The 72,089-nt window shown below is 38.9% G+C and overlaps 1 long non-coding RNA gene across 1 annotated transcript; it reads left to right on the forward strand.

The window, feature by feature from the left end:
* Window positions 1-28,307: 28,307 nt before the first annotated feature.
* Window positions 28,308-45,368, forward strand: LOC119144187. The gene is made up of 3 exons (XR_005102981.1): window positions 28,308-28,394; window positions 39,756-39,758; window positions 45,355-45,368. It is a non-coding gene; the product is annotated as an uncharacterized LOC119144187 (long non-coding RNA).
* Window positions 45,369-72,089: the final 26,721 nt, after the last annotated feature.

The raw sequence follows: 72,089 nt of genomic DNA on the forward strand, positions 1-72,089 counted from the left end.
TGGATGTTTAAATCCACCAAAAAAATGGAAAATCTGAAGAGGGCAAGAAAACGGAGTTCAACTAAAATCAAAAGACAATTGTCTTTTTTTTTATTTTTTTTTTTTAAAAAAAGCATTGGCAAATGGGCTGTAAAATTTCAATGCCTGTCTAGGAGGACAATGGGTACCTGTAATGAGCTTGGCTGAATATTTTGTATAATTTACAGAGGAATGCTATATAAGGTTGGAAGCGGAAAAAAAAAATCCAGAAAAACAGCACTGTACGGTGTATGAGGCAAATCCTTACTGTAGCAAGATGCATGGAAAAAACAGAAAGAAATTATCCCCCATGTATTGTACTCCCAAAAGGGATAGTACAACAATATAATACCAGTTTCTAAAATATAATTCTCTAAATTGGCTGTGTTGAAATGCATTAAATTCAGGTTTATCATGAAGGATTCACCTATTTCCTGTAGCAGAATGCTTCTATGCAGGATGAACAATCCTATCCCTGAAGGGACCAGTTCTGCTTTTCAGTATCAAAAGACATCATGCACATCTAAGGACAGACCTCAGCAACCTTTGCAATCACAAAAGACTGCATAGCTTTGGGAGATGGTATATTACAGTGCTAATCTTGGCAATACAACTAATAAAGTGCTTGTTGTCAACATTTGCTAGCATTACTGTGCTCTGTGAGAGCCACAGATGTGTTCCTTCAATTTTTTCAGGAGTCTGGTTAATGCCAGATCTAATCTTACATATACAGAAGCAGCAGCGTGGCTGAAAAAGAAACTGCATAATGCTGCAGTCTTCACCAGAGATAACCAATACGGGAGAGTGATCTTTAAAAAAAAAGAAGAAGAAAAACAAGTCCTCATACATACATTAGTTGTTATAGAGCTGTCCAGCTTCACTGACGGAATAATTTTTCTTGGAGCAAGTCACAATAAGTTCTGCCCTTAATTAACCTTCCTACTGGCACACTTCTAGGCTGCCAGCAATATGATTTTTGTCCTTTTGTCTCATACCCACTGGGAAACATTTATCTTATTAATTTGAAAAGAATGCAAGGTGCTAACCATGGAATCTTTCACTATATTTCACTACAACCCTTAAATTACACTCACCTTTTGAAATTAAAAAAACTGGGAAGAAATAAATACATCTAATGAAGTAAGGCTTGTAAAAAATTACTACAAACCAGAAATGTATAAAAACTTCTCCCAAAATTTACAAGCAAAGAGCAAAAATTGAGTATGACCTCACTGTGCATGGATACCTTAATGTGAAGAAGATACAATATGAAAAATATTGTAATCTTTGCCTAGATAGCTTCTGGCTGAATACACAGAATGTTGCCCACAAGAAGAGATGTCAATTCAAATGTTAATGTTCCATATTGAATAGAGCAAAGAAGCAGAAGACTGCTAATGACTTTTGAGAAAGCATGTGAACAGCCAGTGTTTGAAGATAAAGAAAGAACAGTCCCAGGTTCTGGAAAAAAACAACGCATTAATCAGTGACGGTAAATGGGAGGTTTAAATGAAGAAACATTTGGCAGACTCATGCTAATATGTGCAGACTTCACAAGGCACCCTGTCTAATAGAGCAGCAAAAATAAAAAGGTATCAGAATTGCTGTGTTCAGGCATGTCTGTCAGCACTGCAAGCTCTCTTTAACTGATGACCATATGTATTGCCATACTATACCACAACAAATATTCATCTAGTTCATTGCTTGGCTTCTGGAGGTGACTAGCCCCTGTCTGGCTGACCAAAGTCCTCCTCCTCCCCCTTCTGTTTTTTGCCTAAAAGGTATCTTGATAACTGTCTTATAAAACTCTAATATAGAATCTCAGTAAAGGAAAAAACCATTTTTTTAAATGTAAAACACAAATGCCTCTGTTTTGGTGGAACCAGAATTTTCTTGAGGAAGAGCAGTACTGAAAGGAGGGAGCAGGCACATATAGGAAAAAGAAATCCCATTGAGGAACAAATTTGATGTAGTTACTAATTTTTAAAATTTTTGAAAATGTGATTAAATAAATACACAGGTTTAGGTCAATACATATGGAAAATTACAGCTGGTACACGACATGTGTGAATGAATCAGAAGTGGCATATACCAAAATGAAGAACTAGCAAGCCATTTTGCACACACAGGTTTTGACTGTATCATAAACTCCCCCAAACAGGCCTCTTGTTTAGCACCAACTTAATGATTGCCTTGGAAGCCTTGCTCTCTTTTGGTTCTGTTTTCTCCTTTGGACTTGTGTATACTTCATCCACCTCTTCAGACCACCCTGAGCCTTGTCATGCATTGCTCTGTTTATATGCCATAACACAAAACAGTGTTCTGGGTTTCCGAAGCTGGTTGACACAGCTTTTGTAAACTTTCCTTTCGGTGCAAAAGGATTGTGAGTCTCTGTTTCCAAAACAAGTTTTTTTCTCAGATATGTGAACAGAGAACTTAGGAGAAACTTATATCCCATTTCTGACTCTTCTGGAACTGCTGATAACTGTATTGACCTGTTGTGTTGGCATACAGGCCAAAATTAAAAAACAAACCCAAACCCAAACCTGTTTATTTTCTGTTCAGCAGAAAGAAGCAACTTGATTTGAATTTTCCATCACCAGAGCAGCTAGCAAAATTGACAGTGCTACTGTGTCTCAAAGCCTCAAAGCATTAAACAAGAATAGCTGTTTGTGTTAACATCTCATAATGAATAATCTCATGTTTTTACATTGAGTTTCGCAGTCAAGCCTAATGACTAGTGGTCTAGACTGGAGGTCAAGAGCTCTGGATTTCATTATGTCTTATTCTACCCCTTTGGGATTCTCCTGGGTAAATCACTTTGTGTGCTTTAGTTTCCCATCTGTAAAATTACCTTTGTGAAATGCTGTGAAGTCAGTGGTTTCCCAGTGCAATGCAGTGCTATGTGTTAGTACAGCAAGTATGCTCTTGAGCGTCAGTTGCTGGATTCCTGTAAATGGGATGTTAGGGATGAGATCAGCAACAGCTGGTGAATACCACACATAACTCTTCATATACAGCTGTGGCATTCTATTGAAGCCAGTCATTACAAGTCTATACCAAGTCTTCATGACTGGTGCTTGATCCTGTCGACACATAAATAAAGACTTGCAGTGCCAACAGTTTCACGTAAAAAAAAAAAAAAAAAAAAAAAGAAAAAAAGTATTTGCTCACAGAGTTTCTCTTTCAGTAAATGTCAGACAAGTCAACATGTCAGATATGTCTCTGAGGTATTCCCAGTTGCACTGGGGCAGACAAGCTCATTCAAATCTGAGAACTGAAAATTTGATTGTGGGGGTCTTAATGTTTCCTGTAGCTGGTGGTCAACAGGAAGTGATGAAGTTCATCTTTAAATAAACTTTGTGTTGCTGGTGTATTTTTAAACTATAATATTTTTGTTGGGTAATGTTAGGAGAGAGGGTGCTCAGAGGTGTGGCATCAGGGTAGGATGCTGGAGAGCTAGATGCAGTTCTGAATTTTTCACGACTTTGCTCATCATTTTGGTTACATCATCTCACCACTTATGCCTCAATTTATGAAATGGCACATGGGACCCTGATTTGCTTGTGGTGTAAGATCTAGAGGTTAAAATAAAAGGAGACAGGATCTGTATACTACTGTTATTTTATAAACACTAAGATGATGATGATGATGATGATGATAATAGTAATAATAATAATAATAATGAAAAGTATTTCAAGTGCTTTCTTTCCTTTGTACTATCAAAAAATAGGACTTGGCTTTGAAATAAATAAAAAAATGCACCCGCCTGCTCATTTTGAAAGCAGAGATTTCTGTTTTCATTGGTTTGTAAAGGTTGAAATCTGGGCTACCCCTGCGACCATATTTACATCCTTAAAACGTGGCTGTCCTATGCTTTAAAAGTTCGAACCTTACAAGTATTGGAAATAAATTGGTAGAACAATCTGGTAGACATCTCTCCAATGAAAGTAAAATACCTTTTTCTTCTGCAACAGCAGATAGATACGCCTACAGATACAAGTTATGGGGTAAACGGTTGACCTCATTCCACCAAGAGATACATTTCCAGCTGGGATCAGGACAACTTTTTGGTTTCCTTGAAGAAATGAACTCTGAGGGGATTATAAACACATCAAGGCAGGATGTAGCTTGGACTGAGAGATCTTATTCCCAAATGAAAAAGCACTAACGAAGAAAGAGCCATTTTTGGAGGATATAGTGAGGGTGTATTGTTATAGACCTTTCTGATAAGGAAGTTTTGGGTAATTGGAGTCATGGAATCATGGAATTGGCTCTTCCTAGACTTACCACAGAGAGCTGGTAGCTTAAATCTGATTGCTTGGTTTTCCTACTTAAAGCTGCTTATTCTTGATAGAAACTAAAGCTGTGACAGTGGCTGAACTAGAGACAAAATTGGCATTCAGCCTGACAGTAAGTAAAGGCATCTGCAATCCATAAAGGTAGCAGTGCCAATATTGTCATCTGTCTTGTTTCTGGTCTCATAGCTCTGCTGTTGAGAGCAGTGCATATTACAGCCCTGATCTCTGGCACAAAAATTGCTCCATGCCCTGGAAGAAAGATTTGTGCTATTGTGGTGTCAGTTTTACAACGATGCAGGCTACTGGTGTTGGAAGGGACATAAAATGAACAACTAGTACAGATTCCTCAGGAAACCATTAGGAAATGCATGTGGCTTGTGAGCCTTGTTAGGTGTGCTACAGCAGAGGCACTGTCTGTTACATTTTCAGTTGTATCTGTGTGCATTCACGGAAGCATCACAGTGCTCCCTTCTAACAACTTCTTGTTATTAAGCTACAGCAAGGTGAAAGTTGTCAGCTTTTCTGTTTCCTAATTCTGTAGATTATTGCTTTCAACTTACATGCAGAAATACAGTACTTTCAAATCTTCTAAAAAAAATAAACATCCTGCAGAGTATAGTAAAACTGAAGTAGTAATCAAAAGTTTGAACAGTATGATTGTTGTCCTTGATCATTCACTTCCAATCATCATCCTTTTTCAGTCGATAAGTATCTTACACTATGAAGTTGGGAAGAATACTCAAGGCCGATATGATTTAAAAAGCTCTGGATTGCTATTGATGCGTTTTAAATTAAAGTTTATAAACCACCTGATATCACCATCACATTGCATAGCCAAATGATGGCTTGAATAAAGCCCATGTGCTTATTTCTTTCCAAAAGGAACCTCATATATTCAAGGCAGCTGGAAAGTGAAGCATATCTTACTCATCAGTGGGGCTTATATATTGTGTGTGTCTGAATCAGAAGGCACTGTGCAAGGAATTGTGTGTTAATAGGAAAGGTTTCAAATAAAATTGTTGGTTGAATACTCTGCTCTGGGTCTTGTGGTCTTAGACTATAAAAGCTACTAGACATTGCAATCTTTGAGCAGCTGTCTCTACCACAAGAATTGTCTCTATTGTTAATATTTCCCTCTGAAATGCCTGCAGCACTGAGGACTGAGTGGCTCAATACTGCCCAGTTTAGTCACGTTCTCTGCCTTGTCAACTGTCTTCAGTATTTCTTCTTACACCAGCTATTGTTTCCTCCACAATTTGCCTCTGTACAGGTTTTCCTCTTTCATGAAACATCCCTCTGCTTTTCCCCCTCATTTTCTCCTAATCCCTTTTACTACTGAATTTGCAAACTAACTTACACTTTAGTGTGAAGATGCATGCATCAACTTTCCAAAGAAGCTTAAGAATAGGAGCAGTTGGGAGAAACTCAGGACTACTAACTACTCGTGAGAACTCTTGCAAGAATCAGGTAGCCTTTTGTCTCCTGCACACAAGCTGGTGTCAGTGGCTGCATGCACTCTATAGCAACATAAGTCTTGGGAATGGACAAGAACTCTCCTGTGAATTAATATTGTCCATCACCCCTCCGACAGCTTGAGCACCTTCACAGACTGAGCTGGCTACAAATCTTATTTGCCTTTGCAACAAAAATCAGAGTCTCTATAGGATGAATCATTTGTGTCTGCTCAGATATGGTTAGACCGTGTCCCCCTAAGGGTAATAATAAAATGTGAAGGTGGCTGCAAGGCAAGTGCACCATGAGCACAATTTAATGCTTAGGGTCCTCCCAAGATTTCTTCCTTTACCTTTCCTCTGATCAATAATATAGCAGAGGCACTCCATCAAGTTAGAAATGTAAATGGTTGGGTAATTCAACATCTGCCCAGCCTTGCAGCCTTGAAGTACAGCAAAATCTCGCTATTGTACTACAAGCATGTGGGGATACAAAGATTATTGGGTGAAAGATGAAAGCAAACAGTAAGAGTGCATTTTTGAGAAGGGTAATCTTTTTATATGTTAGATTTCTATTTCAATGAAGCCTTCTGCAGAAATAAACCTGTATTTTCAAGAATCTTTGTTTGAATTAGCTAAATATTAAAAAAATAGCCAGTGGACATCTTTTTCTTTATGGTTTGGGTATTGTAAGCAATTATATGGTCGACTGTGCAACACCTATTGCATTCAGTAAATATTTCCTCAGCTAAGCTTGCAAAGAAGAAACAATTGTATCTCTTTAATATAAATCTGTTTTAAAAATCAAACCACTCTTGAGGTTTTTTTTATAATGCAATAATAAAACTCCACGTTGTACTATTGCTGTGCAGAGAAGTATTTTTCTTGAAGAATCTGTGATATTATCTACATATATTGGGTATCTAAAGTAAAAGATTGTCCAGGGAAATATGGAAAGCTAATACTGCAAATTTAGTTCTTTCATTTTTGAAGAAACTTGAGTACTGCAAATATTTTCATTAGGTCTTGAAGTATCTCAGCAACCAAAGCAAAAAAACCTACCCCAAAACAGTATCCTGTTAAAGTCTAGTGAAATACTTTTTTATATACTGTACATAATGAGTACACATCTTTGTCTGTTTGATGTCCTCCTGAGAAGCTCTTGAGCTACACGACCTTCTTGCTAATCTTTGCCTGTTACTTTTGTACAATGCAAGAATGATTTTTAAGAAATCTTCTAGATAATCAGCATGGGCATAGGGTATTGTAGATGCAGCTTTGCACTGTTGGTGAGAGTGACAACACAGTCCAAACCACAGGAGTATATGTGGTTACTGATCTCCCCATCATTATTCAGTTGTCATTAGCAGTAGCAGTGTAGACTAAAAGAAGAATACTCTGAAAGTGTTATTTCTCAGAAAGCTGGCACTGAAAGACTTGTAAGTACCCTAAAATATTGTTTTATATGAGAAATCCTACTGTGCTCTGACAGGGTACTAAACACTTCTTCCAGATTATATGCCTATGTTCTTCTGTTGTCTCTGATCTTGACTACAAACCCTCTGAAGACATTCTTCTATGCACAGTACCCTGTACAAGAAGAGCCTGGGTCAAATGCTACCATACGAATACTGATGTAGACTAAAAATAAATTGAAGACCAACATAAAACAGTTCTTGAAGTCTGATAGAAAAAAAAAAAAAAAAAGACATTGGGTATATAGTAATTGCATAGAGGGATTAAACATGCAAACTGGGTGGTTCAGGATCTTTGCGCCAGAGCATTTAACTTTCATGATGGGCCAAGTCAGATGTAGCTTGACCTTGACTGATATCTTTTGCTTTTTGAAATTGCTTTGGTAGTCTACATAAAATTCCTAATGCACAGTTAATGCCATAGAAGAGATTGTGTTTGCTGACCATATCAAGAGTAATGGCAAAAGACTGGACATTGCCAAATGCAGCTGACACTTCAGCATGACCGCTGGGCACAGCTTATCTTCCAGTCTATGTAGAAGAAAGATGAGCTCACCTGGCAGTAGATCTGAACTTAAATAAATACCGACTCAGACTCATAATGCTTCCTATGCTGAGGCAGGCCACGAGGTACCTTGGTGAGGCGGTACAAAATGTCCTCATGCATTTGGCTGTGCTGCAGCTGTTCTGCTCAGAATCAGGAGATTACTGTAGGCAGGGGCTGACTATTGAAACGCTTAGGAGTAACAAACATAGAAAACAAGGTTAGAATGCTCTTAAAGATAGAAGACCAGTGATTGTAAAAGAGTGCTAAAACAAGTCCATTTAGAAAGCTGTGTTCACCTTCGAATGTTCTTTCTTCAAAGGAGAAAATGATAGCATTACCTTGTATATGTTTTAAATCTGGTTTTAATAACCCTAAAATTCTTTCTTTATCCGTTCTCTTTAGGTTTTCACTATAAAATAGTTGCTAAAAGCATTAACTCCTCCTGATGGAGACACACTGCAACAATTCACCTTCAGTTTTGTCAAATGTCTCCTTTTTCTTGGGTAGTGAGGCAGACAGAGAAAGAGGAAATTTCAGATCTAACTTTTCTGTAATTTCCAGTGTTATTAAATATATTTTTGCTCTATTACATTCCAGTATGTCAGTTAACAAAAGAAATTCCTGGGAAAAACCTGAGAGTTTTTGGAGCATATTTGCATATAATTTGAGATAATTAAAGATTAATTTTTTTAATGCTATGAGGTTGTTGCTTGTGGGGTTAGGTAATACCAGATACTATTGTGGCTTTCATAATGAGTCCTTATTTCAACGTCATTTTTCTTCAAGTGCTATTTGCAGTGGCAAGCGTGCTGTGTGGAGATCCAAGTGGAACCCAGTGTGTTTCCACAGGCTGTTGTGTATTCCCTGTGCTGTGAAGTGCTGGACATCCTGAAAAATGCACATCTGACAGCCCTCTGCACCCACCCTGGGTGCACAGCTTGAATTTTTGCATTGGCCAGCAATGATCTCATACCCCTGCTGTGGCTGCTCTGCAACCAACCAGGAAGCCTCTTTCCCTTCGTTTCAATTTCACATCTCACCATAACAGTAAATGATGATGTCCAGTTACAGTTCAGCCTCGTCCTTGCCTCTGCCTCTTGGGCTTTAGCACTGTCCAGCCTTGTATCTGCCCCTTCCCATTGCTGAAGCTATGAGGAAATGAGCTGTTACTCACGGAGCTGTACAACACAGAAAAGTTACGCTTGCTGGTCTTTCCTGCAACAGGAAGGATCAGCCTGGGTGAACAGTCACGGTCAATGGAAGAAAGCATTTTTTAAAAAAATTCCACTGAACTTCAATGGTGCTGCTGTGAAATTTTCCTCAAATATGTCAGACGTATATAATTGAAAGCAAAGCAAAGACTAGCACTTAATGCAAATTCTAGGAGGAATCTTAAAGAAGGATTCAAAACACTGTGCACATCAGCACACTGCAGTGCACTCTTCCTTCATCACATCTATTTTGGGAACAAAAACTTTTTACTACTTTCCGTTAGTAGTTCATTTTCTGTGTCTCTTTTTCAATGGGACAGCTGGCAGTGTGAGGTGCTACTCAAAGTCAGTAAATGTGGCAGACTGGCTTCTTTTTATATCTCAGAGATTAATCTGCATTTCTTTACTAAGTGGTGTGCTCCAGGACTGTTTGTACTTGAGCTGAACTTTGCAGTATCGGTCTTTTTCCAAACATTACATATTATTGCAGTTTTTGACTGCTGTGATTTAGAGTCCTTTTTCTGGAGAGAAACTTGAGGCTATAAAACCCTGAGTAAAGGCTCTTAACATCTTAATAAGATATACAGCACAATCTTTAACAAGTTTCATACTAACTCTTTAAAGAAAGGTATGTGCCTTAGATAACAAAAAACAAAACAGAAAACCTTAAGGAAGAATCACTATATTTTATTTGCAAAGTTTCAAAATGAGCACCAAACAAAGACTAAGCTGCTTCCAAACATTGGCTTTTCCAGAAGACTGCACCAAGACAAATCTCCTTTGTATCTCTGATTTGTTATTGTACATAAACCTACAAGAATTTTAATATATAGCAGGATCAAAGATCCAGTAGATGTAGTTATTTTAGCTTGGTTACTGGGACATCGGTCTATGCAGTTGGTGATTGCTGTTTCAAACTGTCCCTGGAAGTACCAGCCCAACCGTGATTCCCTGAGGACTATGGCCAAGCATGAATATAAAACTGTTCCCTGATCTCTCAGAATTTGTATCACATTCAGAGATTTTAAGAGTGTATTTTCTTTTTCTCTTAGGGACGAGAAGCACAGGCCTTCACATTCTCCATTCCATATCCCTGAGACAGGACTCAGCATATGGCACAGCCTCCTCTGTGTGGCTCTATTTGCTACCTTTGCCCTTGCCACCTTCTGACAGCACGATGAGAATGGAACTAAAGCCTTTGCCTACTCCTCTCTCATCTTCCTGGAACTTCCTCTGCTCATCACAGTCTCACAACATTTCTGTGTGCCACCACAGAACAGAGCAACCACCTCTCTGCTTTCCAGCCTGTTTGTATCCATGTGCCCTGCTTAGGGTTCATAAATGTAGTAGGCAAAGAGCGAAGGAGCCAGCCGGGAGCAGGGCTGCCCAGCACACAGACTTCTTGCGCGTACTGTGAACCTGAGAATCCTGCGGAGGCAGAAACACCTGCAAAGGCATCTGCAGCAAGATGGAGAAGGACAGGAAAGCTGTGAAAATGTAAAGGCGTGGGACAGGATGCGGTGCATGTCAGGACTGACTCCTGTGTTATGGGGGCCACATGTGGAGGAGCAAGAGAATAGCCCAGGCTAATGCTTCTCTCAGAAGTCCTCTTTTCCAGAGTTGTGACGTGCTGAAATGATGGGGTCATGGAGAAGGAGGATCTTTATTAGTTTTTGACTGATTCACCATACACGCAGATATTAGTGTGAAAAATAACGTAGTCAGCTAGAGCAGGACTGCCTCAACGACTTTTCTTCGCTGCAGCTGCCCTGACCATGCTGCTGTAGCTGTGTAGCATTCGGATGGGGTCTGACTCATCTCCAGCAAGCTCAGAGCGTGGGCAGGGCAGCGCAAGATCGTTTGTACCTCAGTGTGCCATAGCGTACACACTCCTACCTCCTTTAGTTGTTTTGTGGTAACAGTCTGTGAAACCTACTGTCAGAACTATTTTGAAGATGGCTGTGTTTATTTCACGTTTTGAATGTAAGGATGGAGGTAGCTTTTGGGTCTTGAAGTTCATTATCATATTTCAACAGCCCTGTTGGTGTTTATTCATATAATTAGATTATTTCAAAGGCTTACATATTTAGGGAAGCTTTTTCCAATAAATTCAAATGGAGTATCAAAAGTCTACTGAGAAAGAGTTAAATCTATAAATAAAGGAAGAGAGTGACGGACATACAGTAGACAGTTGTACAAAAGAAATAGCAAAATTAGATTCATACTCATTTAGAGCATTCAGGTCTAGCTTTTCAGCTGATTGATTTACAGCGTCACATAGAACATTTTTTATTCTTTTTTTCTTCAAGGACAATAAATGTTCTAAACCAGCTATTTATAATAACTTGGTAAGCCATTCAGAAGCATGCCTGCCCATGTACAGAATCATTAAAATGCTCCTTTACATAAATGAACCAGCTGAGCAATAGTCTGTTAAGAAATAGCACTTTTTGTTTGTTTTACCAGAATCAGATAATTTAGGAAAAACCCAAAAGTTCTAGAAAGACAAGCAAGTATCAGATACAAAGAAGCTGGACAGACAGAGAAAGAAAGAGCAATAATTAAAGAGACAACCCATGCTTTTTAGCAAATGAGAGCTTTGTTTTTGTGAAATGCATTTAAAGGAAGATTATTTTTTTTCAGAAGTTGAGTAGAAAAGAAATATGTAAGAGAAATTTTGAAGAAAAAATGATTACTTCTACAGTTATAGATAGAGGTTAATACCACCATACATCAGCATGCCACTATCATTAAAATAGCATTCCAGATCTTTTCCTGGCTCGGATCCCAGCAATTATAATGACTAGAATGCAATAGACAGACAATGTGCCAAAATTCTCATTGGGTTTAAAGAGGGAAGAATTATATCCTTTGGTAAATGACAGTGATTGTAATCTTGTGAAGAGACTGAAATCAGACAGCTTGTGATGTAGCTGAGACCGTCTGAACACTGAGAAAATATTTAAAGGCAAATTATAGTGCCACCTCTAGTACCTCAGGTCTAAGCAAAGCCCTGCTATCCTGGGTATCAGGCTTACAGAGGAGGAAAGCTTTCTCCCACTATTATGTATATGGTTTTGTAGGACAAGAAAATTTGGGTCAAATTCCACATACTTCTGGACTCACCTTGGATACTCTCAGCCCTCTGAAAATTAGAGAAGGTATAAGACATGAGCCAAGTAAACAGTATGAGAATTTAAAGTGAGAACATGATAGCATTTTCCCCAAGCCCATATAAGCTGCAATATATATACACTCGTGATCATTTTGAATTAAAGATGGTGTCAAAAGATAACCTGTAACAAAACCCTTGTTTATATAAAATACAGCATCCCACCCTAAAATTAGACAGCCCTTCAGTTTCAATAAAGCATAAATAATCATTTAACAGCAAAAACAGTCATGCCAGATTATAGAACAACTGTTCCATTGCTGGTTTAGTTGGACCAGTTCAGGGACACCATGCAAGCAGAATCAAGCTGTTGTTCTCATCACAATGCATTTTTCTCATGAGAGGGTATCCTTTGAGATAACTACCTGACAGGTATAATTACTTAGTATATCACCATAAATCTTCTCTGTTTTTTTTCTGCTATAACCATCGATTATGAAGTGATGAATGCTTGCATAAGACAGGGTGCAGTCACTTTGTTTTCTAGGACTAAATTTAAGTCTCTTGGCTTGTAATATTTCACAAAGTTTGACACTTTCTTTTCAATGAGTAGGTTAATAATCATAAAATTAAGCAATTTTTTATTATAAAGGTGCTATAATATATTGCTTTTCATTGGAAATTACAAATGGTTTTTGCATCTTTTTGTTGACAGCTATAAAATGATACTGGGCATATGCTGATTGATTTGTTTCAGATTAAAACAGATTTATCTAATTTAGGTTAGATGAAAAAGAAACAGATATGGGTTCAGTTCATTCCAGAAAATGAAATCTGTAACATGTAAAATATGCATCTACTTTAAAAAAGTGTTTTTATTGTTATTTATAGAGGGATATAATATCACAGTGATTAAATTAATGGTTTCAAGGCACTGATGAGAAAATTGCTGGTTTCATTATGCTGCTTAAATGCTAATAATGTTTTGAGACTCTTGCAGATCTTCTCTTAAATCTTGGCCAAATGTGTGAAATGTTAACATCCCATGAATCTGTTGTTTTCTTACCAGAAAAATCATAAATAAACCAATGAACTCCCCCTACAACAGTTCTGGCCCACTGCACAGACCAGAAGTTCCTCAGGGAGACATAACTGGAGGAAGAAAATAATTTCAGGAAGTTCATGCCATAAGAGTCCTGGTTATAAAAATAGAAATCTGGTGTCTCACTTGAACTTACATGGTGCATTCTTCATTCAAAGTGGAGTTCCCTGTAAAGCATACATCCCTTTCCCTAGTGATGGTTTGCCACGGACAGTGTGGCAAAGATACTGCTGTCTTTACTTCAGTCTTGTCTTACAAAGATGATAGATGTTTTTCGAATAAAGAATGTTCATCCTGGGAAAATTTAACTTGCTGTATTCTCCAAACTATTAAAATGATATGATAAAAGTAAGAGGCCACAAAAAAAAATAATGTTATTTGCATGAAAGTTACTTGTGAAGTTGTGATAGTTTTAACTATTTTCACTGACTGAGTGAAATTATGCTTCTTGAGATAAACACTTGCTGTATCTGTGTATGCACACAGAGGCCTGTTTTGCTTACTCTGCCCTCAGATTATGGGAATAAAATAGCACTACCCCATCTGTAGTTAACTGCTGACTGTGGACCTTTGGGTGCACCAGTATAACAAGAGTATATATCTATCTCACTTGGTGCAGATTGAGAATTGTAACATTATATCAGTGCCTCTAAAAATTATAATATATGGAATTGTTTATATTTTATGGAATTGTTTATATTATGTCTTAAATATTTCACTTGTATAAAACAGTAGGTGCCTCACATAACATTTGTGTAGATGATAGGCATAGGTGCTGGTTCTGTATAATTAGTAAGAAGATACATTCAAAAAGCAGGATGTAATCTAAATAGCTCCTCAACAGCTGCAGAAAGTTTCAGTACCTCAGTTTTTCAATCAAGCCCTTTTACAGAAAATGGCACAGCAGACAGATCATCTGAGTGAGCCCTACCCTGTGATCACTTCATTGCTCCCGCTGAGAGCTGACTTCGAGAAAACCGTGCCCTGTGATGGGACTTCATCCAGGGAACAGTGCTACATAATCATGAAGTGAGATTTTTTATTCAGCATTAAGAGGTTCTTGAAAACCCATAGGAAGGGAAAGGGATATGTTATATAGTCCCTAGATAGAACCCACCACTAGCAAATGTGAAGAACTCCCTGAAAATCTGTCATGTAGAAATTAATTTATTATTACACACAGTAAGTATGTGCTATGTGTAACAGTTATGCAATGTGCCTAAGAGTACCAGGATAGTCATGCAATGCTTCCAAAGGTTTATAGCAGACTTCCGAGCAAGAAAAAAGGAAAATCAAATGTCTGCTATCCACAGACTTGAAATTCATGTAAGCCAGAATACCAGGCTTTAAAAAAAATTATGAATTACTTGTTCCTCATCTGGGAGGTGAAAAGACTTATAAAACTTCCATTTCAAATTTAGGGGTGCTTTATGGATAGCTTAGAAGTGCTGTCTTCAAAATCTTCAATGAATGTCCTCCACAGTCTTCTCCTGAAATACAGACCCTACCCTGTGTATAAAAATGCAGTAGAGTTTGTTTGCATTTATATGTGCAATTACTATAATTATTAACTCCATTGTGTCAATTTAAAATGGATAGAAGAATAATAATTTGTATATGTTGTTAATTCTGCATCCAAACAGAGATTAATATGTGCATTTAGTCTTACGCCTAGAAAGCGAGTCAGTGTTACAAAACAATTTTAATAGCCCTTATGCTATTAATAGTTTCTCTTGTTATTTTGCTCTTGCAAAATATTCCTTTGTATACAAATTTGTATTTGCGTGAAGATGTACCATAGAAATCCTTAGCTGATATAAATCACTAATTTCCACATATGTATGTTTTCATGAGCTGAAGTATTAGAAGTATTAGACCAGTTTTTCTCCTGCTCCTGTTGTGCAGAGCTGTAGAGCCAATGCTGTTATCTTTGTCTAAATTGTCTGTGGTGAAGCTTGCTAGTTTACCTCACAGTAAGTCAAGTATTGTCTAATAGTGAAGGACTGAGTCACTCTTTTTGTTATTTCTATAGGAACAAAGGCCACCAGGTTTTCATTCAACCAGAATAATAAGCTGAACAAGATAATGTAACTAAAAACCGGTGCAAGTTGACACATGTAATTTACATTTTAAGAGGAATGTAGTTTTGCTTTTGATAGTGCAATCATTTACACATGTGCTTAACTTAGAAATTAATCAGACCTGAGAATGTGGCAGAGTTTATATACATCCTGAAGTGCCTTGCTAAATCAGAAACCTCATCCTCTCATCACAGTTTGTCAAGTGATGTGATAAATCTAGCTCTCTTTTGTTCACAAACCACATAAAACCAGGTTCAGATTTATGTAACTGTGTTTATTATTCATAATTATTTATTGAATAGTTTATATAGCAGTATGCAGTCTAGGTCAGAATTGCATGTTTTGGATACGTATTTGTCACAATGGTCGTGACAGCTATTTTGATTACTGGAAAAATAATTCAGTGGAATAATGAATAGCTGAAGATTAACTATTTTACACATGAATGATACGGATCTGATATAGATGTATCTTTGCCTCCCTTTATCTCTCCTCTGTCACTGCGGTGCTCATGCTCATTGATACACCAAGGTAAGGATTCAGTGTAGTGGTAAGCAAGATGATGCAGACTCAGACTGCAATCAAATCCATGCTAACCACTGCTGGTTTATTCTTCAGTGTTATTTTACCTTCATTTTAATGCGTAATGCAGCTAGAAGACTAAAATGTTTTATTTACTTTAATACAAGGTCAGAGTTCAGTAGAAGTTTAAAATTGTCTGCACAAAAGAGTACTTGGAATTACTGAACTTCAACAGAAATTGAGGGACTTGATAAGCTTTCAGCAGATAAATACTATGTTCCTTTCACTGGAAATAATGAATCATAGAGGTACCAGGATCCGTTTAGCTATCCTATCAAGTCTGCTTCTTCCTTAGTATGGAATATCTTCTGCCATCCTTTTCAGACTTATGAATAATTTTCCTCAACACAAAGATCGATCAACTAGGTCTTGTGAGATCAAATGACTGATATATGGCATGGGACCTAAAGCAGACCAGGGGCCCTTCAGATGGTGATACTTCTGCAGGTTTTGTAAAACATATTTGTGTGCTAGTCAATATAGTTTAGCTATTCTAAAGCTATGAAGAATTCTAACTATGATGAGGAAAGACGCTTCCATGACTGAGAATGAATTCAGTACTCAGGAGATGTGTGGTCAATCACTTATCCTGCCATGGGAGTTGGGGCAGTGCTTCAGGTGACTAAACACAAGCTTCTGTTGCCAGTTCTGATGTCTTGGCTCCAGCTGTTGATGCAGAAGAGCACAGGTTGCCTGTGGGTTCTGTGTCATCACTGCCTGCCTGGTGGACTCGTTTTGGGCATAGCAGCAGCTACATCTCAACTGCATCTCAATTAAGCCACACCTACAACTACATCTCAGTTAAGCCAGTTCCAGTTAGGGACTCAGTTACTGTTGAAATTGTGGTTGTGAAGAATATGTTTCTTCAATGGGCAGAGGAGAGAATGGTTCCAAGTCTATGCTCATAAATCTCTGCAAGAAGCAGATGAGGGGTTATTTTCAAATGTTTCATAATATTTAAAGTAACTTATATTGAAAAATGTGGTCGTTTTCTCCCTTCATATAAAAAGCAGTGTTTTGCCTTTATGACTTTCATCGTGGTTGCCCTAGATTCCTGAGACAGAATTGAAAGGAATGATTCATGTTCCTTCCTTTAATTTAGGTAACATGATATTTGGCCTTAATTATTCTCTTAAATATGTATAAATAAATAAAATTATGATTAAGATTTGATAAAATTTTGTATTATGATAGGCTGAAACAGTAAAACAAAGCCAGAATTACGTAGAGCATGACCTTTCCTTGTATGATGTTTCCTTGTATAAAAATAAAGTCTCATCAGGCTGTGATTTAGATGCCAAGCCAAAGGATGGTAACTGTAATTAGAGGCTTAAAATGGCAAGATGAAATACCCTTACGCTAAGTTTAAAATGAAGCCTTAAAAAGATGTTTGATAATTTTTCTACCCTATTTATACAGTACCCAAGTAACTTATTTCTTGTTAGTTGTCAGTTCTGCAGCATCTTATATTATGGAAATATCCTCATTAGTAGTATTCTTGGTGGAATAATTGGAGCATTATGATTTTATATTATCTTCTCTACAACCAGGCATATGACTGCTGTGCATTTTTAACATTAGGTTCAAATGTACATGGATAATACAAAAAAGTGCTCTAAGACCTATTTATACAATAAGTTTTAACAATTGGGAGAAATACATCGTCTTATTTGCTGCAAAATGAGTTTGAGGGAAAGTAGAGCAGAAAAAATTTCATTAATCCTATGTTGGTACAGATTGTTTTAATTTCATACCATTTTTATGTCATCATACACTTTATTATATGATGGTATCTTGGTACTTTTTTGGTAGCTGCTCAATTATTCTGTGGTTTGTAATGAAAATGCTGACACAGCTTTAGCAATTCAAACTCAATTAAATTCAAATGTATGAGCAGATTTATTCCAACAGTATGGATAGTTATTTCAGGAATAAATTTAGACATTTGCCTTGAAGGAAAGCATGACTAATACCCGTAAGCTAGCAGTTATAAAGAAAACCGGCAAAAATCTTTTTGACCATGACTGGAGAGTGCAAAAATCCTGTAATCTCAGTAACACCCCCCTGACAGGATACTGCAAACACAGTTTAAGATATAAAAAATCCTGGAACAAGTACAGTGTTTGGGGGATAAATTGTGAAATACAAAGCAGAAAGGCAAAAGTATCCTAAAGAACTAAAAAACTTTTTAAAGAAGGGATAAAAAAGTACTTTCCACCTCCCAAAGAGATGTGTGCGTTTTCCAAGCAATGCACCGGGGCTTAACTAAACAGTTCTTACTGACTTTAAAAAGAGGTCTAATGGCTACATTTCTTAGCACAACTTTGAAAATCTGCCCCCTAAAGTGCTGTAGTAATTATCTAAGAACTTGTAGCAAAGAATCTGAATTATTTTTCCCTCACATGCAGCAGTGAGAGAACTTGGATACCTAATCAGCACATATTTTTTGTAAGAAATTTGTTGAAGTGATCAAATTCTGTAACCAGGCCTACCCAGAAAATGGCACATGCTGGTTTTCTAGTTTCTAATCTATTTTTTCTAATCTAATTCTTTGCACATTTATTTCAGTTACCCTGGAATTTCAATCCCCTTCCCAGCTTCCAGGCTGCCTTCTGAGCAATACAGCACATCCACAGAGAAGACAGGAAGAAGAGCATTCTTCCCATCGTATCGTATGCATCCTTCACCTGACTTCTCCACTTGCCTCCTGCCTAGCCATGAAATTGGCATGTAGAGGCCAGGGCTAAATGATATACATCCTCTTGGTCCTTCCTGACTTCTCATCTTTTTTCCCCTTCCTTCTCTTTCCTATCCTCTGTCTTCCAATTTTGTTTTAAAATCACATATTTTCCCCATTGCTGCTATCTGGAGTGAAGATCAGGAAAGTAAAATGGATTTTTACATTATATACAAAATTGTCTCACCTATGCACTGGCTGTCAATGGCAGGAGAAAAGCTTTTTAAACAGAAATCACCATCAGGAAGCTGAGACCAAAAGTGACTCATTAACATGTGTCTGCTTCCATTTGACAAATACACAATATGTTTAGTAGCAATCAGGAATATCCAATGGAAGATCTCCTATTATTTTATATCTCCTGCTGAAAAATTATTTTCTTATGCAAAATTATGCTGCTTTTTTTTTTTTTTTGAGACCATCATTCTCATGATTATAATTCCCCAAGTCAGTGTCTGTTATTTATATCCACACTTTACTCCTGCTGAAAAGGCTGAAGCTTAGACATTTATTCAGTGTTTTCTGGAGACAGAAAGTGAACTGAAAGAACAAAGTCAGGGATTTTAGTAGAAGTTTTTTGGTTTGTTTTTTTTAAATGAAAATTAACTTTCTGTAGTTGCTGCGTATCATTTTTCCTGGTAAGTAGGCAGTATTTTCTGATCAAGAGTAAAGGCAATGGAATTTTTGCAAGTGTCATTTTTATTTCAGTTTTAATGAGTGTATATATATTATATATATATATTTTTTTTTTTTCTTGAGACTTTGTTGGGCTGGGCTTTTCATTTGCCTGTTGGACACCCAGAGTATGATGGGCAGGTATGGGTTACTCAATCCATCCAGCCTTGCTGAGTGACTGGAGCTCTGGTCTAACTCCACATCCTGCTATAAAGAAACCAAAAATCATGCCTAAGTGGGTTCAAGTTCAGCATGTTGTACCTTATATCTGTTCTCCTTATTCTTTCAACTTTCTTCAGAGAATCAGAGAATCAGTTAGGTTGGAAAAGACCTCTGAGATCATCAAGTCCAACCATAAAACCAGCACTGTCAAGTCCACCACTAAATCATATCCCTAAGCACCACATCTACTTGTTTTTTAAATACCTCCAGGGATGTTGATTCTTGCTTTCCTCTTTCTTTTAGCACAAGAGGTGGAATGACAGATAATTAGAGAATGAAGTTGCACAACATCTGCTTTTATTACATGCCATGATACTTTCCCTGTTGACCATCTGCCCCCAGAATAAGTTCTCATTCACATGGCTAAGGGGTGCTACAAAATGTTAGCTGGTGAATCCAGACTATATTCAGTACCTGATACTATATTCTGCCCTCCTGCTAGTTGTATGACTTCAATAAATTGTACTTTTTAGGAAAAAAAAACCAAACCAACACAAAACAACCAAAGAAATTTGAAGACAAAAGAAAAAGAACAAATAATAAATCAGTTATTAGAGGTTTCCTTTCTTGGGAGAATATGTTCCTCTTAAGCTTTTATGTAACTTCAACAACACAAAGCTAAAGACCAAATTAATTTTAGACAGATGTGATAGTAATCTACAGTAATCTTTATTCTTGTGCAACAAAGAAGAAAAATGATCTGCTCTTTTATGTCGACCCTAATTCTAGTTTAGATCAGATATGTGCACAGTGTTAAATTTCCTAATGCAGCTCAAATATAAATATTTAGGTCCCCTTTCAGGGTGTTACAACCTCAGAAACCTCAGAACTGACACAGCCTGGCTGGCAACTTGTTTTTTCTACTTTTTGTTCCAGACTTTCCTTGTTGTTCTTGTGTATTAGGTTTGTGTGGCAAGGTTTTGGTTGACGGGGGTGGGGCTACAACTTCTGTGAGCAGCTGCTAGAAACATCCCCCATGCCCAAGGGAGCCAATGCCAGTGGGCTCCAACATGGACCCACCGCTGGCCAAGGCCGAGCCCAACAGTGACGGTGGTGGTGCCTCAGGGTTAATATATTTAAGAAGTGGGGAAAGTTACTGTGCAACAGCACTTGCAACTGGAGAGTGGAGTGAGACTAAGTGAGAGCAACATCCCCGCAGCCCCCAGGTCAGTGCAGGAGGGGCAGGGGGGCTCCAGGCGCCGGAGCAGAGATTCCCCTGCAGCCCGTGGTGAAGCCCACGGTGGGGCAGGCTGTGCCCCTCAGCCCGTGGGGTCCATGGTGGAGCAGATCCCCACCTGCAGCCCGTGGGGGTCCATGGTGGAGCCGATCCCCACCTGCAGCCCGTGGGGGTCCATGGTGGAGCCGATCCCCACCCGCAGCCCGTGGAGGACCCCACGCCGGAGCAGGTGGGTGCCCAAAGGAGGCTGTGACCCCGTGGGAAGCCCAGGCTGGGGCAGGGTCCTGGCAGCGCCTGTGACCCCGCGGGGGGAGGAGCCCAGGCTGGGGCAGGGTCCTGGCAGCGCCTGTGACCCCGCGGGGACCCAGGCTGGGGCAGGGTCCTGGCAGCGCCTGTGACCCCGCGGGGACCCAGGCTGGGGCAGGGTCCTGGCAGCGCCTGTGACCCCGCGGGGAGAGGAGCCCAGGCTGGGGCAGGGTCCTGGCAGCGCCTGTGACCCCGCGGGGAGAGGACCCCAGGCTGGGGCAGGGTCCTGGCAGCGCCTGTGACCCCGCGGGGAGAGGAGCCCAGGCTGGGGCAGGGTCCTGGCAGGGCCTGTGACCCCGCGGGGAGAGGAGCCCAGGCTGGGGCAGGGTCCTGGCAGCGCCTGTGACCCCGTGGGAAGCCCAGGCTGGGGCAGGGTCCTGGCAGGGCCTGTGACCCCGCGGGGACCCAGGCTGGGGCAGGGTCCTGGCAGCGCCTGTGACCCCGCGGGGAGAGGAGCCCAGGCTGGGGCAGGGTCCTGGCAGCGCCTGTGACCCCGCGGGGACCCAGGCTGGGGCAGGCTGTGGAGAACTGCAGCCCGTGGGCAGGGCTGACACCGGAGCAGCTGATGGAGGACTGTCTCCCGCGGGAGGGACCCCAGGCTGGAGCAGGGCAGTGTGAGGAGCCTCCCCCTGCGAGGCAGGAGCGGCAGAGACAGCGTGTGATGGACCGACCGCAGCCCCCGCTCCCGTCCCCCTGCGCTGCTGGGCGGGGGGGACACAGAAATTTAGAGAATTTACTCTGATTTGATTGGTAATAAACTAATTTCCCCAAGTCGAGTCTCTTTTGCCCATGATGGTTAACTGGTGAGTGATCTCCCTGTCCTTATCTCAAACTCCCTGTCCTTATCTAGAATCATGATCATATTTTCCTTCTCCTGTCCAGCTGAGGAGTGGGAGTGATAAAGCATCCAGCCAGGGTCAATCCACCAGAACTTGAAATAACATTGTATCACTGAAAAAAACGAAACCCCCTCTTTTATAATTTATATATTTCTTAATTGTTATTCAACCGGCTACATGTCATTTCCACAAAGAGTATTTAAGTGAAATAATCAATCATAGTCACTGAGTACAGTAAAGAACAACGTGCAGTATAGACTTAAGGACATTGAATTAAAAATATAAAAATAAGGCAAATAACAGCCATAGCTGTGGAAAGGCTCTAACACTGATCTGTTACAGTTAAGGCTGAATTACAGCCTCTAATGCAACTCTCTGTCACTGTTCCCTCCATTTCTGAATATTTCATCTTCTTGGTGGCAATGTTCTGTGTCTTATTCCTACCCAAGGGCAATTAAAAATTTAGAACTAAAATAGTCCCTTAAAGAGTTCTATTTTTCTGAATACAAAGAGATAGCTAAGCTCAAACTTTTCCCACTATTAAAAGAGAAGAAATAGTGTCTCTTTCTTGAGCAGCCTTACAGACAAAATAGCTGTGTGCTGTAAGATTCAATACAGCACAGGAAGTATAAAATTCCTTTCCATTGTTCTGAAGGAAATTAATTTTAATCTGCCACAGTCCTGATCCTACTTTTACCTGTGTCTTTAGAGCAGTCGGAAGAGATACAGCAGCAGAAGGCTCATAAATTCCTTTTCGTGACCTGAGGCTATTCTAGGATTAGATCACACAGTCTTTATACAGGGAAGCCCTTGTTCTCAGAAATAATTCTTAAGTACTCCAATAGGTCTGCTCTATGTGATTAAGGCTCATCAATCGAAATGAGAGTTGAGCAATTTTCCTTCTAATTGTTATTTATGCTTTAATCCGTTTTTAGTTAATACTCATACCATCCATCATTTTCAGAGGTTCTTCCATTTATATGAGATATTCAGATTTTAAATGGCTTATGGAAGAGGTCGCAGGATATTTGAAAGAGATGCTGTTTTTTCTGCACCAGCAGCAAATCACTGATTAGCCTCAAAGAAGCTAGAATTAAAAATCATTGATCTTTGTTGATACAGATCTCTGTTATATCTAACAGACTACATAGACTCTCCCCAAAAACTCCTAAGATCAGTACACTTGGTTTTATCCTCTCTGAAAAAAGGAGTATAGCCTTCTACCAAGTGCACTGATCTTCAGAGATCAATATTATACTGCATTATGTTCGTTTTACAGACTACAAAACCTGAGAGATGTTTTATCTTAATTTACATGCTTCTCAATGTGAAGTCCATGTTCTCAGCTTGCGAGTTTCTTCTCCATAGAAGGGGATATTTTTTTGTTTGTTTTGTGGTTGGTTTTTTTTGTTTGTTCCTTTTTAACTAGTTATCTATCTTCAAGACCACAGTCCTGAATATGTGTTCTGCTTTCTTCTCAAAACTGTTTTGTGGAATGTCGTCAAATATCTTGTTGAAGTCAAGCATGCTTCAGTCCACTTGTATTATATCTGCAAATCTTGGGTTTATATCTCTGAAAGAGATTGAGCTGACTAGCTTTGATTTTGACAAGCGCACATAGTACCAGACAATGTACTAAATTTTTTAGTGTCAAATTACCCAAATCTTTCTGTACCTTCTATGGGATAAAGTAGATTCAATATATTCACTGAAACACTATGTCATGCAGATCTGTCATGCCATCAAATCAGTCTTCACAAATCCTGTGTACTAATTAAAGATGTGCTTCATTGTATGTGTTTGTGTCTAGAGGTTATTAATATTATCGGTGACTTCTCATTTATGGGAAGATACCAACAGTTTATTTTTTAATAATCACATCTCACATTACTTTGCAGGTCATACAGCTGCTTCCCTTACTCTAACTTCCACAACTGGGTTTTACAGAGAGAAACACAGCTGAAGTGTACTTGGCTTTGAGGGGGGAAAGTGCTTACCTCCCTCACTTAGATGCAGTGTTTCCCTGTGAGTTCACCCACATACATCAGGCCAAATGTGGTCCATTTTAAGACACAAAAGGAAAAAAAAAAAAAAAAAAAAGTTTGGAACGACTGTGTACAGTCCTAGCTATCCAGAAAACAAATCAGCTGGAGACAGAGCACAGTAACAGTATGCCAACTTCTGAGCCCAACTCAGTCTGACAACAAATCCCTGCGGGACTGGAGTCGTCTGTCACTAGTAATGACATACAGCTGTTGGCAGTAGAGGTAGCTTTAAGGTGCCTCCTACCCTCCTAGTAACAGCAGGCCTGATGCTGAAAGCACTGAGGATTTTACACATTAGCTATTATGCAAAATTCAATGGCAAGTTGGCAAATCCAGCAGTCATATTAATTTGGTTCATACTTGGTAGATTCTGCATAGTTCCCCATGCACAAGTGTTAGAAAAATAACGCCTTTTCTTTTTTTTTTAGCAAATATCTTTAGGAATGATTAAAGTTTTGGTTTCTGATTATGAATATGATGTGTCATAGCAATTAAATGCAAAGTAAGGATACATAAATTCTATGCTACTATAGAATGTCCCTAAGATAGACATCACATGTCAGTACAAAGATTTAGAGACAGACAAATCAGCTGTCAGCCATGCTAATTGCAATGCTCTCTGAAAAATTACTCTACCTCTATCATCAAAAATAAGACAATGTAACCTGTAGCTAAATAAATAGCATAATTATGTGTTTATAGATAAGCCCTTTTAATTCATTTTAGGATCAGACCAGAAAAGACTTGAGCTCTGTCTTGCTGCTTGTGTCTAACTGCTTAGAAAACCGTAAGACCAGAAGTTACTTTTTTCTTTCCTAAATCAATAGGTGCTTCTTCCTCAAACAGGGTTGAACGTGGCTCATTTAGTTTATAAAAAATAAATTTATTAAACATAACTAGCTGTCTATGGTGTAGTGAAAAAAATAAACCCCCCAGAGGTTAGCACAATCCCATCTAATAAAATAAAACATTATTTTTATTCTTCTTTTTCCAGAAGTTGTATTTAATATCTATGCTTTTCATGCTGCAGCAAAGTGGTTACTATAATAAGAAAAGTCTTAAGGACAAAAAATATTAGTAAAAGGCAGTATTTGGAGGAGTTCTATATTTGTTTAGTTCTAAAACTCTGATTTTTGGCAACTTCAAATTCCAGCACACAAAAATGTCTATGAAAATACTGCAAAATGGCTTGCACTTGTCTTTACTGATTGGATGGACCATGATCCCAACTCCACTTGAGTTTAGAGGGACGCTGGCCATGATCTTGGAGTACTGGTGTAAGCAGCTGGGGTGATCCCACTCCCAGTAATTTAGTAGTGAATCTTTCCTTGACTTTGGGGTCTAACGTCAAGTCTTGTTCATGAGTAACTGGGTGCACAGGATGATCACAAAGACAAGTTGTGAGAACCAGCATTGTTTTAAACACTGCCATGAATAAATGTTTGTCCAGCTAAGACAGTCCATAGAGATTTTGTGTTGCAGAAAAGATGACAAAGAAAAAGTAAGCACAACTAGAATGAGAGGATAGCAACTGTTAATATCCAGAGGGACAGAAGAGAAGCTGGATGTTACTAATGACTTAAATTAATTTCTCTCCTGACTCAGCCTAACACAGGAGATTCAAGGTCAGCTCATCTGCTCCCAGAGAAGGTTAGGCAAAGGAGAAAATGGAAGCCAAAATATCAGAATGAATATGATGTATCAAAGAAAAAAATAATAGATGTAGGTAAACATGAGCACTGTAATTGCCTAATGCATATACACAACTGCATGTCAACTTATGGCAATTCAAAGATTGTTTTTCATAATTTTATGGCAAAAAATCTTTTACTGTCCTGTAAACTCCTCAATATTTTTTTTAAAAAATATTAATTCTAGCCTGTGTAAAGCCAATTACTAAAATATTAATATGTGTTCATTTTAGTCAGAAATAAAGTTGTTCATCCTCCTCCTCCTGCCTGCTGTCCACTCAGCAGCCTCACGTCTTCAACCAGCTGGGTGAAATCCTGCAGCTCAGTTCCTCCTGCTGCTAAACCTCCTTCCCAACAGTCTGTCCCAGAGGAATTGCCTTCTTTTGATGACACTCTTTTAATAACCCTCTAACATGAGTGTAAACAACTGTACTATAAGAAGGAGGATTACCTGCTTCTATTTCTGAAAAAACATAGCACAAATACAAGGGAAGTTTTCACAGACATCCAGTTATGTCATAGCATATGCAAGTGGTTCACTGCTACAGGTTATGATGCCAGTTTCCTTGGGTTTCATTTCCTATACATGCCTTTCTGCAATACATTAAAGCAGACAGGAGATGAACACTTCTCTATGGATGCAGGGTAGCTGGCCTTAGCCGTGCAACGCTGTGAGAGACTCCAACACTTCCGTCTCGCCGAGACCCTAGACAGTACTGTGGACCTGAAGATAATACTGCTATTGGGAGAGGGTGAATCAGCTTTCCAGTTCAAATATTTGCCATTTAATGGAATTTAATGGGAAAATAATGCCATTTAATGGATTGGAGAGGGACTTTTTGCAAGGTCATCTAGTGATAGGGCAAGGGGGAATGGGTTTAAACAGAAAGAGGATAGATTTAGATTAGATATAAGGAAGAAATTCTTCACTATGAGGGTGGTGAGGCACTGGACCAGGTTGCCCAGAGAAGCTGTAGATGCCCCATCCCTGGAAGTGTTCAAGGCCAGGCTGGATGGGGCTTTGAGCAACCTGGTCTTGTGGAAGGTGTCCTGGCCCATGGCAGGGGATTTGGAACTAGATGATCTTTATGGTCCTTTCCAACCCAAACCATTCAATGATTCTGTGATCTCTAAGTGTGTTCAGCTCCAGGACTGAATCCAGTGATGAAAAAGTAGGCTTCCCATGCAATTACTGCTATGCAGCATGATATACCTTGCCTTCTGTTTCCTGTCTAAAGCAGACTATTCTTTCCACAAAATATAAAGTCAACTGCTGTTATGATATTTTTGGCACATTCACAGGACTTTCTGTGAATGATACAGCATCAGTAATGTTATTTATGCAAGCTGCCCATCTAAACTCAAAATACCTTGGCACCCATTCGTACACCAAAGCTCCCAATCAATATGTGAACAGGCTGAGTGCCATCTGAAAACATAGACATGAATGTAGGCAGCCAACACATCCTTTTTTATGATCATATGTGTGCTTAGGGCAGGAGTGCCAGCAGACAGTCTAGCAGATTGCTGCTTAGGCTCAGAGAGATACCTCTTTTCTTTTTTAATTAAAACTTTTTTTTTTATTATTTTGAGGAGTACTTGACTATTCTTAAGTAACTTTTGAAATATTGATGTATTGAAAAACATCTTGTGTTTGTTGTTATAATGCACAGATCTTATATTTTTCCTAGAAGAAAATCTTTTCCAAGACAGAAATTCTACTAGTAAATATGTTTTGCCTCTTGGCCAACATTTTCAAATGTAAAAAATTTCAAACTGTTTTCAAACAGCCCTGAAAAAAAATGTTGGTAGGTATTATGTGTGATATGACAGAGGAAATACTGTATTCATTCTGACCTGGAGTCATAATAGATCAGGGACACATGGAAGTCCTGATAGATGTAGAATTGTTTACCACATACAGGCTAAAACTCTGTCCTCTTCGGAGTTGGAGATGATTAGAAAGGATTAGATCTTGACACAGTATTCTGACCTCCTTCTCGCAGGCTATTACAGTAACTCTTTGTACCATGTAAAATTCTCAAATGCTTTTTGAATCTTTTTCATTTCTAGGACAAAATTACTTTGTGTGTAATGGGTTTCTCAGTTTGGCTGCACCCATGCTGGGTGACAAAATATTTTGTGGGGTATTTTTAAATTTTGAATATCCTATTCCTCGTGCATTAGGAAACAAAGACTTATTTGTTTTAAAAACATTCTGAAAGCTGTCTCAGTCTTTTCAAACTCTTTGCAAGAGCTTTTTCTCACCCAGTTATTCTTATCACTGTTTTCTGAATCTTACCAGAAGAAGTGTGACCAGTAGGTAGAAGGAGGTGATTCTGCCCTTTTACTTTACTCCTGTGAGACCCCTCCTGGAGTACTGTGTTCAGCTCTAGAGCCCCCAACATAAGAAGGAGGACATAGACCTGTTGGAGAGGGTCCAGAGGAGGGTCATGAAGATGACCAGAGGGCTGGAGCACCTCCTGTGAAGACATGATGAGAAAGTTGGGGTTGTTCAGCCTGGAGAAGAGAAGACTAGGAAGACCTTACAGCAGCTTTTCAATATTTAAAAGGGGGCTTGTAAGAAAGATGGGGACAGAATTTTTAGCAGGGCCTGTAATGATAGGACAAGGGGTGATGTTTTTAGACTAAAAGAGAGTAGATTCAGATTAGATATTAGGAGGCGATTCTGTGCTATGAGACTGGTGAGACACTGGACCAGGTTGCCCAGAGAAGCTGATGCCCCATCCCTGGAAGTGTTCAAGGCCAGGCTGGATGGGGCTTTGAGCAACCTGGCCTAGCGAAAGATGTCCCTGACCATGGTTTATGCTAGATGATCTTTAGGAGTCCCTTCCAACCCAAACCATTCTATGATTCTATGATTATGTGCTTCTTTATTATGCATACTTTACACATTGTTCCAGACAAGAATAATAGAAAGGCTGCATTTTTCTGGCATATAAATAAATATGTTCTTCATACTATTGATTGTTCTGTTCTTTATACATGCTTGGCATAGTATTTGCTTTATATCTGGGATTGCACAGTGAACAGAGCTCTCCATTTTATTGGCTGCAATGACATACAGGATCATTGACATACATGTAAAATCCTATGAACGGTATGAATGTTTAATTCCTTTCCAGCTCATCACTCACACATTTCACAATGTTTGTGTTTATTGGTGCTAAAATGTGTTTGCCCATTGCTGTAACATGCCCAAGTCTTTCTATGACTATGTATTTCCTCAAGACTACTTTCCCTAGCAGCATGTAGCACCTTGGAAGTCAAAAGAAACTGTGGTGGCTGAGTGTCTTTTATACATAGGGACATGCTTTATCTATAGGGAGATGTTAAAATGTCAGAGAAGATAGGAGAGAGGCACAGTGCTTATTGCAGCCTATCATCTCACACAGGCATTCTGCTATTTGTTTTAATTGTTGTTTCAGCCAGGTACAGGTATAAAAATTTCTTGTCTCATGGACTTGAATGAGTAAAAGGAATATACATAAATATATAAATATTTATACCTATATAAAAATCTATATAGATATATAAAATATTTGCGACCTGTTAGTACTTTGGAGCAGCAACTGTGTTTGATTAGATACTTCAAATTTGGGTTAACAAATAGGTCATTTTAGTTCACCTGTTTCTGAACTCTGAGTATATTATCTCAAGGACTGGTAGTTCATTGCCACTGCTTGAGATATCTGTAAAAAGTATTCTTTTGACACTTGTTTCTCACTATTTTTCTTTAGAAAAAAAGAAAAAAGAAAGGGCAAAGAAACCACTGCTTCTCAGCAATATGCATGGCTGTTGCTTGATTGAGTATTAGTCATCTGTAATACGTATAAAAATGTCATTGTAATGCCTAAAGATAATTTTCTAGGTAAGATCTAGTCACTTGCCTTTGTTCCTGGAGTTGAGCACATGACAAAACATGTATTACATGCTGACTGTAAAAGAAACCTATTGGCCACATGTATTCTTACAATTAAAACCTTTTGCAGGATGTTATCGTGCTATTGGTTAAAAAAGCTTTTCTTTAACCTGTTCTTCTGTCATAGATTTACAATCAAGGAAAAATAAGTCTGTTGAAAGGAGGTAAATTCTCCTCCTTTTTATGCAGATATGAATGCAGAAAAGTTGATGAATTTTTTATAAAACTAACTAAAAGATCAATTTTATTTTTTAAAAAATATGAAGTTATTAGCTTTTCAGTGAAATTTTTATATCAACATTACCAGGAACTAAAATATCAGATGAAATAGTTGTGTTTTGGAAATACAGACTGTCAGCTTTTGATTTATAGTCATGTCTTTGATGAATGCAAAAACCTTTTCTGGAGTTTTCCAGGACTTTGTGGACCTAGAGCTCCAAGAATTGTTTGGGAAGCTCAGGGAGGCATAGGGTATAGGAAAGGTTATAGAATAAGGGGCATTTCAGTGTTAAATTCTGCAATGAAAATAAATGTTTGAACAATCATTACTTTTAACCATGCACAACGTAGCTGAAGTGGGAGAGGGTAGGTGGGAGAGCCAAAGCTACTTTTATCCTGTTCAGGTTGTCTGAGTTGTGATGTACGGCTGATATTCCTGTAGTCACTTTACTGAGCAAGGTTGCATGCTGGGGAAACAACAGTTCCTCTTGCAATTGCTGGGAGTCCCACTTTACTAGTAGCTCCCTTGTATTTTTTATAAAGCATCTTAACTGCCAGCATTGCAAACAAGCAAAAGCCTTCCCTGCTCCCTACAATTCTCTCCCGTCTGCAAGAAGTGATCAATGGAGGAAACAAATGCCTTCCGTTGCTTCGATGTATGCCAGCCTTTTCCTTCCCTGCTGCTGTACCCAGCCTCAACCAGGCTACGGTAAACATCCTTGCGCTAGCGCTGCCTCTGTTTAAATGACATTCAGAACAGATAGCTTCAGGGGATGGTATTATACAGTGGAAACAGTTTGCAGCTTGGGCCTCAGCTGGTGAAACTAAATGCTGAAGTGCTGTGAAGGGTGACTTATTCCCAGTCAGCCAGCTATTTGGTTTCTCTAAGGCCTTTGACAGATGAGTAAATCTTGTTGCAGTAGTTTAAGACATTATCATCCCCAGCTGTCAGCTTGGCTATTCTGCTGGAGGTTACCACCTCCATAATAGAATTTGCTATTTACAATGGATCAGTCCTTCTAATTTGTAGCCTGGTGTTTTGCTCAAACTCAATTTCAGTGGAAAATCAAGCTAAAATACTGGACTTTTTACAGGGGGTCAGAAGTGCAAGTAGCTACAGCCTTCTTCAAAGCAATAACTCTTCTGACTCAGCCATACTATAGTTTGAAGGTGTCTCAAATCTAGTTTTGTGATTCATGGGTAGTTTCAAATAGTCTTTCTATGAGAATCAAACCATCCTTATTTTTAAAAAAGTATCTTTGTTCATCTTATAGGACCAATAGTACTAAGGAGTTTTCAAATCATAGAATTATAGGATCATAGAATCATTTACATTGGAAAAGACCTTTAAAATCATTGAGTTCAACCACAGACCTAATACTGCCAACTTCACCACTAAACCAGGGCCCTGAGCACCGTGTCTACATGTCTTTTAAATACCTCCAGGGTATTATATCCAATGAGTGGAAATATTAATTCATAGTGCCCACAGCGGAGGCATACTATCAATTTCAGGTACTGTAAATGATAGAATCATAGCATCATAGAATCATTTAGGTTGGAAAAGACCTTTAAGATCATTAAGTCAAACCATTAACCTAGCACTGCCAAGTCCATCACTAAATCATGTCCCTGTCCCTAAGTGCCACATATACACGTCTTTTAAATACCTCCAGGGATGGTGACTCAACCACTTCCTTGAGCAGCCTGTTCCAATTCTTGACAACCCTTTTGGTGAAGATTTTTTTCTCCTAACAACCAGTCGAAACCTCCCCAGGCAATATCCTATTTTAAAAACCTGTTTCACTGCTTATGGCTTTGCCATGCTTGGAAATGTTTAGTCTGAAATTCTGCACAGCCTAAGCCTGAATTTTCTTGGAAAACTGATTTAATGAAAATAACTCTATTTTCCTGAAGCATGACACAAAATAAAGAAATATTTTGTCTGAAAAAATTATGGAAAAAAATTAATTCAGTCAGCCCAAGTACCCTTTTAGCACACCCCTTTTAGAATAGGGAAAGAAATGCAACAAGAGGTGGTTGTTTGTAACACCAGTATGTCTTCTTCTGGGCCCAGGAAATTAATTTTAGAAAATTTTCTGATCTCAGTGTGGATTTGCTTGAGTCTAACAGCTAAATCCCCTGAAGCCATCTTTTCCAGGTATCACTGTAGCTTCACATATCCTGCTGCTGATAGCTCACAAAAACTGCCCCTCTGGAAATTAGCTGTCCTCAACCCCTCACAGTCCTTATCTTGGGCTGTACTGCGCAGGGGTCTTCATAAAGTGTCTGATCATGTGATAAGGAGTGGGAACTAGATGAAATTTAAGTTTCTTTCCAACCCAAGACATTCTATGATTCTATAGGCTCAGGCTATGGGTGTAAAGTTGTTGTCTGAAACACCTCATTCAGTACGCTTAAAGATTTTATCAAGAGAACAACACAGGCATGGCTGTGGTGGGTCCATCTGGGTCCTCCAAGACTGAACTACTGATATCTGGAGAAGTGTAAGATCCTGGATCCACAGGCACTGATAGGAGTGTACTCTCCCAGTGATCTGTGGCTTAGAAATTTCTGGACCAAAGATATTTCTGGACCTAGATCATACACGGTGATTGATTGATTTAACTGCTTTTTTGAGCCCCTCTAAACAATTGGCCTCTGCTATCTTCCATGGCAATGAATGCTATACTTGAGCAGTGTGCTGTTTGAAGAATGGATTTTTCTTCACTTTGAACATTCCACTTGCTAATCCCTTGTGATGGCTCTTGGTTTTGTATCATGAGAAACAATGTCACTGTTTGTTCTTCAAGCTGCTCCTGATACCCTATACATCTGTCATAGTCCACTTTGGTTATGTTTTCCAAAGCTGAAGAATGCTACCCTGTGCACATGGTTGTCTTGCCTTGTGACTCTCCTCTTGAATTTTCTGGTTGTATAATATCCTTTCCTGAGAGGGGATAGGGAGAGGGGAGTACACAAATCATCCAAGATGAAGGTACGCCACCATCACAATGTCATATTCAGTTTCTCGTCCTTCACTCTTTTCTTCTTCTGTTTTTTCCAACTTTGGTAGTATTTTTTTTTTTCATTTATTACTGACCTGATACTTTGAACTGCTAAAGTTAGTCTATAGTTTCTTCCCTGAGGGACAGCAGCTAATCTAGAAATTGTCAGTTACATATGGTTAGAATTACTTTTCCATATGTGCATGCTTTGTGTTTATCATAAATAAATCACACCCTCATTGTTTTGCTTAGATACCCAATAACCTAACAACCTTTAGCAATTCTCAGGTGGATTTTGTTTTTACTGTGTTGAATAATTTAGTATCAACAGCAAAACCTTTGTATTTGCTATCAATTCCCTCTTATGAAATCCTTATATTTACAGGTAGGAGAGGCAGGTTCATGAGAGACTACTTTTTCAGAAGAAGGGAAGCTGTACAGTGAATGATGCAGGAGTTTGTCAAGAAGAAAAGAAAATCACTGGTGTCATGCTACATACAGGTTTAGGGAAGAACATTTGCTTGACTTTGCCTGACACTTGATGGTTTTCTTTTAAGGCAGAAAATGTGCAAGAACATTAATCTTGTGTAGACTGAGTTGCATGTAGTACATACATACAGTTTTACATAACAATGGAGCCACTTTGTGTTTTACAGTTTGCTGGCTAAGATCTTATACAAACTAGTAATGACAGATTTTCTCTGTTTCTGTTTGTTAGCCTACCTACTCACTGGCTCTTGAAGCACTGAAGATGCATTAGTATTTGCAGGAAAACTGTAGCTGCTTGTAGACCTTAAGCTGGGTTTCTCCCTCTCCACAAGTGAAGAAAACAGTCTGATGAAAAAGAAAAGTTCTTTTTCATCTAAGCATTCTGATCATTACTATACTCCAAGCTGGAAAGGTCAAGGGAGTGTTTGTGAAGCCTTGTGATATCTGCATGAAATAAAGATTTATGAAGTTACTTTCAAAGTAATTTCCATACAGCATAGAAATGATTACAAAAATAGCATATTCAGAATCCGTTTAAAAGTTTGTATTTAATTTTCTGTGTTGCATTTACCCATAGAGATAAATGGCGTTTAGATCATAGGAAGTTTTTCAGCCAGTGGCTGTTTCACTTGAGTCTCAATAGGTTCATTTCCAGCACTTCAACGTATCTGATAATGAATCTAGCCATAAAATCAGAATTCCAGGACCCCATATTTTCTCACCATTTTCATTATTTAAGGATGAAGGATTTTCTAAAGCTGCAAGAAGAAACCAAAGGCAGCATAATGTGTCACATACTTCTCTTTTGCTCCGATATAGCATGCCACTGACAAAGCTGAAATACTCAATACAATATTTGAAGAGGGAGTTAGGTCCAAAAACTTTCTTTAGCTCAGAAGTTCCTCTGGGTCTGCACCAACACACTACTTCAGGCAGAGGCATGGACACAGGCACGGGGGTGTAGGTGGTTGTCCACACCATATGCCAGCATGCTTCTGGCACAGTTTTGGCCTGGGGCGACTGGCACACTCCCGGCAATGCCTGGGCATGCCTGGGGCATAGCAGAGAGGAAGGAGTATTCTACACAGTTCGTCTGGATGAGGTAAAAGCAGTAATACATCTGGGACCGTGCTGTGCAGTACTGTGATTCACGAGTACAGTGCTAATTTCTTCTGGTTACTGAAACACTGTAGAGATCACTCCCCACTGCTTCAGTCTCAGCTGGAGTTCATGATGCCCTTTATGTGCCTATGAATGATGGCAAACAGCCTTTTGGTTTTTTACTCACCCTACTGAGAGGTCAACATCTTTAAGAAAAACTCTTCAAACACATCACAGAACTTTTAATGAAAGATGTTCTGCATTGTTAGGTTGTTCCTGCTTTTCATATGCGTACTAATGCAAATATCATGCGTTTCCATGCTGTACAATTACTGCTCTAGTATAACTATAGAAATAGTAGAGAAGTGCCATCTGTGATGCTGAGAATCTGAACATACAGTGTTTATTCAGCTATGAAGAGTTTATTTTGCAAATATACATCTGAATCTCTGTAGAATAAACTATGTACAAAGTGTTTCATTCTGCCAGAGTTATGTTGCATATCTAATGCCTTCCCCTTTGCTTTTCCATTTTACTATTCCTTAAATACCCAGAAGGGGACAGTTTGACTTCCCAGCAGACACCATTTCTCTTCTTAAAAGACTTCCCGGGCTGTTGACTCTTTCAGAAGCTCCTTCTGTCTCAGAGACAATCTGATCCCTCTGTGCTTTCCAACCTAGAAGATCTCAAGGATTTCCCAACTCATTTCTTTGCTGTTTCTCTTCTATGTGCTGGATCAGATCTGCTTCTCCAAAGGAATTTGTGTTGGTGTAGCGTAGTAACAGTGAGGTCTACTACCCACGCCAAAACTATGTAAAAAGTGCAACAAGCATTAAGAATAAAAACTAATTCTGGAAATCCAAGGAGTTTTGCGTTTCTTTGATGTTTTCTTGGCAAATGTCTCTTTTCTCTGGTAAATGGTGGCAATAACGTATTCTAGAATACAGTCTGGTATTAGAGAAGCATTTTGAAATAATCCTCCCCGTGCCCCCCCCCCCCCCTTAATTTCTAAAATTTGTGAGATATTTTTTTGTGTGTGTGATGTTGCTTGTCTGTGGCCTCCCTACAAGTCAGAGAAAAGAGAAATCCAGTGCTACACAGACAGTCCAATAGCTTGATGAGTTTGGCCTAGAGCCTAAAAATGATTATGGATGTCTATTATTAGACATCTATATAAAAAAGTTACAAAGCTACTGAGCAACTTTTACTGTTTTACTGGATTTATGCGTGCTCACTGTTGAGACATCAGAATATTTCTCTTTAGGGGAATAAATATACTTTTAGATCATTAACATTCTGGACCTTGGTATGAAAAGGTTTTCCTTGATCAAGTGGACAAAATTTTAGGTAGTCTTATGTGAATAAGTGTAATACCAAGAGAGTATATAAAGAAGAACAAAAAGTTTTCGAGATCTATACTATAGGTTTCAATTTTTTCTACACATCTGAAAATAAAACTCTATGATCTGAGCAATAATTCTTTTCAGGGATTAAGTAGTTTTTATAGAAGGATTTTGTGCAAGATTTGGTTTCTAAATAAACAGCTTCATTGTACTTCTGTGTGGCTGGTTTTAAGTTGGGAGGCGTGAGGCTGTGGTGATGTGAAATGGTAGTATTATATAATTCCAAAAAATAGTTGCTTCAGAGGCATCTTTTTTTTCCAACTCCTTTGTTATTCACTCTTTCCACTTTTTGTAGTATTAATTTCCAGTAGGTTTGTTACTGTCAGTTCTGTAAGCACCGGACAATCCTGTCTTTAGCCCTGAACTAATTTTTATTCATTTTTTAACTAGCTGTTCTAGGCTGTGTCGCCCTTGCTTCCATTTGTTAATTAATTATATGCTAATTAGAAGTAGCTTACTTTCCATCTTTTATTCTTTTGGAAATGGCACATTCTCATAATTTCTAATTTACTTCTTTCCAAGTAGATTGCATAAATACTGAGGAACATGTTTCAGGATCATTTAAAAAGCAAGTAAACAAAATAAATCAGCCAAAATAAAAAAAAATGTGGATGCAAAGAAGAAAATTAAGCATTAGAGCTGGGAAAAAATACAAGATCTTTGGTAGTCAAGATGCAAATATTTTTCATGTGCTTTGCATCAAAATTTTAGCTGCATGGTACTGCCTATTTTTTCTTTAACACAATATTTCTTTTTAACTCTTTGTCAGGTTCACAAATGTTACAGTTTCTGCTTTTTCTATTCACAGCAGGAAGATGATAGTTTAGACATTTTTAAAACTCACTGCCTGTTAGTTAGAAGGAAACGCCTTATCTTTTCTTTCATGTGCTGAAGAAGTTCAGGACATCGCTGTTCCTTTTGCCCAGAGTGAGGGAAATTAATCATTAAGATAAATATACTTTTATTTAACCCCCAATGGAGATTAATACTGGTACTTTATTGAATTACTTTGTGTATAAAACAAATGAAAACAAAGTAAAACAGTTAAATATTTTGCCTTCTTTGTGTCAGACCTTTTAAAGGTACAATTTGCCGCAAGCTTTTCATGCTAAATGACATCCAAATCATACAAAGAAAGAAGGAGAAAGCAAGCAGAGCTTGTGGTTTTGTATTGCTTATCTGCAGGCTAAAAGAACTAGCTGAATTTGGATTTTGAAACAGCAGGAACTCATGTCTTTCAGTAGACTTTCTCCTCAGAGTGGAAGAAGAACCCACAGAGAGCTGGGACTTTGTGTACCAAAGCATAATGCTTACCTGGAAATGACAGCAAAAGCTGTAACCGGTCCCAAGTGAGTAGAAAGTTTGCTCTGAAGTCAGAGTAAATCTACTGAGAAACAAATGGGGAAGGTAAAAAAAATATCCCTGTAGTTCAGAGAAGAAACACTGGCAACATTAACTTAGATTAAGCGGCCAGATATGTCAGTTCTTGATGGACAAAAAGCATGCATACAGCAATAGCTCAGGATTGCTGCAAGTCTTGCAAAAGCCAGAGGAGAAGATGAAGCTGTTTTAATGGCAGATATGAGCACAGAGCGTTCTGACTTGAAGACTTGGATGTGTTTGCTTCCTTGCAGATTTTATCAGACAAGTCAAGAGAATCACTGCTAAACATGGCATGTAGAGCATAAGGGAACATCTCTCATCCAGAAATCTTGAGTTCCACCTGAGTTCTAGTTTAGAAAGAAGATGCCCTTTGAACTGCAAAAACTGTCATATCCAGAGATGGGTATGATACCCTTTGAAGAAACAAGTAAAATTTACTCTGTATGTATATATAATGCACTTGCTTCCTCTCCAGCACAGCGTGCTGTTAGAATGGTGAGGTCTGGTAGTCCCAGTTACTGAATTTGTTTAATCTTGGAGACAAACTCAAGGTTCAGGTAATAGTGCAATAAACAAATAGCATTATGCTGATATATTAATTTTATAGTAGCCATTGTTTTCTTAAGCTAAAGCTAAAATCACTTCAGATTAATAGTATGCTCTTGAGGAATTGACTAAGATATCTGCTGCTTTTATTCCCAGATACAAATTCAGCTTGTCTAAGAGGAAATGTATGAGTGATATTAATTTTCATTGTAGAGACTGGCAATCAAAGTTAGACGTTAACCTGATACACGGAGTTCATACGAATCAGTTGTTTCAAAACCTGTAAATTTATACTGATGGGATAAATTTCATTCTGCAAAAGTCAGATATAAGCATCTCACCTGCTGAGAGCAAAAGTTTAATCCTGATTATTTCTTTCCTTGTAATTTAAATCAGGAGAGTTTTCCACTTCTCAGATTTTGTTCAAGGACAAAAAAATAGGGAAAGAAACTTGGTTTTTGTTTCAGTATGAAAACCAAAGACTACCCCTGACATATCCACAAATCATTCAACTTGAGTTCTCCCTTTAGAATCACATTTCTTTTTAGGCAGCTCTCAATAATATGGCTCGGACAAGATAAAATGAGGTACAGCAGAACAAAGATCAGCACAAATAATACAGTACCTGTTCCATTCAATCCATTTTAACTTTTTAAATGGGAATTATGAGGACACTAATCCACTGTCATGTAACAGCTGGGTCATATGGAGGGTAACATCAGTAATTGTCAAAGGACATTCTTAAGCTCACTTAAACAGAATTCAGCTCAGAAAAATGGGTACTATTGTATAGGACAATACAGACAGAAAATAACGAAGGTGCTTAAGGATGATGTTCTGCTAGAAAAGGAAACTGTTTTGTCATGTTGATTTAGCTTAATTTAGTGCTTCAAGGGACAAAGAAATTGTCTTGTCTTTGTTACATTGCCTAGAGAATCCAGGCAAACTGAATAAAAATCACTTATGTATCAACAGGGCAACATAAGGGGAAAACATGTAAATTGATATGGGAGAATGAAAAGGCTTCTACCTAACCCCTTTAGCTCCTTGAGAAGCTCAGCTTTTTCTCAGAAAGTTCCTTCTGTGCCTGAAGTTCACCTTTCTTGCAGCTGAGGTGATAGTCTAATGACATTTACTTAATTTAACCTTAGTCACTCTTTTCAACACAGATTGACAGGCATTTCAGGAAAATAGCTTATTCCATCTTTTAAATGGGTAAAGGGTGGCTGTTTCTCCCTTTACAAGGGAAACCAAGATTCCAAGCTGGCTAAGGGATCCGTTCCTAAGTGCTTGTTCCTTCCCATACTGGATCATGTAGAGTTCCCATGTTGGATGTCCTATGATCCCGAGAGGCCTTGAACAGCTTGAACCGTGTTTGGCACTGGCTGCAGCCTCTGGTACAGCACTGGATTCAAACTGGTGCTCATACCTTTTCCACAACAGCCTTGGTGACAGTTCCTGACCTCATGGCTAAAGAGAGCATCGCTCACCCAGGTAGTAGGAAAAGATTCTAAGGAACAACTCCCATTTTTTTCAGACATCCTTAATATTAATCTTATATCGTGGGTTTGCTTGTTGAAGCTGCACTGTCCTGCAGCCCCAAGGCATGGACACAGACACATATTAAATGAGAAACATTGACTTCGTGGCACAGAAACTGTATTCAGCCAAGGATGCTGTGACTTGAGTAAAGGCTTTTGTTCCTGGGGCTGTCTACACAATTTACATTAAAAAGTTATTGACTAAAAGTGTGAGTCATGCAGTGAAATGCCTGTCTGGGGAGAAGAAAATGTGGGTGTGAATCCCACACGGTCAAGGGACTAAGACCCATCCTGTCTGAGTGCTTTAACCAACACATGGAAAATGGGCAACCTTCCTCTGTCCATACCTAAAAGGACTGTGAAGACCTTCCTTTTGATCAGATATACAAATGAGATGTCAGAGTGAATTTATTTCTAGTTACAAATCTACTCAGATATAGGAATAAGGTACATGTATAGGCAACTAAGGCATATGTCTAAGAGAAAGAACAAATTTAAAATATAATCCCTGCTCTGGCATTTTCTACCAACTGACCTACTTGTTTTTCAGGCAGTTGTCAGTCCCAGCAGTCTCAAGGGCCCACATATCTCCATTTCTTATGAAATGAACTGAGACATATAAATAAAATTATCTTCTTTTTTTTTTTTTCTTCTGTTTCATTAATTTGTAATACTTTCTTCTCTTCTTGTCAGGTGCTTTCTCCTGTGAGAGACTTGAATAGAGAATTACTGTCAGAAAATACGTGAAGAAGGTATTAATGTTAATCTGCTACTACAACAGTATTTTCAACATAAGCTCTATAACAACAGTACTGTATAATGCAAGACAAGAGACTGAAATAACTGTTAAATTGCCTGGCATTTTAAGGGTCACATCAGCTGTGAAGAAATACACCAGGGTCTTATGAAAACCGGTGGTACTAGATGCAATTAGATATTGCCAAATAAGAGAGAACATCTCTTAACAAAGCTGATCAGAATTTGTGACCTGCATCAAATAAAAATCTCTTTAATAAGAAGTATATGAACTCTGTACACAGTAGCCTTCAACAGAGTCGTTTTTGGCAGATACTTATCTGATTATAAGTTGTTCTTATTGAGCTCACAAGGTCACTGCCCAAAAGAATTATGTACTCCTGTCATGATTCAGGAGAAAATTGAGCAAGAAACATGAAGATGACTTTACATCTCTGTTTGGTATAGGTGTGACTGAACCCACCTCTGGTATATGGTATGACCGTTATCAGTTCAGGTCTGGTGTCTCTAGGTCAAGAAGCACGTTAATAGGTCAGAGTGGGTGCAGAGCAGACTGTAATTAGAAGCCTGAAAATGTCCTGCCTAGTAAAACGCTTGAGAAGTTGCCAAAGAGAAGGTTAATGGGGCGCTTGACCAAAGCTGATGAATATTGACATGGGGAGTGAAACTCAGACATGCGTCTGAGCCTAGAAGACAAATACAACTAAATCCAGTGGCTGGAGCACTAGAAGTGAGTTGCAGGTTCTTGACACTGCTGAAAGTTACCCATGGGAAGGGTTTGACAAAGTACTGTGCTGAATCCTCTATCTCTTGGCTGTTTTCCCTCCACTTTGGTTTGGGTGGTTTCTTTTTTCTTTTTTTTTTTTTTTTTTTTTTTTCCTTTTTCTCAAAGGGAAGCCCTAGTTTAAACAGGAATAAATTTAGGAAATTTTCTGACATCTACCATATGTCTCAAACTGCAGTTCTTGAACTGAAGTTCAGAAAATATTTTTGGGACAGGGATGGGTATGTCCCTGACAAGCCCATGGAAACCAAAAGGGAAATGTGAGGGGAGGAGGTATTCAGAAACTTGCAAGAGTCCACTGGTGGAGAAGTGGGTTCTTACCAGGAAAGTTTAAATTCCTTGGCTTTCTGCCTCCTCTCCTATGTTAAGAACCGTGTGCCAAGCAGATGCTTCTGGGGATACATGGAGGACTTATTTGAGAAATGTGACTGCACAGGGTGCCAGACAGGGTGATTGCACAGATGTCTTCTGGTCTTCTAATTTATGTACTGTCCCCATCACACTGGCTCATGTAAAATTTTAATTTTTATTTGTATACTGTTTTTTCAATTTATTAATAAAAATACAACATGAGAAAAAAATTTGAAGTTATTTCTAAGAGCTATGTTCTGTAACTTTTGAATCCACTAAATTGTACGTTTAATGGTCACTTTAAAAGGGGATTCTACAATCATTTATTTCTGATTGTAAAGTATGAACTGATGAGATAACCTACTTCCCCCACCCCAGTTTTTTTCTCCCCAAGTTAAATTGCAACAGTGAGCAATTTCTCAGCTGCAAGAGCTCACAGAATCTTAATCTTAACAGAAGTTTTTGAATTGAGAAGCTATACCCAAGGCCTAAATCAGTATTTCAGTCATGTCAATATATAACTTCAATTTCAAAAACACTCAGAGCTTCTCACTACTGAGTGTTTTAGAATAAGGTTACTTTACATATTCAATAATAATGGAGAAAACTAATTTGTGTCAAGTTTTAAAAGTGTTGGCTCAGTTCTTATTCATATAAGAATAAAGGTATAGTCACAATTCGTTGGCAGTTTTGGGCCAGGATTTTTTTTCCCCCTACGTGATAGTAAAATATTAGGTTTAATTTAAAAAAAAAAAAAAAAAGAAGTCTTAACACTGTAAAAATTATAGAGAAGCCAAAAGAATAATTGACTGTGAAAGTAGCTCTAAAGTGTTTTTAAAATCACAAGAGCAAGAAAATTTCAATTTGAATGACTTCACTTGCAGAAATGCTGAGTACCCACAAATCTGACTAAAGTCAGTAGGAGCTGGAAGCACTTAACCTTGCTGAAAATCAAGGAAAATGTTATTGTTTACTTTTAACTTATGCTGATATGGATTTTTAATGCTAGGATTTCCAGAAATGAGAGCTTGTGATTTCTGGTGGCACGGCACTGTATGAAGTCCCCAAGCCTTGCAAAGAAGTCTGCCAATAGCATTAGCTGTATGGGTCTGGGGGACATTTGGTGTGAAGGTCCTCTTCCATGTACACATCTCAGAACTCTACAGAAATCTCACAGCCCATTCACGGGATTGTCTTTGGGCAAAGTAGAGGTTATGGGCACCTTGGACCTAATAAAATTCCTTCCTGAGAGGGCTTCCAACTGTTGCAGGCTAATGGGGGACAGGTAAATACTTAATTAAACTTAATGGATATGCCCAGCATAAACCTCATATTGACTGTGACTGGCCTAAGAAAAGAGAAAAAAAATGCAGATAGTGCTGTCTTAGTCTTTTCTTTCTTGACCCTGTTCCTCTGAGGTTTTGTCTGTTAAAAACATTGTAATATTGCTGGTATCATCTGTTCGCCTGTTAAAATTGCAAGCTATGAACCTAAGACAATTCAGCTGGAAAAAAAGCATATATTTCTTTCCCAAGAGTAAAAAAAAAAAAAAAAAAAAGAAAAGTTTGCTATCATTTGAGTGATACCTGAAAAGAATAGGCAATAATATCAGAGCTAGGGAAGAGGACTCCTGCATGTATGCAATAGCCTCAAATCCAGAGATTAGGATATTTCAGGGTTTATATATTGAAACTTCCAATAATGTGTTAGATGTGTGGAAAACTAATGCTTTTAAGACATTCTGAAAACAATTCAACCTGGTTCTAATTATTTTCTCTTTTTTTTTTTTTTTTTTCCCTAGACAACTATGAGACAGGAATCTGCTTTCCCATTCTCACACCTTCCCACTGCAAGAACAAAATAGGATCAGCACTGACTATGCCGTGTCAAATGTTAATTTTCTTTTTTAAACTTCTGTATATGAGTTATAAATAAACCACCAAATGCTTGATTGTCTTGAACTAAAGATGAAACATCTCACAGAAAAAGTTGAACCTTTTTCAAAATATTTTTTGTTTGAATGGGAGATTAATTGGAAAAAATACCTTGCTCAAGCAGTTTAGTTTTGGATAACTGGGGGGAAAAGACCTGTGCAGAGAACTTCTTTTAGCTTCCACTCTTGAAGCTCAGGAATCAATCATTATTGTCTCAGAGAAATACATTTATTTCTTAATCGGCACATTCTAGGATCGTCATGAGCCAGCAAGAGACGTAGGATTACATTTAGCTGAACTCTGACAAATGACTTGACAAATATGTGGAAATTCACAGTGTGTGTTCACAGCATTAGGTGGACTGTTTATAACCCTTTGATACTGCTTCACTGAAAACAGCTAAATAGAACAGATAAGCACATTTGAACAGTACAAAGCAGTCATTTAAATGATACCATATTATTACTTTTTCTCTATGCAGAAGACATTGGAGCTCTTTTATTAACTACAGAAAAATATGAAGCCTTATTTATGTCCTAATCCCAGGAGGAGCAGGAGCATCCGTAATTGTTAGGGTGCCTTCTGTACTAGTAGATGACTTCAGCAGAGGCTTTAAATGCTCAACACCTCTCAGTTTCAAGCCATTAACATTCATCTTCTAGGGAATATGGACTTATTACTCACACATGAAACGAGATGCTGCTGAGGTTAGCAGTCTTCATAGCTCTTTCCAGCTTAGTGTCAAGATGAGTAAGTGACACCAATATGTGTTTGCAGCTCAGATTTTAGGAGCATGCTTGAAGAGGGCTGTGCAAGGTAAGCTGACAACTGTCCTGGGTGGCAGCCTCCTGCTCCCCAGCTGCCAACGTTGCTCTGCCTGTAACGGCTCTTCTCCTTTATTGTGTTATCTATCTGGCAGGATGATGTGGTGCAAAGGCAACCACAGACACCCTTGTGAAAGGAAGTCCTTGTTCGGCCTGAATCCAGGATGTGACATTGGATTTAAGAGGATGGGTGTCAAATTCAAATGGTCTTGTTCTATGTTGCAGGGTCACCATGGAGTTGTGGGTTTAGTTTGGAGGACACTCTTGAACACATTTTCATAGTAGATAGGTAGGGAAGGATTAAAACAAAACTAGGTTAGGCTGTCATCTGACAGTAATAAAGTAGCACAGCTAAAGTTCAGGCTCTTGGGATGCTACAGCAAGATGAGAGAAATGGTTTAAGTGATAATTTAGGGGAGTGACTTTCAAAAGGGTATTTGGACACAGCAAGAAAAAGGTGATTTTGCTGTGCTATTCCAAAGGTTGTGCTCCAACTACCAATTCATGACAGAATCAAGGCTAAGTATTTCTGTCCATATTCTAAGCATACTTTAATTTTGTAGGGGGAAAGTAGCATGTGCAGCCTCGGCAGCCTGGACGTGCATGCACCTCCATATGCACCTTGGAACTGCAGCAGGGCTGGGGCATGAGCACCCAAGGTTTTAGTGCTGTTTCTGTGGAGCACGGTAACATATCTCAGTGGTACCCAAAAAACCAAATTTGCTCTCTTACAATACCCTGCATTTTGAAGCCTAGATTCTTCCAGCCACTGGGAATCTGTTCCTTAGGTACATATACCATTGGTTTTTTGTTGATTTCTTGTTGGTTCTTTAATTTTTAATATGCTTTTACTTAATATAGGAAGGAGCACAGCAAATAATTTTATAAATCAATAGCACAGTGCCATAAAACTGCCCAGGCAGAGACCACAGTGAAACCATGACAGCTGTCACCTGCCAGTCTCAGCTACTGAAATTATTCTTGACTCTATATTCCTGCCACTATAATAAAAAAGAAAGGGAGGATTTTCAGAGCTCCTCTGAGGGCAAGAACCGTTCAAGCTTCAAGCTTTTGAACTGTGGCCAGATGTATCCCCTGGAGCCTGCACACCGCGCTTTCCCGGAGCCCCTTCTCTCTCCATCACGTCTCAGCACAGCACAGTCCAAAAAGCACAGTCACTTTTCTTTTCCTTTGCTCATTCTGTAGAAGGCAGGTGGCTTGCAATGCTGTACTGAAGTACATGGACTATTATTTGTAATCAATTATTTTGTTTTTATTTTCTAGGCAATTACTTTAGTCAAAGTTGTGGGAAACTGTAATGTATTTAACAAATATTTTAAGGCTATAAACCAAAAAATAACTAAAAGAAGCATTTTCTTTATTTCTCTGTCTGCTTTATCTTCCCAGGACATCAACTACAGGACAGGTACATCTTTGTTATTAGTAAATCAGTGTTAAATCGGTATGATTCCTGAGGACTGTAATGAACTTTGCATCAAGAGAAGGCTGAATTACTGAAGACTAAAATAATAAATACAACATTTACTTTATTTACTTTATAGCATGTAATCTAGCCACTGGGTTCACTTGTATTTCCTCCCATGCTTGGAAAATAATTGAAAATCCTGTTAAGAATACTGTATTTAATGTTTATTTAAAAAACAAACAAACAAACAAAACTACCAACAAAAAACCCCCAACAACCCAAAACCCAACAAAACACAGTCTGGACTTCATATTCACATAAGATCATGGGAGGCTTTATATTTTTCAGGAGAAAATTATCTTATGCCATTTTCATGGTTGTCTAATCTGAGATCATACAAGCCATGCTCAAAGAACTGTGAGAAAGTGAAGTGACTCTATGGTAGTGCAGAGTAGAGATGAAGTGGTGAATGAAACAGGGATCATATAAATAATAGATGAGATTGCTTCTTTTTTCCAGTAAATAAGTGCAAGACAAGAGTGATACAGTACGTGTCCCACAAGGCCAATGTAACTATGGCAACAATGATGCACGTACTGTCTTCATTGCAGATTAGCTATAGAAGTACCTAACTGATGGACCATACATGGTGTATACTTGTACCATAGCCACTCTCTAGCTCTCTTTTTATTGCTATGAGTGGTCTCCATGTCTCATCTTTATATTTTTAGAATCTTCACAATATCTCCAAAGAGGAAAAAATGTTATGATGCAGCCAGCTACAGTTCCTTCTCAGTCAGTCAAGACTAATTTCCATGAGAGAGGCAGAATTTGGACGTAGGTGTGTAGCTGTGTGTGCATGGGCATTGGGCATGGCCACCAGCACCCATGTTCTTTAATCTCCCTGCTTTCAAGATTCTCATTTTTGACACTCACCTCTTTTGGAGACAACTGTTTTAGATGATGTTCTAGTTTGATATATGTATTGCACATCACTTAGACTGCAACCTAGAAAGAGAAGATTATATTCTCTAACTGCCTCCTATTAGCTTTGGCTGTAATTGGGGAAAATTATATCAGATTTCTCAGGACATGTAATTTCCAGCTGCCTCAGAACAGACTGTTCATACTGCAGATGGATAAAGCTCTTTAAACCCTCAATGGGCATGTCAGGAACCACAGGGGCATGAAGCTGAGAAGGATTCATACCATGTGTTAAGTGTCTGCATCTCATAATCAAAACTTCTCTTTTATGGATCTATTCATTTTCCTTGATTTACAAGGATACTTGCTTGTTTTACTTATTTAACGGTGTGGTTATGTCCCCATCCTGCTGATACTGCTATTGCTGCCAAAATGTAAATTGTGTCCAATTTATAAATGTCAATAATTTCAGCCTTTTCTTTGAAATATGGATAAATAGCTGGTGATTTTTAAAGGTCAATTCGTATTCAGAATTGCTTGACTTAATTACAGGGATGAATTTTCAAATGGCATTGTTCATCACCCTGTGACACACTGTCACACTCCATCATTTACATTGAAGGGAACAATTTCTTGTCCCTCTCTGGTCTACCTGTAATGTATAAATGAGGAACCTCTTTTCTGGCCCACGGAGTATCTGAAAAGTGTATATTACACATATTCAGTCTGTCACCTGAATTGTAAAATAGAGATTTTTCCATTCTTTAAAAAACATATATTACTACTTGCAGTACTGTCACTGTCTGAAAACACTGTTGGAAACAGAAGCATACCTGTCTGAAGAATGGTAAATAAATACAAAACTACAAAAATGGCATAGATCTGTGTTTGAGAATATTTGTGATTATTAAACCTGTACTCATCTAGAATTGCTTAGGGCTACCTGGGCCCTGTAAGTCTAGAAAAACAGGAGAAGAGTGAAGGAGAGTTCCTCTGTGATAAACTTCATTAAAGTCCTTTCCCAGTGAAATCCTGGAGAAAAATCTGCTGCCGTGGAAGAATGTATTGATCACCACTGTCCTCTGAATTGCTGCTGTATTTTCTGACTTGGATGATTGTACCCTTGTGAAGTGGTTTCTTAGCAGTAGGTGATCCGCTAAGTCTGCCAACTGCCATTACTTGATGGCAAAGTGCCTTTACATGGCACGTGAAGAGATCCACAGGTGCTGATGAACGCAATAGATGCGGTGACAAGGTTTTGTATTAACATAACCACTAATCCAACCAAGTCTCCAGTTAGATGTTTTATGTTTGTGGACACTGACATCCCCAGCGGATGACAGCATTTAGTCATAAAATGCTCACATAAATAATTCAGCTGAATTTGGCACAGCTCACACTCTAGCCACATAAAGTCCATTGCAGCTTTCTTCATCTGCCATAAAATCCATCCCAAGACTGAGAATACCTCAAGCCTTATCTTCTCAAAAATGTGAATTTAATTTAACAAGCCTGATTCTACCTAAAAAAATGAAAGTGTTTTCAGCACTTGAAATTTTACAAAACATTTTGTGCTAGAGTGCATAAAACAAGTCCATGACCCAGAACTGAATATTAGCATTTAATTAGCTATTTTTCCTCTAGCTGTTTTTCCTTTGCTATCATGCGCTTCCCCTCCACCCCCCCACACACACCCCCCCCCCCTCCCACCGCCCCTGCCCTTTTTCAAAGCCCCAGGTACTGAAATGGGACTCTGTGTGGGAGACGTTTGAGATAAGAAATTTTCTCAGGTGACTGAGCAACACAATTTCCCAAGCTGGTGTCACACAGCAGCAGCAGCCCAGCAACCACCCACTTTTCCCAGTGCCTATGGACTGGCAAATGCATCCAGTTGCTCCTCTATGCACCTTGTAATTAGACCAACTCGATCTCTCCTCTGCATGTCTGTAATGAGCAGAATCTCACTTTACGAGCTTTGCCTGGGTAATAGGCATTGTAAAAGAAACACTTGGTAACACACAGCTCTCATTTGTACATCCTGCTCTCTGCTTTCACTGAATAGCCAGCTGGGTTTGCTCACTGGTCTGCTACGTATCGCATGAGCTGAGCATTCCTCACGACTGTTTTGGTGGGGTTTTTATTGATCTGTAAAATTGACACATGATTTATTATTGTGTAACCGTTTTACAGGGAATTTCATGAGCAAATATAAACTAAAACATAGACAAGGCATGGAAAAGACTGTACATGTTCAAGGGCTATTGCTGCAAATATCTGTATTTTTAAACAGCTGTCTCTCATTTCTCAGTTATTCATTGTGTGTAGAGACAGATGACATTGAAATACATTATTGTAATAGTTTACTGGAAAAGACTCCATTTTAGCAGTGACATTTTATATATTGTATAACATAACGTGATCCTTTGATACAACACACAGAGCAGAACAGGAAACAAAAGTAAAGGTGCTACAGACATTTATAGACAGATTGTTTGAACAGGAAAATTGGAATTCAGAGCAAATGCCCGGTGCTGCTTTTTGTCTCAGTATTTCAGTCCTATATTCATTACTCCATCTATTTCCATGGGAAGGGAAAAACACCCTGCGTAGGAAGATCACTTACACAGAGGCAAACCAAATTTCTGATGCCTCAACTAGCGGGCAATTACAGATGCTTACAGAAGACAGCAATATCACATTCTGTTTAGAAAACCGCTGTGGAGATATGATGGGTGGATGGAAGCTGACACGACACAGCTTCATTTCTGCTCAAACCATCTCTATGAAAACCTAATATACACTAAACCAAATGATAAATACAGAATGTCTTTCTTAATGTCAAATCTTGATTAAATCATAAGAGACGAGACCTTGGCAGTATATTTAATACTGCTGACTGTAGTCAGTGAAAGCAGTATGTGTAACACAGTTTGGATGCCATACAATATAGAGTCAAATATTATGTTGTTTTGGTGAGTTTATAGATGGCTAAGCTCTCAGGGAGGCAGTTTTAGGCTCACAACTTGAACCTTTGTGTCTTTAAACAATGTTAGGAAAACATTTTCAAGTACAAACTTATTAATACCATGTTTATCATTGCACTAGCAAACTTGTTATGGATATACAGTTTCTATAAACTATATCGACACATTTCCATTCTGCTTGCTTGCTTTAAAGCTTCCCAAGATTATACTTTAGGGGAGCAATAGGATGGTAAAAATATCCTGAAGTAGCAAAAGCTTCTACGCAAGTTGTAATTTGAGCCTGGAATTATTTTTGTTTTTAAAAAAAATTGAGAAGGGAAAATCAATCTGTCTTGCAGTCATAAAGGATAACTTTTTTAAAAATGTTTTTGTTGCAGCTGAAAAACAGCTTTGCTAGTTCAATGAAATGGTAGTAAGGATTATAAACTAATCCTTTTTGATGAAAATGAGAAGTATGAAATAGCATAATCATTTCATTTGAACAGTTAGACATAACAGTTGCCAAATGCACACTGTTGAGAAACTAAGGGTCACTCTCAGCATGTCAGCTTTATAAGCACAGGTCAGACGCAGACAGCTACTGCCTCAGTGGAGCAGTTCCTCAGAGTGCTTAATGAACTGATAAATTAGTTTTCCTACTTTGGAGTACTCTAGTTTAAAGAATGCATGACCGTTCCCGATCATTTTTACTGCATCTGCATCGATCAGTGTTGCAGTGAAATATTTATATTTGAAGCAAAATATTTATGCAGAAAGACTAATGTTAATCTGAACTGCGTTTCAAATGCCACCACCTCAAAGCCAGTATTGCACGGGGGGGAGCCTCCTGCGGAGCAGTGTGGCTTTAGAGATCAAAATTAAGACAACGCCAAGATCATAGTATGAATATCTACCGTACCTACCTTAGACCATAACTTCTGGCATATTAAAAGAAGATTGCCTCATCACATGTTTTAATCAGAAGGCAACCAGATTACTCTAACTGGCAGGATTCCTCTGAGGTTTATTGCTCTACAGCGCCAGCTGGCACAGTGCTGATCCAATGTCCCCTCTTCCCGAGCTCTTAATGTTCCCCTGAATCTTGGTTTGGTTTTTTTGCGGGGACATGGCGAGGGCTGTTCATCCTCTTCCTTTCTATGTTCTGCTTCAGACGTATTTCACTGGTTTTGGTGAGATTAATCTCAACTAGCTGTGGGTATGGATACATGGATGAGAAAGCTGTGGGTGGGCTAGTTCCCCATACTCTTTCTTGAGCCAATGGATAAGAACAGGCCACTTTACAGCTTGATTACAACTACTTGGCCTGGTTTTAATGTCAATATTAAGATGGGATGCATCACATCTCAGAAGTACCTACTTCTTTCCTTTGACTCAGGGGGGAAGCTACATGACTAGTTCATACATACATGTCTACACTATAGATAATCATATTTGATCAGAAGATTGGCAGGCTTTGAGTGTTTTGGTTAGAATGATAACAAAATAGTCATACTGCTTAGCTCATGTAGCATTAAAACTCCAGATTTGGTAGGAGGTTTAGAAATACAATTACAGTTCTGAGGTCAGTTTGATTTGTAGGGCTTCATCTTGTACCAGCTAAGTCAATGGTAAATTTTTATGGCAGAATGAGGTCTTGCATACACCCTGGGATGAAAATTTTTTAGTTAACGAGGTATTTGGTGGATATGAAAGAAGTTTCTTTAGAGATCTGTACGTGAAATGATTTAAGCTGCTTATATGGTCAAGGTTTTAATGCCAACTTGCCAATCAATAGCAGTTCTGCTCCTATCCAGTGAGTATAATGTGAAGCAGAGTTGACTTGCTCCACTTGGCTGTTACAGGAACTGGAAATTCCTGTTGTGAACAGCACCTCAGTGCTGTGGTAACTGAACAGGGCACCATGTGCCAGTTCTGTTTATTTTGAAGGATGAAAGAATAACACAGTGTGAAAAATAAGGAAGAAAATATATGCCTGAAAAGAAAAAAATAAAAGTCCCACCTGCTGCCATTTTATGTTTCAGCTGGCTGGCAAAGTGAATTACACTGCTTGAATCTCTTTGCAAGGAGCTGACCATGTCCTGTTGTTGCACTAACAGCGGGAATGGCATTCTGCTTTTCCTTAATTGTGTATTCATACTGAAGAAGCTGAAGAACTACTGAGACAGATCAGCCACGGGTGGGGGGGATATTGCTGACGGCACCATACATGCACACTCTTGAGAGAGGCAGTTGAAGGGCAGCTCACTGGGAACTGCAGGGTCCTTTTCCCTTTCTCCTACAAGTCATTTTGTATTCACCGATACCTCTTTTTTAGGGTTTCTTTGGAAGCTGAACCTGAATGCACAGGTTGGTTAAGACTGATCAGGCAAAACACTCAAGTGCATCAGTCCTGTTCCATTTACCTGTGTCTTTTTTAGAGGAAGTGTTTGGCAGAGCTGCAGTTAGAACCAGCCTGCAGAGTGGTATCCAGATCACTTGCTTAAAAAAGCTCAACATATTTCAGCTTCTTCACATTTTGGAGGGAATGGGAAACTTATCCCAAATTTGTTAAATAATGTTTCTTGCAAAAAGTCTTTTTTTTTTTTTTTGGTGGAAAATAATAATAAAAAATAATGGTTACCTTAAAACTATTTTTACCAAATGAACAACTGCTTCTGTCCCCTCACCTTTACTTTCCAGATATTTATCCTGCACTACATGCCCACACAGCTAACAGAAATAAAATTTAGACTCATTATCTTCTGAGGTGGAACTAAATCTCTGTAGCAGCACTAATCTAAATGAACATCATGGGGCAAACAGCAGTGAATCAGCAGACCTTTTGCTGCAGCAAATTTTTCTTTGTAAACATAATGCTGTTTTCAGGATGGGAGTGTAAGAATTTGTTCAGACACCACACTGTAAGGTACTTAAATTCTCAAATCCACATTAGGAAACAAAACAGGTACTATGCCTTCATAAACATTCTCCAAATATTTCCATATTTAGGAGGTTTAGGACAATGGCAAGTATGCATAAAACTAGTTTATTGTAACACTTATTGCTGCCACCTACACTGAATCTAAAACGCCTGAGTAATTTAAATAATTGATGGCACACATTAAAAAAATAAAAACAAAACAAAAAAAACCCAACAATGAATTCTAGGAAAAGTAGAAATATAGTTTCTTTTTAGCCACGTGATCTGTTTTTGGCATGACATCAAGATCTACACTCCAGCCTTTAAGGTCTGTATTCCTGACCACTGTGGACAAAGTTTGAAATTATGGGCTTTTTAGCCGTTACCATATTACACATATAAAAAGCTAGATTAAAATTAGCATACTCACATTGAAATCACAAAGCTGTAAAGATGAGTACTCTTTGAGGAATTTGCTCAATAACTGAAGGAATAAAATGGTTTCAGTCTGCAAATATTTACACAAATTCTGGCATATGGCACATGGAATTAATTTATCAGTATTAGGACTATTTCTGTTGCTTAATACCAAATTAAAGAAATAGACTTTCATTATATCCGTATATTTATGTACATTTTACATCCTTTCATTTCTTAGCACAAAAGGACTGGGATGTTGAAGCTATTTGCTACAAAAGAAGGAACACTCTCCTTTGACTCAGTGGAGGAGAAGTCCAACAAGTCTATGCGCCTGCTCTTTGAAGAAAATTACGCTAAATTTTAACCATGCATTATAAACTATAGCTGAACTGAATTCAATGGAAATTCAATGGACGTAAGCTATCCTGACTAAAGACACTTTCTTGAATTCTCTAGATAACCAGAGGGCTCAGCTGTAAGGACTTTTTCTGAAATCTGTGTAGGCTTTTCCTGCTTACTCCCGAGCCCTGGATGTAAAGATAAAAGAAAAGGCTTTGTTCGTTCTCTGGGTACCAGGTTGCAGAGTGATTATGCCTTAAAATGTAGTGAGGAAGCAACTAGCACTAAATCTGGCTCTCGGAGCTCACCTACAAATCAGTTCTGTGCGCACCTGTCTGCAATGGGGGGCTGTCCAAAGCCTCCCACAGCTTAAATCCTCATCTGGGAAGAAGAGGTCTCCTCAGATGAGCTTGGAGGGAGTAAATGGTTTGGTGGAGTGTGAGCTGGCTGCAAAGGTGCTTTGCTGCACATAGGCACATTCCAGGGCAGAACTTGGGCGAATAAATGATTGTATATAGCCAGCACTCATGTGTGCGATAAAGGATCTCACTTGGGCTCTGTGCCTTTGTATGCCACAAATGGTGCCCAAACAGGGACTTGAGGAATAAAAATTGCAACTCTGGTGGCATAGCCCAGCTGAGCCAGACCAGGGAAGACTGATACATGAGTGCTCTCATCACCATCGCAGGATGGCAGGAAAGCAGCTGGGGACTATGGGTCAGTCCTTAACATGGGAACAGATAAATCAATGGATGTTTGGACTGAAACAGCCAAAACGGCCCCCACCCACAGATTCTACATTTTGGGTGAAACTGGCTGAGTTGTCACATTCTGGCTAGGTGTCCGAAGTATGCCATGGTGCCTTAGATATGTGCAGAAAGGAGACTATGCAAAAGGGAGACATGGAATTATACAATGCATTCCCCATGTGGTATCAGGTAGAATAATCGCTTGTGTGGGAGCAACTCCTGTACAAAGCTGTAAAAGAGCTCAGATGCTCAGTTAAAGATTTTTGGACTCGGATTGGATTTTACCATGAACTTGTACACTGCTATTGCAGAAGGATATGTAATGACCCTTTATGTTTGGAAAGCATTGTATTGTGTGACGCTTACCTCTATGCAGTGTACAGTTTGGATAACTGAGTACAGAGACTGAGGTACTGTGCAGACAATGGATAATTTTAACGAACACAAAAAATACAGATCAAGGGCCTTGGTGGATCCCTTCTCAGCTCGTTTGACCAGCTGATCGTGGACCTCCTACCAATGATGAGCCAGAAAACAAGCCAGAACAATGTGGTTCTTCCTGCTGCTTCTTTCCTTGCGCTTGGTATTGCTGCTGCACAAGCTTTAACCACATTGAACAAGTTACGATGTGATACAAAAAATATTGATGTGTGGGTTTGTTATGTTGCTAGGGCGTTTGGCCATTGTTATATGTCTACTGTGTTTGATGAACCTGATATCCCTCAAGCTATGATGGTTCAAATTCACACAGCCTTAACCTTATCCAATTTAACAAACAAAAAAGGTGGAATTGTAAGGGCTCTTTCTGAAAACTGTTCAGGCTTTTCCTGCTTGCTCCCAAACCTTGGATGTGGAGATAAAAGAAAAGGCTTTGTTCACTCAGCCACTTTCAGATCAAACTTTCAAGCAAATTTTGATCCCAAAGACAGGAACAAAACATTCATCATGAACTTAATTGGTTTTTTTCTCTTTTCTGAGTAATGTTATTTAATGTTTAAAGGCAGCATTGAGCATGAGGGTTTACACAGAGAGAAAAGAGCTTGTTCTTGGCTCTAGGAGCCTTCAGTCTTATTAATGAAATGCAAAAAGAGAGCAAATGATGAAACATTGGCAAAAGTTTGGAGCAACGAGGAAGAAAACATTGGATTGGACCAAGTTTTTTCATGCTATAACATGGTCCCTGTTTTTCAGTTGTATAAACAAGGAATGGTGGTTGGGTAACGGTTGAACGCAGGGTGGAGGTGGCATTATATAGTCTATTGTCAGTTGTTTCTTCATCACTGTTTTTAATTTTACAGGATTCAAGAAGCAACATTCAGAATATTTGCTGATTTATAACACCAGTATCAATCATATCAAGCTCATGAAGTCAGATTAAATTAACAGAGATTGTATGAGTCATTTAGAACTGTAAACAATATATAGCAGCTAGGCTAATATTTGTCTGATTGTTTAGAATATATAGCAGTTGAATATATTAAAACTGGTTTTCTGAAGATTTTACTTTGAAAACTAAAGGTTTTATTTAGAAAGTTATTAAAAGGTTCTTCTTGTCTTATTAAGATAAGAAATTAGGTTCCTCTGTGTTTATTTTATTTTTTTTCATATTATGTCTCTCTATTACTTTACCTGTGACATTGTACTGCCATTCTTAGGAAGGAATTCTATTTGCTTCAGATTATATCTTTAGTTCCTTTAAGCCCATTGTACTGGGTTATGGAAAGCATCAGGTGCCTTTCCCAACTATCCACTTCAAGAACATTTCCAGTGAATCAGTTAGGAAAGAAGCAGACCCCTTGTTCTCATCAGCAGTCGTGAGCCTTCCCAAACCGCTCAGAATCTGGTACTCCAAAGCAGGCTTTGACACTGTTAGAGAACCACGAGAGTACAGTGCCCTGGCCACTGCTCTTGGGGAGCTGGGCCTCGCGTGTCATTAGGTTTAACAGGGTTGGTGTGGTTTCTGTGATTATGACTTGTTTTAAAGGTTATTTTATAATCACATTAATCCCTACTGGGAGAACATTCCTTTTCCTGTATTAATATGTTAAAATGTAATTGTTTTTATCCTTGGCAATGTTATATACAGTTTTAAACTGCATATATAAGTTCAAAGGTACAGTACACTCACAGTTAAAATTAAGATAGTTTAACTGATTCCAAACTCTCAGCAGCAAGACCAAATCAAGTAGCCAGTGTTTATGTAAACATGACAAAATTCAGCCTACAGATAGATGTACTAACTTACTGTTTATCTCAGTAGGAGCTGCACATATGAATCTGGAGGCAGAGATATATTTGACGAGGGCTTGGCTGGTGTGAATAGGAGCCTTTATTACTCTTGTGGATGTTAAATTCGAAAATTCAGTATTGCTTCTGTGTGGGTATGAGATTTTGGTCAGCATTTCTCATGTGTGTGAGTCCAGACCTCCATCTTTGTGATTTCCAATGCAGTCTGGAGACCCTGGCCCTGCAGCTGCTCAGCCCATAGCTCCTGAGTGCTCTCCAGAAGGAGACCAGCAGGACCAGGGCCAGTTTGAATCCTCATGGAGGAGGATGCTAATTTAAAGCCTTTGGGGACAAACGTTACGATCCAAAGAAGAGTTCACAGAAGAGACTTAGTATAGCCGCATATGTGGGGTAGGACACTGGGTGGGCTGTGCTGTAGAAAGCTCCGGAGAGAGGTCCTAGGGCAGGAGGAGGGTTGTTAAAGAGGAGTCCGAGCTGGGGTTTCCCCAGTTTACAGCTGGCGGCTGGATCCCCAGGCAGGGTGGGTGGGTGGGTAAGCAACTGGCACATGGCTGCTGCAGCCTGCAAAAGGAGGAAACAGCTGCAGAGTCGCTCTGCAGCCAGGGTAACCGTAAGGATTTAGTCCAGCTGTGAGCAGGAGGCAGAATCTCCCTTCAGGAGATGCATAAAGTGCAAGCTGGCTGAACTGCAGTTGCTCTGGAAACCGTCCTTTGAGTGTCTTTAGTAAGTGTAATTTCTCAATCATAACATTACACTAATAATGTTTTGGGTTTTAATATCCTCTTTTAAAGCCAAAAGAGAGAGGACAAAACAGAATTATAACTCATTGCACATTCAAATAAATCAACATACATTTACCTGAATATATAATGTTGTATTAACATTAATAAGCACTGCACTAACCTTTATTTGAAGGATTAATTAAAATAATTGTGAATGCACGTATTTGATGGCATGGGTGTCTAACTAGATTTTTTAAAATGACTTCTGTTTTGCCTTGGGGTTAAGATCCATGCAAAATCCACTCACAAGCCTTATAAAACAGTCACAGTGGAAGAGTGGAACTATGGGATATTTTAAGGGACACTTTCAAATCCTGTTTAAGCAAAAATGTATGTTTATAAAACAAGCTATTAAAAAGGGCATAAATGCTTAGGTGTTGTGTTTAAACTCATTCATGACTTCTTTCTTATTCTTATAAGAGTAAAAAGCAATCTCCTGTATGTCTTGTAGCTTTCACAGCATTTTGCTGTTTGAAATAACTGTTCTTGTAGGGAAAGAGGCTGGTGGGTTGTCGTTTTTCCCACACAGAAGGAAACAGCAGTACCATCAAAATGACAAAGCAATAATCATCAAAAGCTGCATGAGTGTGGGGTTTTTTACAGTTGTTAAAGGGGATAAAGCTTTTGTTGGAAGCCAAGCAAGGAAATATTCCAGAGGGGATAAATATCCATGGGAACATCTGTCCCTGAAGTGAATGAAGGCAGAAGGTAGACACCAGACATGTACTGTTGGTAAAATTGGTTCATTGGTGTTTAGGAAAGATGATTTCTGGGTTTTTTAAAGAATGAAAAATCTTAGACAAAAGGAATGCTCATATTGCAGAAGCTGTAATTTTGGTGACAGATTAGTGGAGATAGTCTGAAAGGCTTTAAAGTGTCTAATAAAGAGGAGAAAACAGAGCAATCGCCAAACCACAGCATCTGATGTCTAACAGATCCAAGCACTGAGGGCCATGTAAGGTACAGCTGCATTTGTAGCATTTTTTATTGCTGATGCCAAGAGTGTAGGTAGTAATCAAGGTGGTTTGGAGATGTCCAGGAACTGATGAAATATAGTGGGGTTGGTGTTAGTGAGCTTGAGTGATGTTTTTTCTGACTAGGGTTTATGGGTAGCGAATTACAGTTTATTCTATATGGATAAGATTGGAGGAAAAGCAGTTACTGATTTAGCCTCATAGGCAATACAGAGTTATGGGGCCCAGATTCTTGTGCACTATGGCTCTGACCAGTAAAAACTAAAGATGAGGGAGCTGTGTAACAGCTGTTACAGATTACCAAATCTCAAGGCTGATTTGGACAGGACAAACTAGCTCTTGAACATCTGTACCTAATGCTTCAGACAAATATGGGTTCTTGTGGATAGCTCCTTTGGTGTACTTCTGACCGTGGTGGGGTTCCAGGCTGGCCCAAAGGACCATTATGATCTCCACTTGTGGACAGGACCCCCCAGCCCTTAGATGCTTGCTGCCTCCCTGCTCATGTACAATGAGCTGTGTCTGATAAGGATGCCCAACACCGGGGGAATCCCAACAGGAGGCATTTGTTTAGTGCCAGAAACTGGGGGAAATCTCTGGCAACACATTTAATAGAGAGACATTTTAGTTTGCTGAAGTGTTACAATTCTTTTGACGTCCAACTGTTTTATTTGAATATGTATGGGGTGATATCCTGAATGACATATTCAGCCACTGTAAATAATATGCACAAACTGTAATGGCCATGCAATGCTGGTAAATCACATTTCTAGAGATTTCTCTCCCTCTTTTTCACTTTCATGGATGTGGTAGTGTAGAGGTGATTTGAACAAATGGGCTTTTTTCCATTCAGACACTTCAAACTGTGTTTTACAATAAAAGTAAAGGGGAAGGATGCTTTGGGTTTTCATGGCACACTGCAGTGTGCTGAAAATAGTCATTTCAAGGACAGGTAAACATGAAGAAATAAAGTGATTCTGCTGATGCTTTGCTTCTGGTGACAGGAATTTAGCTTTTCTGGTATGCAGAGACCCAATATTTGGATACTTGATTATTTTTTTTTTTCAGGCTTGAAATCTCAGGCAACTTAAAGCACAGATTTGGCTTAGAATGTTATTTATTTATTTAACTAAGTAAACCTTGTCACAGAATCTCTAGACTTCAGACTGTGTAGTAGTATTTCTTCATATACATATCAGTTCAGGTGATTCCATTAAAGGAAAATTATCATATCTAATGACTATCTAGAAAGATATTAAATATTTACATTGTTTAGGAAACAATCGCTCTTTTTTTTTTTTTTCCCATGGATATACTATACATCGATATAATCTTATCAGATCTCCATATTACTGGATATATACCTCTGGCATTTTTTACCTGGATATTTGTATCCCATAAATGATCTGGTCAACTGCTTCCCCTGTTTTGACCACAGCACTGTATCACATCCTGGAGCTTTTAGCAAGTTTAAGAAAACCTGAATCCTAACAGAAATTTTATGCCTTTGCAGCTATGAGCATGCAGCAGTTTGCAGTAGCACTTGGCAGTGCTTCAAAGCACAAGGGTTCGTCAGCCAAGCAGAATATAGTGTCTTCATCTTTATATCAGGACAGAAAAGCAAACGTATTTGTACACATATGGGAAGTGTTCTCTGTTTCTTTAGCATCAGTATCTGAAAGTTTCTCTTCCCCCACCGCAGCTGTCAAAGTTCTTATGGAAAGACCCCAGTGCTGCTGTTTTAGACGTGCTGGGTGGGATTCACTTAATATAACTGTAATATCTCAAAACCTATTCATTTATGTGCTGGTTTCATTAATTTTCTTCCCTAATAGCAGGAACAGTGCTATGTTTTGGATCTAGCGTAAGAAAAATGTTGATAACATACTGATATTTTAGTTATTGCTGAGCAGTGCTTACACTAAGTCAAGGACTTTTCCGCTTCTCATGCTGCCCTGCCAGCAAGGAGGCTGGGGGTGCACAAGAAGCTGGGAGGGGACGCAGCCAGGACAGCTGACCCCAACTGGCCAAAGAGATATTTTGTACCATATGGCATCATGCTCAGCATATAAACTAGGGGGAAAACTGGCCAGGAGCTGCTGCTCAGGAACAGGCTGGCCATTGGTCATTTGGAGGTGAGTGACTGTTTTTCATTTGTATCACTTGCTTTTCTTGGGGTTTATTTCTCTCTTTTTTTGTTATTTTCATTTTCATTACATTATCACCATTATTATTATTTACCATCATCATTATATTTCAATTATTAAACTGTCCTTATCTCAGCCCACAATTTTTCTTACTTTAGCCTTCTGATTCTGTCCCTCATTCCCTCAGCGGGGAGTAAGCAAGTGGCAGGGGTTAAACCATGATGATTTAGATCCATTCTAAATGTTTGTCTTAAAGAAAGTTACATTGAAAGTTTACATTTCTTTCCACTCTCTGTTGCAAGACACACGACAATTAGTTTAAATGTGTAGTCTTTGATTCCTGACTTGTAGCTAAGTGGAGATGAACCCCAGACTGCATTTCTGAACTGGCTGCTTGTTCTAGGTCAATGTGCAGGTTTTTGCCTTTCAGTGCACCATTTGTATTTTTCTGGATCTTAATTATGGTTACACCAATCTGGGGAGCCTAGTGACATCTTTAGAAAGTACTCTGGAGAGCACACAGAGAAAGCCTACACCACCATGGAGCTTCAAGCTGCTCTGTGTAGCATCATCCAAGTGGGTGGGTGTAAGCTGTGCCTTTATTCAGACTGGTGTCAAGGGTATGTATATTCCTTCAAATTTTGAAGCAGACTGTCGCCCCCACCTCTGAGCTCTATGCAGTGGATACCATTATATGGTATAGACTGGATCTGTATGGCCAGCAGATGCACTTTATTCTCCTGTCCCTTCAGTCCTAATAAATCACAACACAAAAGTCTACAGATATATTGAATCACATATGATCTCCAAAATATAACTTCACAGTTCCTCATGTGGTGTGTTGCCACCGATTCCGCTTGGAGTTATTCCTGACTTACACTGTTGAAAATAGAATCTGCCTGCAGATGAGTGGGGTGTAAATGAGGTTGCTGCAGCTGATAATATATTTACCTCTCTTGCATATACTGATTGATGTTTTCTGACAAAGTTTTTCTACCAAAACAAAATGTATTCATGGCTTATTGAACAAAGATGGAAGAGTGTGTTTACCCTGTTATTGTTTCCTTGTGTTGGCCACCTATTAGGCATTAACATGTCTTCCTCTGAAATACAAGTTTCTGTTGGATTACATTGTGTTTTCTTTGATAAAAAAGAAAAAAATGTTAGTGTGGGTGGGTTTATTTGGGGAGGTGAGAGGTAAGCCTTGTTATTATGCTTTTGGTTAAACTGTAAAACCTTGTGAAAGGTATATTTATGTTTCCAGCTAAAAGTTTAATTTTGATCTAGACACCAAAGAAAATCTTGATGCAAATTGAGAAGGAAGAACTTGTGTCCTTTGGGAAAGTAGGTATCTGGAAGGTTTTTTTCATCCTTGAAATTGATGTTTCCAAAAGAAGGAAAACTAAAAAATTTTGATTCAGAACCATCAAAATACTTATTTCAATGCTTTCTGTTCCCCTAATATCTTGCATGGAATATTAATATTAGATATTACTGTAATAAAATCGAAGTTGAAACAGTAAAAAAAAAATAATGTAAACCCAAACATATCTGATACTGTCAGAACAAAACAAGAAAATAGCTTTAACTTATTTTGTTTAAAATTTAGCCAAAACTGGCCTAAACCCAGGAAATTATTTTCATGACTGTACTTTGTGACAGAAAACTAAGTTTATTTTTTCACCTGTTCATTCTTAAACTTTTCCACTGAATTTTTAATATCGTGCTTTAATATTTTTTGTTACAAAATAAAAGACATTCTACTACAGCTGAACTTCTTTTTGTTTCTAATGGACTATTGGTGATTCAGTCTAGAAGGTTAATGTGATTTTGCTGTTTTTCTTGCAAATTTTCATGCTAAACATAATTTCAACTACTGAAAAACACTTCAGTGCAAGATAAATGGACATGGACGTGAAATGGACATAGAAAGCATGTGTGCACCTCTGTCTGTGGAATGACTCTTTTTGTTCATACAAGACAGTACTGGATCCTGTCTCAGCAGAATAAGTTGATCAGTGTCACTGGAATGTGGGGGGGGGGGGGGAAAGCAGGTGACAGCTTCCTATTTACCCACTGTGACAGAAGACTTACAACAAAGTAAACATTTAAAGCACCACTGAAAGAGCAATCTTCCTTGTAAGATTAAATTCAAAATATCTTACCTCTCCCTTTTCCTGATGACTGAAGAGCCCCAAGTGGGATTTCTGAAATAAGATATCATGCAGGTGAGTCAAGTGGCTGAATGTTTCTACCTTTTGCATTTTTGTTATGAAATATCCTAATTAACTACTAAGTGCTACAGAAGTAACATGAGTAACAATTCTTTCCTTTTTTATTTTGAAGGTTTAATATTAATTCCCAAGGGTACAGTGTTGTGATGTGAAAAAAACATGAAAATTCAGCCATATGTTGCACAGTTGGAAACTGCTAGCAGAAAGTGAAACATGTGTTGACCCAAAACGAGGCATATCAACTAGAACTAACCTGTGACTGAATGTCAGAAAAGATATCATAAAATTTTCATTTTTCTTTAATTTTGCAAGCAAACAGTGGACTATTAAGTCTGGAAAGAAGGGACACTGTTTTTAGAATTCCTAGAGAATTAATTGTAGCACAATGAGCAAGGAACTTCTGTCTTTTGCTGGAAGGCTGGTTTTGGAATAAGTATGTCTGATACGATGAAGTTATGTATATGAAATAAAAAATCAGGTTCTTTTTTTCCCCCACTTTTTGCTAGATCTTAGGCAGCTTTGAATGAAGAGGGTTGATGTGTTGGCTTTGAAGCAGACTGCATGCTCATATAAAATATGGTTCTACAAGACTCTGAAAATGAAATCATAAAAAAGTGATTGCTTGATTTTTCCTGAAGAGATTTACAGTTGGTTTGCCTCCCTGGCAGGCTGCAGGGACAGTGGAAGCAACACATTCCAGAAGGGAGCATGGTAAAGCATCTGCACAAGGAGGTTTAGAGATTTAGAGAACATAAGTTTCTACAGTGAGGCTTAGTATGTGTCATGTGAAAATGGGGTGGGGTGGGGGGGATCCCTCAGGCCCAGGTGTTTGGTCTATTAGTGGCCCAGGAAAGCAGAGACCCTTGTGCCCAACCAGTCTGCCAGCGTCCTGTTACAGGGACCTTTCACTGAACAGTCCCACACGATCGGAGAGAAGTTAGACTGCCTTGTTCAGGGAAACACACCAACAGCATCAGGGGGACCCCTCTGTGGGTCTGCCCACTTTATTTAAATGTGTTACCTGCTGCCAGCAACTACTAAAGCCCACAAAGTACTCACACTAACAGTTTGTGGAATAACAGTCTTTATTATAACATCATGACAAGTTAAGGTTCATGATTGCTGGTGATAGGGACTGTCTGGCAAAAACAAGCTTGAAATAATAACCAAACTATATACAACCAAACTCTTAATTACTAATGACAGCTAGAATGAGTTTGCATCCATAAGTCAAAGTTATTACCCAATAAGCGTCCCTTTGGGGGAGAAGACAGGTTCAGCCCCTCAACTGATCCCAGAAGTTACAATGGAGTCTTCCCTACTTCTCCCCTCCTTTGTTCACTTTTTATGTTTTTATTTACTCTCAGGTGGAGCTTGAGTGACTCTACTCATACATTCTTTCATTACTGATTGGTGTAAACTTCTCTCACTTTCATTGAAAGACATAGTTGATAAGAAATAGTGCATGCTCAGTGAGGGTTGGTTGTGTCTTGAAGATGGGTAACTTTGGGATGGAGGTGTGTTAGTGTTATAACAAGATTATGATGAGCAAGGTTCATTTAAGGAGAATAGTATTGCCACAGTTGTTGGCCCAGCAATGGACATTTCATATATTTTCCATTTGACAGCCGCTATGGAACTTGTCAGCTGTATGGTAGCATCAAGTTCCCATTCCTGAAGGGAGTACAGCAGAGCCTGGCCGTGGTGTCTCCACTCGGCTCCACCCTCCACTGCTCCTTTAGGATAGCAGGTTGTGTTTCCTAGGGAATCATGGTGGAATAGCTTCCATCCATGCCAAAATTCCCAAAGTGGCAACTGTATTTTTCCCTAAGAAGGTTGTTATAATACTACAGATTCTATTAGGTCCCAATTTTCTATAATTTCCTCCCTCCAAGCGATTTTCCCACAGTATGTCCCCAGACAGCAAAATTCAGAGAAAGGTGTGCAGCATGACATGATGGCACCTATGCACGTTTGTAGTGCATAGGAGGTGTGGAATACCACCCAGTTTGGGCTGATTTGTATCTCTCATGTAGTGCCATGGAAGACACTCATTCGGTTCTGTAACACCACTCGGTGCCAAACCCAGATTAGAGCTCAGGTAATATTTCCACTATGATATGACATGGTACATTTTATTTCTCACCTGAAGAAACTTATTTGCCTGATATGGAATGCCAGATGGACAATTTGAGTATTGTTACAGAAGTCTTTTTGACTCTTCAACCGTGTTTGGGAGTAGATGTTAGAATCATAGAATGATTTGGTTTGGAAGAAACCTTTAAGGGTCATCTAGTCCAACCCCCTTGCAATGTGCAGAAACAACTTCATCTAGATCAGGTTACTCAGAGTCCCAACCTGACCTTGAATATTTCCAGGGATAGGGCTTCTACAACCTCTTTTTATATTACTTTCTCAGCTTTATAAACTTTCTATTCACAGAGGAACCTCTTTCAATAAGAGATTGGAATAAATATAAATAACCGTAATATTACAGTCAATAAGGATTAAATTAAGTGTATATAAAAACTTAGGCTACTGAGCCAGCCCTTCTTTTCTAAGAACGTTCTGAAATATATGGGGATCAAAAGAGCAAAGATAGAAGAGCAGCATACCTAGATTATAAATTTCAGTGCAAGTTTTCTTTATGTTTCTCTCAGCCAATGCTGGAATTTCTCCCCAGCTTCTTATATGTGTGGCTTTTTTCTTTGACTTAGTTAAAATAAAAAAAATCAGTAGCTGAATTATAGCTGTTGCCTTGGGTAATGCACAAAGAGCAGAATTCTCTTCTCTTTTCCATAGCTGAGTTCATTTTTCATACTTTTTCATCTGGAAGAAAAACTTTAAAATTTAATTTTTAAACCAGAAAGTATAGAAATTATACTTATTTATATGACATATACAGAAAGCAGAAAGTATAGAAAACTGGGCACAATGTACTTGGGAAATAAGAAGAGCCTCCCCCCTTAATATGTCTGCCAAGTTCTGAAGGGGATCAAAGTTAATCAATGTAGCTGAGAAGCACTTGGAAAACCTTTATAATAGTAGGACATGGCACACCTATATCTAAGATTAACTGCCAGTAAAGATTATGTCTTCTGTAGAGAATGTGTTCTATACCGATTATGTATTTTACGTTGAAAGGTTCTTACACTGGTATGGTGGAGCTGCTGTGGAAGATTACATATATTTCATCCTGCTTTTGTGCTGGAATTCATACATTAGTATTTCTTTTTTTCATTAATTCTGTTATTTCCCCACACACCCTTTTGGTTTTTGGTTGGTTTTGGGTTTTTTTTCCGGTTTATAACTGTGTATGTAGACCGCTAGAGTTGAGTGAGATCAGATGCAGGCATAACACAGAGAGGGACAACCCTGCAAAACTTAGGAGGAGGGTGAGTGAAAGCATGCAAGGGCCATGGGGCAGTTGGGGCTGAGAGTGCAGTTGGGTTGCAGAGTGAGGCGAGGATTTTCCCAAATGAGAAACCTGAAGAAGCAAGATTATTATTAACAAAAATTACAGAAAAAATACTGTTTTCCATCCTTTCTTAAAGGAATCTTAAAAACGTCCATTATTATAGCTGGATACAGGCACGTTTACACAAAAGGACAGCAAGACAGGACTGATCAGTACGGCAGACTTCAAACATGCGCTTTGGCATGTGGACAGCTCATCAAAGGGAAGCTGTAAAATGGGTCTGGAAGTGAATAAACGCCCCCCCCCTACTGTGTTTCCATTCTGAGAAGCAGCTGAAAACCTGAGCGACAGGAGGAGGGTGCGCCCCAGGGCACGGCGGGGTACTGGCATTGCCGGCTGGTAGTGGTGCCCTGTTTCACCTCCCGCACCAAGGCAGCGAGGAGTGGAGTGGCCCACCAAAGTGTTGCGGAGACAGGTGACAGGCTTTTGTGGACAGAGCAGGAAATTTGCTTTAACAGCAGCATTGCAGAGGGATACTAGAAGGCTGAAACACCACCTAGGCTCGCCAGAGAAAACCCACTGACAATTTGCAGTGTCTAGGGACACTCCTGGGGCCGTGAGCTCAGCACTTCTGCAGAGGGGACAGTCTTGTGGTGTATTGGAAATTATATATCTATTTGATAAATAAATGACACTGATGAGATCTGAGAGGAGGCCATCCAGTTGCTCTCAGCTGGCAAGATTTGATTAGGGAGCTGTGAGAAGGCTCAGGACGGGAAGTTTTATGGCAAAGAATGGCTGACTCAAAAAATAGCAATGACCAGGTGAAAAGCTATTGACCACAGTGATTATAATAAGAAGGAGGCTTTAAATCTTTTTTTATTGTGATCACTCCTATATTTGCTGGCAAAACTCTACACTACCTGTGATGACAGTTCATGTCATGTTTGCTGTTAAAATATCAGATGACAATGTTCTTTACCTGCTGGTTTGAAAGCCCAGGAATAACCCCCCCGTGTTCTCAGGGGCAATCTACCTTTCATGCTTTATGAAAATGAAAGTAGATTGATTTTTGTAGAGTCAGGGTCTCATGTATTACTTAGCAAGGGTGATGCTTGCCATCTCGGCTGGGATAGAGTCAGAGCTGCTGGGGCTGGCAGAACAAGATTGGGCTAAATAATCTGTAATGGGTGGTGGAAAGGACGCAAACTATGCTGAAACAAGCACTGGAATGGACCTGTACACCCCTGGCTATATATATCCTGTGGGATAGCCACAGGATGTTGCTTCCTAGAAATTTTCCTATAGAAAAGAAAAAAGTCAGATTAATTTTCAGGTGTTTTTTTTTTTTTAATTAAAATTACTTAGTAAGGTGCTGATTTTAAAACAGTTTAGCTGTCTGTGGGAAAATTATTTGGGGGGGGGGGGAGTAATTAGAGAAAACTGGGACCTAGTAGAAGCATAGCATTATGGAAAGCTTTTTGGGGTAAAATGCAGCTATCGCTTTCGGGATGTTTGGCATGCACGGAATCTGCCTTACCACGGCTCCCTGAGCAAGGCACCCTGCCACCTCGGCACCTGCTGACAGGAGTAAGGGAGGGGGGAGCGGAGCGGGGACCCCGCGGCCGGGCTCTGCTGTGCTCCCCGCAGGGGGATCTTGGTGGCACCACACAGCTGATAAGCTGCATAGCGGTTGTCAAAGGAAGAATACATGAGAAGTTGTTTGTTGATGAGCCAGAAACTGTGGCAAAATTACTTTCCTCAGATGAAATAATCTCGTTGTAATACCAACACACACCTCCACTCCAATGTTACCACCTCCAAGGTACCACTGCATCTCACTGGGTATGTGATACCAACCAGTAACAAAAATATGTATGACTAGAGTCACTCAAGCTCCACCTAAATGTAAAGAAAATGGACTGGACTTGGACTGACATAAATCCAAGAGGGGGAAATTTTCATCTAAACTCCAGAATTAGCAAACTCTGATTTAGTGTTTAACTATATGCTAAACAAATCTTTGCACATTTTTTAACATATAGTTAAACACTGAATGGGTCTCTTATCAAGGGAGTCAGCCTTGGAAAGGACGAGAAACAAAGAATGGATGGTGAAAAGAAGTTCATTATCTAAGTTATGCACAAAGAACACTTCAAGTGAAGAAGGTTCTGGCTATGAGAGGAGATGCTGACAAGGTGTTGCAATCCACTGACATCAAGAGAAAAATAGTTGAAAACAGGACAAAGATAATTGTGGTAGTGGGAGATGGCAAACTCCAACTCAAATAGCCCCCCCTAAAAGAGGGCAAAACCCTGCTTGAGGACCATGTGTACTTAGTGAAAAACTTCGGCAGCACTATCTGAGGATGCGTGCTAATTTGCATTAAAAGCCAGAAACATGTAACCAATCCTGTGTATGACACTGAATATGCAATGTGCTATAAATATAAATAGTAAGCAAAGGAGGGAAGAAGTTAGGGGAGACTCCATCATAACTTCTGGGATCAGTCGAGGGGCTGAACCTGTTTTCTCCCCCATAGGGACACCTATTGGGTATGAACTTTATTCTATGACTAACTCATGCCAGCTGTTACCAGGTGTATTGTTTTCAGCTTGTTTTGCAGTCAGTGTATTATCGATGCCAATCTTTGAACCTTATTCTGTGAAGAACCTGCATGTTGTACATTAAAAGTCTTCAGCTGAAGTTCACTTTATATAAGTCTCTGGAAATGTGAGTATTTGTGATAAGGGGTTTGACTCAGTGACGCTGTCAGTGGGCGTCCCTGAATGGGTCAGTTGAGTCACCCCCTGACACCGTGGGCTGTCAAACGCAGGTAGCGGACAGGCTGGTCAGACATAAGGGTCTCGTCTTTCTTAGGAGACTGACTCACAGATCAAATATAAAGGGTTCAAGGAACCCTCTCTTTTTAATGTAACACTGTCCTTATGGCATTTGTCTTCATACTACCTTTTTGTTGTTTTCATCTTGGTAACTTATTCTCAGATTTCAATTTTTACCAGCTTTTTATATCAAATAGACATAATTTAAAGTTATCTTCTGGGGCAGGCCTGCATATTGTTGCAGCTGGGCAGGGGATTCATATAAAATGGACTGTGGGCCAAAGGATTAGGATTTTGTTTAGCAACATCATCTTTACTGTTCTGTAATGAAGCTGTTAATGTTTATACTACCATCTTTGGGACCATGACCCCTTCAGTGGAAAAGAGGCAAACCCATCATTGCTACTTATAAAACTATCTCACAGTTTTTAGGGATCTCCAGCTGAGAAACAGAATACTGAATTGACTTCGCTTTGTGATTTCATATTTACTCTTTCAGAACCATGTGAGGATTAGCAGTTTATGGAGGAGATACGCTAAAACTGAAAAAACAAACAAACAAACAAACAAAAAAACCCAAACAAAAACCAACAACCAAACCACAGAAAGCTTTAAAATAGGAACTGGGATTCTGAAAATTAGTAATCAGCAAACCAAAATATCTTCCAAATGCTTCCTTGATGATAAAAGTACATTTCTGAATGAATGAGTAAATACAGGCAAGTGCAGAGACTCCTAAACCAAGCTAAAATTACCATGTAGGTTATCCAAATACATAAGAAAGTTAAACTTTTCCCTGATAATATAAATGAATAAAAAATAGCAGAGTATATTTTCAAACTTTTAAAGTTTTACCCTTTTTTTCAGAGTAAAAAAGATCTTCAGTTATGTGTCAAAACTCCAAAATCTATGTGGAGTGTGTGAAAATGAGAATGGTAACAAAGACTGTGGCTTCTGTACACTGGAGCTGTACTATTATTACTTGCTTTGTGGCAATAGAATTTTTGAAAATAAGACTGTTCATGAAGATGGGTAGTGAATTTAACAGAAAGAGTAGCACAGTTATGACTGTGCAACGGGAATGGGATGAAAGAGGCAAAATGCAGTGAGAAGCTGTTCAATTAGCAGCATCTTTAGAACAGCAAGTCAGTGACAGGCTAACATTTCCCCCGGTCTCAAAGAGAGTGATCATTTGTATTATGAGTTATTTCCATGGGATAAGCAGCAAGGCCATTTCATGTATATTTAAGAGTATCTGAAATCTGTCATCTGGGGAAGCGGAGAGGAGGGAAATACTTTTAAGGAGAAGAATGAACACCTTTTTAACAATATATTGGTACTGGTAAAGGATATTAGGTCATACTAAGGCAGTTTTTAATTAATGACAAAAGTACAGCTTTTTTTCTCATCAGGATTTCATCCACTGATGGAAATGAGAAACTAAGGATGACATCCTGAACCTACTAAAGTAAATGGAAACACTTCCAGTTATTTAATGGGAGCCAATTTTTTCTCATTACTAATTTTATCATTACAGAAGTATATTGAGAGAGATGACAAGACTGCGGTGGAAATAGTCCTGATTTGACCTGAAGCATGTAGTAAGATGAAATGATGCTGGTTAGTGTGTACAGGAAGAGGAGAGAAACCTTAATATATGGTTCATATAGTGTTGCTTACTAAGGTACATGGGTAGGAAATGATAGTGCTGCAAGCCATTTCAAACAAAAGCTAAAAATTAGATTTTGGAGGTGGTTTATATTGTTTTGGTGAGATAAACAGATAAATAAAAAGAAAACTAGAATGTCTCTAGCACTGTTGTATAAGCTCTGAAAAGGCTTTCTTATGATGCAGGATGCTGAAAATCATATAATTTGGGAGGTGGTAAGATGCCTTCTAATTTTATTTTCCTGCACTGAATTCCTCATTGCAGGCACAGATCTATAGAAAGTCCTGACTCCTGGGTTAACCACCAGTAAAAATGTTCTCTCATTCCTAAATTCCAGGGTAAGGAGAGCAGCAGAAATCCTGGCCTGAACAAGATCACTTATTTACTTTTCTAGGTCCAGATCAGGGTGACTTTGGGTAATAACGACTGTGTCTAATATGTTGGTTTCTACATTAAATCAGTGAATTAACAGAGCACAGAACTGGTTTGGACACCCTACTTTGAGCTTCCCTTACCTCCTATGTAACCTGGAGCATTTTAGAGATTATGTTTTCAAACTCAAAGAAAAAAATGCTACAATGGAGTGCAGCCTTGATAGTTAAGACAGCCAGTCCCTCCTTATACATTTTGTATGATGCTATGCAGTTTAACAATAGTATACTCATTCTTTAGGCAATGTTTAATCTAGAAGGAAAAAAAGTTTAAAGCCCATGGAAAGTCTAGAATGGGTTGCACTGTGGATGTCAGCATCACTTATCAGCCATCATCAGGCAGCTTTTCACCCTTTCTCTTTCCATGTCAATAGCAAGAAGAATTATAGCCATGTAACGCTTTAAAGAGACAATTTTTGAAGGGAAGCTCTTCAGGAACAGCCTGCACTTCTATCTGACCCAGACAGGAAATTTTCCTGTCTTTTGTAAATCCTGGGGAAAAATCCCACAGCTGTTTCATTCCCCAGAGGCTGATCTAGGACTGTCCTGCTGTGATGTAACCCTCTGCTTTGGCTTCAGCAATGCTGTGCTGGTGAACCATGATAATCTTGCCAGGTGTTTATGTCCTGGCATTGAGTTTAAAGACTCAGTTCTTTCCTGGCCATTTATCTTTCTAATTTGCTGAGGAAAAAGTGGTTACTCACAGGTCCTATAATAGTCAAGCTAAACCTCTGTTTATGTGAAATAATGTAAAAGTAAGTGTAGGTAGCAGATTGTAGTAGGCAAAGTAAAGGCTGCTGAAAAACATAACTTAGAGAAACTGTGTCCTCTGAAGTCTGCTATAAATAATAGTGGCGGCAAAGATCTTCTGCCAGGTCAGCTCTCTTTGGCTTGCATTTCAGCAAAGCCAATTCCATTGCTGTTCGGTCTAAGCCTGTGAAGTTCCTTCAAAGAAGCCCGGTTAGTAGATACAGAACCCAAGGAAACATAAGAGCAATCTTTGTTTTCACTTTCTGTTGTACTGGACTGAGCAGTCTGACATATTATGGGGTACAAGCAGTTCTGGGATGATTCATTCTGAAATTAAATTGGTTGCAGTCACTCTTTTTGAGTATCTTCTAAAGGCAGTGAATGAACAGGACAGACACTCTTTCCTTCACATCATGCTTTTTCTTCTGAACTTTCTTTCTTTCTCCTTTTCTATGGCTGTTTTCTTTCTTGGTTTGTGGTTTAAAGAATGCAGGTTACACCTCACATCTGACACAAATAGTGTATCCATGCCATCGCCTGCCATTCTGATAAGGTATGTTGCATGTGCCGAGGTTATATAAGTAAAGCTCCCTATATCCAATTCAGTAGCTGAACTCCTGTTATACAGAACTTTTCCTCTTGTCAGTGTTGCCAAGGGTCCCTTCAGATAAAGGAAAATGCCTGATTCTTTCTTTAAAAAATCTGCAGATCAAATTTGACATTTGTAGGACGCCAAAGATTGTCTCTGATGTATGCCTCTGTCTCTCAGCCACAGAAACATTTATCCTTGCTTGCTTTGCTTTCCAGTTCATGTTTTCTCACTTACAAGGATGTCCTATATTTCTTCCTTTACAGGCATTATTATGCAAGGCTGTATTACAAAACCACATGAGTTTTTTATGGAAGTGATTAGGAAAAGGATGTACAGTCTGATCCAAAGTCCATCTTGACTTCACTTCCACAAATTTTAAAACAAATCTGGGTTACTGTCCAGAAGGC

Source organism: Falco rusticolus, chromosome 3 (genome assembly GCF_015220075.1).
Source record: "Falco rusticolus isolate bFalRus1 chromosome 3, bFalRus1.pri, whole genome shotgun sequence".
Taxonomy (NCBI): domain Eukaryota; kingdom Metazoa; phylum Chordata; class Aves; order Falconiformes; family Falconidae; genus Falco; species Falco rusticolus.